Here is a 72,089-nt window from a genome sequence, read left to right as displayed (position 1 = left end):
GGGCATTTGGCGAGGCAAACCGTGTGGGTTCTGTTTCCTCATATAGGCATCATGATCGCAGCTTCAATGAAGATGTGGGTGTCCAAAACACCAAATGGGAACAGATGAGATGTCCACTTTTTTTTTCCCCCTCTTCACACGCCCTCATTTTCTAGCTCTAACAGCCGGACCATACACAAGCACAAGGAGAAATCAATGAAGATGTGCCAGACTTGGCTCTCTTATCTAGAAAAATCAGTGCTCTTATAGGCTGCAGCCTCACGTTCAGCCTCAGGGCTGTGGAAGAAATAGAGGAGCTCTCTGACTCATCATTCCCAAAATAAAACAAGCAATTATTCATATCCTGTTTGGAAAAGGATCAAATAAGTTAATACTGCTGACACGGTCATCAGCTCACCTCTACTTGCTCTTCTTCTTAAATCTATTGAGTGTATCTGCTGTATGTACATAACATCACTCTTCATCCTTACACAATGAGAAAACCAGAGGAGTTGAACTGTCCTGTGTCAAACAAGAGTCATTAAAAATGCATATTTGATGAGTAACTCTTTTAGGACTTGTGTTCTGAAAAAAAATAAAATAATAAAAAATAGATAAATTTAAGCTTTTATATTTCACCAAAGGGAATACTGCAAGAACATGTAGGGAAAATAGTGAAGGATTTTTATGCCTTCATTTTTTTTAGAGATAAGACCATAGGGGAGAGAATTTCGGGAATTAAGTGGAAAGGAGCAACAGGTCAGATGCGAAACCGGGCTGCCTGCCTGGAGGACTCATGTGTTATCTATACAATGTACACCAGTTCCTGATGGCATTGCTAGATTTCAACACAGACGACTCATTACTGCTTCAAGATATATAACAGTTGTTTTAAACTGCTTCATTATAATGAAAGAAGTTTATTCAGCTGTGACCCCCAACCACCACAAAGCCTTGCCGAAGAATATTGGAGAGACACCGATTTTTGAAACACTAATATTGCTTTATTCAATGTTTCGATTGGTTTGTTTGTATTGAGGAGGACAAGACCTCCTTGGATAATTAGGCTTCTAGAAAGACTGTGGTAGAACCTTAACCTAGAAATAACCTGCACATCTAAAAAAACAAAAGCTACAGGCAGCTCCACCTGACCCTGATGTCCTATTTGTTAGTTGATATTTTTTATTGGTTCAAATACACTTTGTCAGACATTATTAACCCATGAAGAGACCGCTTTCCTCAATGTAGTGTTTTAGAATCTTTGAGCATTTATCGAAGCATGTCATGCAACACATGAATGACATCCCATTCACATCAGCTAATGCATTGGATTTGAACCTTTGTTGAGGCACAGCTCACTGTTAGATTAAGAAGACTTTCACTGCACATCACTAACCATTGCAATGAGGTTGTGTTCTTTGTTTGAATAATAATAAAACAAGTCTAAAGTCTAAGATTGTTACAAAATGACACATAACAGTCTAATACAGTACATGTAACCACATTTTAGATTCATTTAGATTAAATCTATTCATTCTCAATCAATGTGAAACCTTGGCCTGTTCCGACGTACACAACGCTGAGCACAGTAGAAAATCACTGACCTAATGTTAAGCTATCTATCTAGGATATATTAATATGTGGTAATGTCGGTTAACAAAAAGGAATATTAACGTAAACAAATATGCAGCGTAAAGAAAGAAGGAATAACACACGCTGTATGTTGGTTAGAGCTATGAGTTTCAGTTCTTTGGTTTAACTATGCTGCCTTCCAAAGCACCTCGACCTATTTCTCCAACATATCCAAACACAAATCTGGTCGATCTGTGTTTGTCGGCTCACCGCGTAGCAGAAAGGAAAACCAGGCTGGCTGCTCTACTCTCTCCGCTTTCATCTCAGCATCACTGGTGGTCGGGTAAATGTTCCACCTACTGTTCTGGCATGACAATTGGATCCCTTTACCAAGGAGCGCCACGCTGTGTCGGCCTGGAGTCATGCTGATTTCTATAGGCGGGTTCCCACATATCCAATAACACACAGGCAAAGACAACAACAGGAAGCCACAGGCACACATAGGCATAACCAAACCGGCAATTGTTCACACACATGTAGGACTATGCATGGGGTCAACTGTGTGTATAAATAGTATATATAAATCAGTATTATCTGCTGTCTCTTCAGCATTATTAACAACACTATTTTTGACTTTTTTTCAGTGGACAACATTTTCTGAGAAATAAAATTAATTATACAAAGATTTGTATCAAGGTGAGTGTACAGAACTTCAAGGGTAGTATGATTCCACAAAAACATAAACATGTAATCCGTGAAGATGTTGATATGGTACATTGTTCATAAAGGTCAATCAAATGTTAAGGTGTGCAACAAGCTCCAAAGTACACATACATTCTTGCTAATCTCCAGATACTGATTACTCAAATAAGGAAATATGACACTAGAAGGAATGATGTCCTGACTATCAGCATTGCTGTGATTCAGTAACGGGCCTAAGGCCGCAGCTGGAAGATAATCACATCATGCTAATGTTCAGCACTACTGCTAAAGATTGCACTTCCCCAAGTGTTTCCTTGAGGCTGCAGGCAAATTCTCCAGGAGTCACTGAAACAACCATGTTAACAAAATCCATGATGACAGCAGGTGAAGGTGTTTGTAGCATGGGTACAAGTAATAAAGTTTTTTTTTGTATAACTCATCTGTTTTGATTATATAAAAGCTTTAACATGTTTTAAAAGGCTAACACAATACCGGTAATTCAACTTCACTAGAAGCCGGCTGTTGCTTAGCGACCAAGCATTTCCCTGTGGTTGTTAAGGCAGACTAGCTACGCTTTGTATGATGTACTTATCTCCAGCAACTAGTGAAATGGTTTGTTGACAGTTGTTTTGGTGAAATGTGTGACTCTTCAGTTCCATCTTGATGTCCGATGTTACTTTAATTAACATAAAACAGAACAACTAGCTGAAGCACAGTGATACATTATTATCAAAAGTCCCAGTGCTCTTTTATCCTGTTTTGGCACTCATAGAATGCCGTGGGTCCAATCAGATTTCTGGCTCATGGTTAGTGCTTTATGATTATAATTTAGCCAAAAAAACAGTAGTCCTATCAGTTTTAACCCAAATATATTTAGGAGACAAACAGAAGCATTCCCTGCCTACTACCAGATATATTAACACACATCTACTGTGTGATCTTTGCACTGAAATAAGATTTATGAGTTATTTGATGCCAGCTTTATTGTGTTTATATATACAATATATCCACAGATATGTTAAGGCACAAATGAATTTAGATGTGTACACATGCAGGCACAAATAAACATTCGACACAGCGCACACACACCAACATGGTTTGTTCCCCATTTATCAGGTAGCCGATCCATCCTGTGATGGGGAATTGTTCGTTTTCTTATGAAATGAGCAGGTGGCCATGAGATAGCAGGCTCATTTTTTACTGCTGCAGCTCTCCATGAGTCCAAACTAATGATCAAAACACTGAGCCGTCTCAAATCATCTCTCACCCAAGACGGGTAGATATGAGGACTGATGTGAGGAGCGTGTGTGTGTGTGTGAGACCAGGTGTGTTTGTTCGAGTGTATACTGTCAGTGTGTGACTGTGTTTGCATCCCCTTTATGCATCTGTGACAATTTAGAAGATACAAAGCTCAGTCTGCCCTCAAGTTTAAGAGCAGAATAAGTTCACATTCTGTTACCAAATTAAAATGTGTCCAGGTGTTAAACATAACACACTCATAGAACTAATTATTAGGCTACCTGATTAAATTAGTGAAATAGTAAATATTCCTCACAGTTGTTTACTTGTCTTTGTTTCATTTTTCTATTGTTCAATTTAAATAATTGAAAGTTTATCTGTGATCTGCAAAATGTTCTTTAGCAAGTGCTAAAACTGTGTTTATATTCTGTAGCCAAGTCACAGTAAGAGGCTAAAGAGGAGGTTATTTTGGTCATAAGCTGAAGCTGCCGTGATGATGCTCTGTTTCAGCACCACACGCTGTCCACTGTCTGCAGCACTGCTCATGCACTGCTCTGTTCCGCGGGGAGCGTGTTAGTGTGTGCCACTGATTGCCACGGTGTTCTTTTTAAGAAAATAAAAAAAAAGTCATCAAAATAATCATTATTTGCTAAGTAAGACCTACAATTAGATACATTTCCTCCTTTTTTAATTTGGTAAAAAGCAGAAACATTGCCAAAGTAGCAAACTTACATTTGGTTTAGGTCCTGTGACAGAGCTCTCCCTGACTGAAGCATGTAACAGGGCTTTAAATGTGTGTTAGCTGATAACCACATGTGTATAACCTTATTATACTGGTTTTGTCTTTCAGTTCATGTACTCTCCTTTAGTGGTCATCTGAAAAAAATACATTTGTTTTTACCTCAGAAAATAAAATCCAATGTTGTTATTTTCCTTTATGACGACATTTGGATCACGCCAAGTTATAATATCAGAATATCTGCTGTGATTTTTCAACATGTTTTATTGTATTTGTGCTTGTATACATGTGGCCATGGATATTGATATGGTTGTAGGGCGGCAATGATAACAATCTGGGACTTCATGTTCAGTACCCAAATAAGGCTGTGTGGCCAGCAGAGTTGTGACAAATCACTTGCTGAATTCTATCTCCATACTGGACGGATGTTCTAAGCAGCTTCCTCTTCAGCACCCAAACAGAGAGAAACCTGTTGTGTTCTTTTTCTTCTTTTTTTCCTCATCCAGTTGTGGTTCATTGGTGCCACACCATGGCTTTTCCTTTAAAAGGGAAAATAGCGTACATGACAAAAAAAGAGACGATGAAAGCAGTTTAATGATGTATAATACATGGGCGCCATTCATTGAAATAGAACAAAAGGTTTTAGGTGATGGGAGAGAAACAGCCAACTGGAAGATATTGAGAGAGGATTCATTTTGATGCCTATCTTTATTTTTGAGTGTTAGGATTGGGAGCCCACAGTCAAGGCCATTTTGTTATTAATTCTTCCTGGACAGCTTTCCGAGCCTCTAAATGGGATAACTAAAAAACACACACCAGTCAGTGATGACAAACTGACTGAGTGGAAGAGAAAAATAATATTAATTTCAGGGATGTGTGAGGCGTGTGATACGCTATTTGCATTTTTTCAGTACTCACTGTCACAAAACCTGAGTTAAGTGACAATGTTCTGCCGCACACATCCGCTCAGGAGATTTGGCAGATGATTTGTGTTTGATGACACCGACAGAGGAGCCACGATGTGACGCTTTGGTGTGTGAAATAAAAGTGTTTTCTGTCATGCATACTTGACAGCATGCAGAACTGAAAACACAAACTTTCCCTCTCTTCCCCCGTGGCTTTTGATCATTTGCGCTACGTTCTGCCACTCTACTTGGGCCGATGAGATTAGTCATAGCCTGTCCCATCTGTTGTGTTTGCGACTCATTTGTTTACTCGCTGGTTCACATCAGAAGCCTGCTGCGGCTGGCGGGAACTCCTTTAGTACAGGACTGGGTCTGGGCTCTGAGGTCAACTTAACTCAATGATTCATCCCATATCTCACCAGATGAGTTTGACGTCACAGATTTCTTTCCTTTCTTAACAAAGAGAGGTGAAGTAATAATTATATGACAGAGCCAGGAAAACAGACAATATGAATGTTTTTAAATTGCAGTATGGCGCTATAAGCTAATAGTGGAACTACAGAAGATGTCACATTTGCTTGTGGTTGCTGCTACAATGGCTTTGAGCATGAACATAGCTCGACAATTGATGTGAAGCAAGCAAGCATCAGTTCTTACATTGTACAAGTGGGAAGAATAGACACAACTGGACAAATTCTTCGTCAAATTGAACTCTGCTGCAACACAAAGTTGTCCACCATGTTTTGTAAGCCAGACTGGAAATGTGTTGGTGGTCCAGCTGTTTCCCACAGTTTAATGATGTGTCCACCCATCCCTCCATGCAATCGTATACTGACTCACAGAAAGCTTGTGATATTATTTTCTTTGTCATATAAAAGCATCCCTGCACACCGCCAGCCTCTCAAAGTTTTAAAAATGTGATTGAATGAGGTGTTAATCCTTCGTGAGATTACATTCTTCATGTGCAAAAAAAGTCATACACCTCATCTGCCTGAGGCAACAAATGCTATCCCCTGAAGTCCAACAAAGAAGCAAACTGCGATGAACTGTTTCAGTTAGAATAAACCTGTTTGTTAATAGTTTGCTTGCTTGTTTGACTTGCGGTGATAAACAATTTATCTGCCCTCTGCTTAGGTTTCTACTTGAAAACCTTCAAGAAATCTCGAGCTTGCTCAAAGAGGAAGAGTATCCCTCATTAGGACAACTTATCTTTCAACAGTATAGACACGTAGGCCGAGTTGAGTTAGATTTCATGTACGTCGGTTGCTTCATTAATTGCACAAACACCATTTGCAACAAAACATATTTTATAAAGATTTATTCACAGGTGACTTGACAGAAAGACAAAATCACCTTACCTTTGAAGCTCTGACTCTAAAGTGTGAATATGTTCCTGTTTGGTCAAGTTGTAGGCTACAGCTGTGAAATGTCCACAAATGGAAATTAAAAAGACTTTTCACAAAATTAATCCAAGTTGTGAATATCATTACTTATGGTTAATTGTTGGCTGCTGTTGGCAAAATCCATCCATCAAACAAAATCAGCATTTTCTCTGTTGGAAACACCCACTTCCTGCACTGTGTTGTTGGGTAGGCTACACTTATTTTCATTATGTTGCTGCCTCAGTAGGAAGGTGCCCTGACTGTCCTTTATGTGTTAACTTTCCACCCTCGGACATGCCCTGAGGTACGACAAACACTCTCAGATGGATGACCAATGGCTTATGTCAGGAATTTTTGCCTGCATGTTTAAATGAACTGTAATTGGCTGTCAACCAATCAATCCATTGCTGGTTTAACATCATGCCACCGCCCGTCGTGCTGACACAGGTACTGTAGTAAAGAAACCGCTGGCCTGGAACATGTTGTGTTATCTCCATAATGATTAAGCTGCTGCAGAAGTTTTGCACAGATGGGGAAATATTGGTCGCTTCCGAGGAAACCAGTGACATCTCTAACTAATTACTCCCGTAAGCTCAACTAAGGTAGGCCTAACAGCTTACCTAGCTGTTTTAAATAGGCTATAATGCAGGAGATGTGATTAGTGGGTTTCTTTAATGCGTATATGACCATATAAGGTAAGGTAATCAATCTTTAAAACTAACTGAACTGCTGTTTTAACACACTTTATATAAGCACTTGGGATGTTTAAACTAACTTGCTGATGGCTGGAGCTTCTCATGTCAATGTTTCATTTTTCTCATCTGACTAACCAGATATATCTGGACCTGTGACTAGAGAACAGAGTTATATATTTCCAATTATAGAGAGACATTACATAAGGATGTGCAAATAATTAATTAGCTCTAAGTTTCTCCTGTGTTTGCTGATAGTTCAGTTGTGATATTCTGTTCACCTTAGTGTAAAGTGCCAATTATTTTACTGGGGAAGTGTCAGTGTCTTGCAGCGAGTTAACGACCCTTCCTCCTTGTTAGGCGTGTGAGCCAACTTAGCCTCAGATGTTGTTATAAAATATTGACAACATGTCTAGCAGCACATTTCACTGATGCCAATATCCTTTAGTTATACTGTGCTTGTCATTCTGACCGGCCATGTAGAAATGATGTTGCGATTATGTTGCAATGTGAGGAAACACATTCTGGTGTCTGAGTGTTGAAAATGTCCTCGTATCAATGCTCCCTTCATCTGTACTGTATTTAGCCTAGATGCCGTTGACTTAAAAATGCAGCAAAACCTAAATGATTACTCACCAGTTGTAACCAATTTAACATAGCAATGAAAAGGAAATTCCTCTATACGTTTAGCAAGATGTTTTTTGTTGTTGTTGTTTTTTTATTGAATCCCTCACTGTTTATTGCAAAGTTATTACTGTAATTGTTGTCGGCCATCCTGACATGAAATAGCCTGTTAACTACTGATGGTATGACTACATAGGCCCCCGTTTGTGTATTGTTGATTGTAAGTACAGTATATAATTGCTCACTTTGTCAAAAGAAAAAAAATCACAATACCTCCGGTTTGGCACAAAGCCAAGTTCTCCTAACTGTCAGTTCATCTTCTTGCACACAATGACTGATTAGAGTTAAAGTGCCTTCTTGTTTACAGCCAATCCATCCATTGTGTCAAAGAAAAAACAGAAAAAAACAAAGTCTGAATAGGTTTCAAATGCACTGCATATAAGAGCCTGTGCTTTAAAGACACCAGAAGATGTGCCGTCCATTAAATCGACAAACCCAAGGGCACGGCCAAACACATGATCCATGATGTCAGGCGACATGGAACTAACTTCAGAGGAGCTCGAAAATATCTGTTACTTATGCCACCCCTCACATCGTGCATAATACAAAGCCAACAGTCATTACTTAGAGTAAATTAGCCCTCGCTGACTCTCTTACATGCCTGTGTGCTTTCATGTAGGGAGAAGTGTTGAGCCCATGCTGGAATAGACTTAACTTGGATCTTGTGTAGAATTCCTCTTTCTATAAAGTGTCCTCCAAATAATCTTTGCAACTGAAAATTAACCAGGAAAACTGAAACGCCTGCATGAGTAGGGATTTGGTGGCAAATGTATACCCAGAGGCATGTCTTACATCAAAAGTCGACTTAATTAAACCGATAGAATACAGTGACAGCTCTGTGGCGCTTTGCCTCAGTAAAATTTAACAGCCACTAAAGTTTCTTCTGAGTAATGATTAATGCTTCCAATTCCTGTGATCTGTATTGAGCGCAGCATTATGGGTAATTAAATGATGGTCTACAGAGCACTGACTGCTCTCATAAAATGACAAGGCCATAATTATCACGATGCCTGGTTACCCTCTGACTGAAATACTAATTGTGTATCAATAACCAGGCGGAAGATGTCAGAGAATTAAAACCCAAAACAAGTCGAGCTGTGGTCTCACAGCTGCTATGCAGCAGTCAATAACATGAATGTCTCCTCTTTACTAACTCAGGTAGATTCTTGCTCTACATACAGTGGTTATTTATTATTGAGCAGATTCACAGACTGAAATGCACTTGTTTAAAGGCACAAGAGTGTGCACATGAAAACTAGCAAATGTATTACTTGTCTTAAGTGTATTTATTGTCAAGTATAAAAACTGCACAGTTAATCCATCAAAATGCAGTAAGCCGACCCTGAAAGTTGTTTTTGTTCCCTTGCATTTTATCTTGTGTTTGAAAAAAAAAAAAAAAAAACACCTGGCTTGCTGGCAGGTGTTTTGAAAAGATTTACCCACTGAATAGTGGCTGCTGTGCATTTTCTCGTAACACCTGAGTGACCAGGAATATAGCTTTCTCCTGTAAATACAATAAGAAACGCTTTGCACCCTTTAAAGCAGAGGGGAGTGCTGTGTGGAGCCGTTTATCCTCTCTCATTGACTCATAAACAGGTTTCATATTCACAACTGGCAATACCACCTCAAACACATCAGTACAAATAAATACAATACAGAGAAGTTTCCTCTGGGGACTCTGAGGTTTTCCAACAGTAAGAGAAATATAATATAGGGGGATACTATTGATGTATCTTTTACTACCATTTAAATCAAGCCTGTTATTTTTTTATTATTGTTGTCCCTCTCCTAGATGAATAGGGTGATAAAAAGAGACGCCCGCTCTGGTCTCATTGACATTTTAGGGAGTCCTTTTGGAGCAGTAAAGATGCCCACATGATGGATATCAGAGCTCTATAAGACAACAGGAAGACAAAATAAGGGATGCTTATGGATGCAGAGGCTGATAAGAAAAAACAAAAATGTATATAACAAGAGAAGAACACAGAGAACAGTAGAGGTAACATCAGACTGAAACATAACAACAGTGGAATGGCAAGAAACAATAAGCGACAGGCAGAAAAAGTCAATCGACAAGAAAACTCCAGGACAGGGTAGAACAGGGAGAGCTACACGCAGGGAGGGCTGTGCTGACGGAGAGACTAAAACAGACAGCCACAGAAGCAGCCGTCAACCAGAAAAAAAAAAAAAAAAAAAAAAAGTCGACATGTTGACACCCTCTCCTCTTTGTCTCTTCTTCTCTGTTTTCGGCGCACGGCCTGCAGAAAAGCTCCCCAGAGGCAACTATGTGTTTCATGGATCCTGCCAGCCTTCTGTGCTTTCGGACTCCCTTCATGAAGCCTCAGTTCTCCTGGTCTCTCCGAGACAGGTAGGGGCTCACCTCATTCACTGTCCCATAGGGAACGTACCTAAAGACAAAGGAAGCCTCCCTGAACTGGGCTTAAGATGGGAGAAAACAACACGAGGCTTTATCGCACGATATGGAACATATTTTTTCTCCACTGAATCCACTTTTATCCACTGAATAAAGAAATTTAAGATTTTTTCAAGTCCGTCGATCTTTAGATCAACATTGATTATTGTTTTTGTTTCTTTCAAACATAGTTAAAGGAATGATGTGTACGACTACAATCAATTCAATTGCACACCAATATCACACTCACCTCAAACGTTACTTTTAGTATGGCAACATGTAGCCAGAGAGTGCACTAGCCTGCCACAGCACAACTATCAATAAAAACAATTAGGCAAGATTATTTCATTGAATAAAACATAGACATGAAGGAAGAATCTTGGATCACAGAGCATATAAAAAGCATATTCCATTTGCAGAATATTGCTTTGTGGACCTAACGTTTTCTGATGAGACCATGTTTCCCATCATTTTGGGAGCGCTGTCTCACATGTTTGCAGTACATTTAAAATGAGTTTCTAATACACTGCTGCAATGAGTCAAAATTTGGTGGTTAGGAGCAGGTTTTTCACTGAACCCAGAGCTTTTCTCTGTCTCTTCTTTCAGATCCAGAAATGCTGTTTCATTTCCTCATGCTTTCTTTCAGTCCATATCCCACGTGTGTTTGTAGAGATTCACAGTTTGTCTAAAAGAGAGCTCCAGGTTGTTTCAATATCATATGTTAGGTGTACTGTTGCGTATAAAATGAACTATTTTATCAAAGGTGGAATTAGGTTTAGTTGAGGAGCCTCAAATAGATAAACGGGCTACATTGAGCCTATGAGGGCCGATTAATAAACTAAACAGGACAAATGTGAGAGGACATTTAGCTTTAGTGTGTGTGACACCAGCATTATGTTGGGGAGAAAGATAATGCACATTCAAAAAGGCACTAAATGAAGTTTACTTTGTTTAATATGTCAAATATGATTAAAATACCATCATTAAATATTAAATGAATACACTTCATTATGGGCTAATGATGCGATCTGCCGTTTTACCCCACACCACTTCTGTCTCTCTCCTTTTCGCTGCAGCAGCTGTTACTTTATTTAACTTAATAAAACCTGTTCATATTCGCCGTATGTCCGCATGAAGATTGGCTATATTTCTTTGTCGCCTGTTGCCATGGTGAATCGTAGTATTGGGGCTCCATTAATGTTGGATTTTCATCCTCATGGTGCACAATCTGAACACAGAGCGAACTTGCTCAGAGTTGATTTTATCAACTCAGATCAGCTGATCTGGAACCAGAAACTCAGAGTTTCCCACCTGAGGGTGAATCAACTCAGAGCTCAGGGTCAGACTGAGAGTTTTTTTAACCTTCTTTCTGAAACAGGCACCCTGATCTGCTTATTGTGAATAAACAAAACAGTTTATATCCAGCCTTTAAATCTATTGACTGAGTATGGACGACTGGAATATTACTTTTCTTTAGGTATGATATAGGCTTATATGAAGCATTGTGTTTTTAAAAAAAAATAGAAATACAAAAAATGGCCAGAACCAGAATTTATGTTCACCTAAATAAAGTCACTATTTTGTGTCTGTTAGAATATGGAATCACGAGTAATGCCAAATGTTGAAGGTAATTGTCGCCTGCTTTCCAACCTCAGAGATATACAGAGATGTTATGGAAGCTATACTGTACATGGAACTTGTTTCCCTTTTCTTCCCCCTGTCATGTCCAACTTTTGTAATGACCATTGTGTCTGCTTATTCGAATCATGGAATAAGAGAGAAACAAAATCTCAACTCCTGTCGGCTTTCTTCATTGTTTGGAGTTTCAAAAACTCAGCTCTGCCGGCTCTCTCTCTCCCCCCGAGAAGACATCAAAGAAACACATGTGTCTGTTTACATCAATACTGGTCAAGCCTGTTTAAACATCAGCTTCACACTGACAGACAACTGCCTGCTGCTGCTTTGTCTGCCTCTGACAAACAAAGTGTTGAGGGCCAGCAGCAATGCTTTGTTAAGACAGCTTGTCAATATGGAGGTGTCCCAGTCCATATGTCACATAATGGAATGCAGACTGACTTACATCTGCTCCTTGTCCAATGCGTATGGTCTGTGTGGTAAATATGTGTACTGTAGGTCTGAGGTTTTACGAGAGTGTTTTACAGTGAGGTTGTGGATGATGAGTCGAGATCCTGCAGAAGCTGAACTTAAACTGTCAAATCAACCTAATGTAGGGCAGGAACACTGAGTGTCATAGTTGGTATATGTGAGAGAAGGTGTTTGTGTGTTTTCTCGCCCAATGGGAAGCTTATCTGACCACACATGCCCAGCAGTTGTGCGAAGAACACCTTATTCTCTGTGGGAGAGAGAGAGACATTTCCATTTAATCCTGCACATGTCAATAATTTCAGTTATTTTCAGGGCAGAGTCACATAACATCACGTCTGATCCGCAACATTGAAGTAATGTCTGTCAGTTGGACACATATTGTCTTTAGTGAAGATGACACCAAACAAAAAGAAGTGAAATGTAAACAAAGCGGAAAAACAGTTAGCAAAAAATCCAAGTAGTTTATATTGTACTTTTTAGAGAAGTTAATTTCTACTTTAAAAATAAACTGTGTTGTTTTCATTTCAAGTGATGCTTTGATTTCAGTTCAAAATATTCAATAAATAACCACTAACTATAAAATAGAGGGGATGGCAATGTGACTGTAGGCATGGAATTGTCTCAACGTGAGGGCTGGCAGGTTGGTGCAAGGTTGCTGCAGACATGCATCAGGAGCCAGAGAGGGACAAAGTGTTTGGTTAGAAAGACTCTATTAACTACAATTAGGATTTCCTGCATGGACAGGCCTAGTGTTCCTAGCTTCCTCAAGTTAGCATCACTGTAGAGGCCTTGACCATTTTGAAAAAGGTTCTGTTGAATAAAACAATGTGTACACAGAAGCTAGACACACAATTATGCAATGGTTTCCAAGTGAGTAACTGCATTATTTCCATGAAGAAAAAGAAACCTACAAACCACAGCTTGAACTGAAGTGGCATATTTTATACCAATCATTTTACATCTTTATCTGTTTACTGATTGCAAAGTTTCAACAAATACCATTGTGTTTTTGTATATAATGATCAGCTTTTGGTATAGCTAGCTAGTGTATCTTGACTAAAACGTCCATGCACTTTGATATCCTCTCCATTTGCTTGTCCTTGTCCCCAGTACACATCTTCATCAGAGGCTTGAGCTCACCTGACTGACTTTGCCCTCACCCCACCAAACATCTGTCATCTGTAATCCAAGGTCCATAGATCCCGTAAGGGCTTCTTGACAGGGAGACATCAACACATGACATCCTATAGATTATATCAGATTTTGTCTTATTTTTTTATTTCAGCTACTGCCAGATTTATGAAAGATGACTTTGTCATGAAAGTATCACAACCGTGTCCACGTAAAAAAGGAACAGACTCATAGATGCATCAATACAACTAGGCACCAACAAAAACATGAAAGATGCATAAAGTTAATTTCAACTTATTCCTTATAATTCAAAATCAGTTCAACTCAGGTGCTGCTAATATTATAAAAAATATCCTCACTGCCTTAAATTTGATATTCTTTAAAAAATCTCCAGCAGGTTATGAATAATGTGTAAAGCTTTTGGATTTTTTTAACTACCTTATTTTATTTTAATACCCTCCTCTCACACTGTCTTATGCTACTAACCTCTAAATTTGGGACAAGCAGCAGGTCTGATGTCGTGTTTCGGTCATCTGTTAGGTTGTTCAAGTCGAGCATGTCACTGATTCTGTCATGAGATAAGATTCAAAGGTGCTGTGTTATGGCAACAGCAGACAAGTGAATCTTAAATATTCACTTATATCAAGGCCATGTCTCTTTATCGTTCAGTCTCTCTGCACCCTGATGTGTGTTTGTATTTGCTTTGAATAGCTGTTTCAGTATTAGAGTGCATGACATGCAATATGTATTACATTTATTCCATCTGCAGAATATGAACCTTGCAATTATTTTAATGATAACATTTTTTTAATGAATAAGCTATGTATTTAGAAACATATTATATTGTATCCTCTGAGAACTATGGGCATACAAACATGTATTTTGCATGTTCTGAAATTAGTGCCAATTAATTTAATGGTTGAAGAATGTGACTAATAATATGAATCTAAATGTTCTGTTTTCTTTGCATCCACACTGACAATGATAAAGATAGCTGTTGAGGTGACCTATAACAGTGGGAGTAACATCAAGGGGGGGAAACGTATGTAGTATTATAATTACAGTTCACCTGCAGAGCATGTGCACCTGCAAGTTATAAAACTCCTACTCCTACTAAAACTTACTGTCCTGTAATTGTTTCAGCTCCAGCCTTTGCTCTAACAACTCCATGTTATCTGTCCTCTGCGGTGATGCCAGAAATGTAAAAAAAAAAAAAAAAAATCATTATTTGACCTCTCTGTAAACTGCAGGTTTAAAAAGTTGCCCTCAGAGTTCCTGCTAAATCAATGAATTTACCTTTAATCATTCTGCAGTGTCCTCCAGAAGCCGAGGTCACTTCTGAAGGACACCGAATTATTTATGTATAGAAAGAAAGAAAGAAAGAAAGAAAGAAAGATAGATAGATAGATAGATAGATAGATAGATAGATAGATAGATAGATAGATAGATAGATAGATAGATAGATAGATAGATAGATAGATAGATAGATAGATAGATAGATAGATAGATAGATAGATAGATAGATAGATAGATATGCAATATATATACAGTTTTATCTCTAATTTGTTCTTGTGTATTTACTTTCCAGATACCAGGGGTGATGTTAGCAGCTTAACACTGTGTATAATTACTGCTGAAATTAAATCCTTTTCTATTCATTAAAACAGCTTACAACAAAACATTTTCTCAACAAAAATTACCCACATTTTTGGGTTAATTTGTTTGTTTGTTTTTTGGGAAAAGGAAAGATTTTCTTCTGCATCCTGACCGGGAATTTTCATTTTTAATTTAGTGTTTTATCTTTTACCTGTGATTATAGGTGGGTGGGTTTAAATGCATGATGCATGACATTAGCAAAGGATTAAGTTTGACTTAAAATATTATTGACTACACATTATTAAATATGATAACTATGATTGATTTTTACAACACATTATTATAAATTAAAGATCGTTTTTTAACATTTTAAAATTCTTCTGTTATTATTCTAGGAGTGGTTAGATGAAATTCAGATGTGCTGAAGAGCCCTTATGAAGGGAAGATCTTAACTATGCCAGATTCAATGAAGGTCCCCCCCAGAAGGTCACATTTGACCTCATTGCTATAGAATGAGTTGTGAGTTCGAGTCTCTCCCCCATGATGCTCCCTGAACTGTTTGTGAGCATTTTAATGTTTTTCTCTCTGTGCACCCGCCTGGAGGTGAAAACAAATTTACATGCTCATTACTTCTAATTACATCACATATTTTTTTTCCATAAAAAAAGAACAAAACAAGTGAACCTACCTATGCTCTCCCTCTCTGCAGCAGATGCAAATGAGTTCAATTCTCAGAAATACAAAAGGTTAAAAAGGAGTTTATACTTGTGGGATGTGTTAGAAAAATAAGTTTCATCATAAGTGAAGCAAAGGTTAATCATATTAGAGGGTTTTTTTTATATAACTTGCACCTTTGTTAAAACATTGGACCTGTGGCAGTGGTGTGTCAGAAGCTGACATAGTGACCCGACACGGAATATGCTGAACTGTCCTGCTGTCTGCCTGCTGAATCTCCAGAGAGGGCACTTGTAGCGTCACACCACACTTGACCTGCCCCCCCCCCCCTCATAATAACAGGGAACTGGGGAGCTCATGTAACCGAGCAGATGACAAAGCATGCTGGACATCAGGATCCGACAGTGGGATTCAAAGCAGAAAACTACAGGGAGTTATCCTCTTTGAACTTTTACAGCCACTTGGCAGGCAGTTTTTATGTAGAAATCTAAATTTAATTGGATTGTATAATACTAAAAAGGACGTTACATTCAAATATAAGAATACCTTTTGTAATTATTGTTCTGCTGGTCTGATTCCAGATGAAATTCAGACTGTTTCATTTTTTTATAATCCCATGTGTTCTATGTTGTACTGCCAAAAATGCAAATTGTGCAACTGATTATTAGTTATCTTTTGGCACACTGACACATTCTAATAGATTGTGTGCAGCTGGCATAAATTATTCCCATTTGTAACCCTTTTACAAAATGTCAGAACTGGTCCTCTAAAAACAACCTTTACAATAAAATCAGAGCTATGCATAGTTAATGTGCATTGGCTTTATTCAAGTGAACCAATACATTGCTATTATCATGCTCCCAACATCAAGCCAGGACTTGTATATTTTTTCCCTTATATCTTCTTTCTGTTTTGATAGAACTGAGTAAAGTTGTTGTTGCTATGTTGACAGATCACAGAAGTGCCTGTCAGACCCTGCTGTCTGAGATCAAGCTGGCTTAATGTGCTTTGTCCTCTTGCTATACGGTCTGAAGGTGTGTTCACGAAATAGAGGCTTTTTTAGTATAAGGTTTGATATGAGCATTGATGTTTCCGAGAAGACATCCCCAAGACAATATGATAGCTGTGCAGTGATGTCTTCTGCTAATGATATCTTACAAAAGACATATCTGGGGGCTTTTATCACCCAATACTGAATGTGATAAGGAGATAAAAAAAATAATAGAGAACAATATCTGGCAGAGGCAAACATTGCAATCAGCTGTACAGTAGGTACATCGTCAGACTGTAACACTTAAATACTGAAATATGCTTCCTAACAGTCTCGTCTACTGTATACTGTAGTATAGTATACTGTACCTGTACATTTGACATTTTCACTGCAGTAAAAAAGGCATTGAGTTATTTTCACGTTAGCATCAGTGTTGACTGATTTGACTCTGAAGCTATTTCTGAATGGGCCAAATAGTTCCATTTTTATTTAGAGCTGTGAGATGTCCCTAATTAACTCATAATGCATGAATGGCCAGTTCCACCACTGAAGTTATAATGCTTCTGCCTTTGCCCAGAGAGAGGCGTCTTACATAAGGTTTGTACAGATGTCCAGCTAAAACAAGTTATGAAACAGACTAGCTTCAGTACTGATGCCACTGTAGGACATGTGAAAGCAAACTGAAAGCATCTTGAATACAGAGTGTTTCTATAGTTATTTCACTGCTGAGCCCTTTTACATCTACCCTGCTGGTGACGGATTTTCACATTTAAACCAAACTAAAGTAAATACAAAAAAATAATAAAATACAAGGGGTCTGGAGGAGAAACTCCAGGTGAAGTCCAACTGAAAAATGTGGCCCTTTGCGTTTACACATTCAGCTTCTCTGGCAAATATCAGGAGTTTTTCATGAGCTTTCTGCAAGTGTGAAAGCCCCATGTCATCATGTTCATTGATACATTGTTGTGTTTGTTTCAGGCTTTTATTGAATCAGGATTTGTACGTCATGTAAATAACTTTTTAGTTACCCAAACGTTTGGTTTTTGGTGCTCTGTAAACGAAGCTAGAGGGTAAAAGATAAAGTAAAGCAAAAAGAAACACAATGTCAAACAGTTGCACAAAGTTAAAAGGCCTGTTGGAAAATATTGTTCCCTTAAATATTTTCCCTCTCTATGGTTGCTTAAAAGGAGTGAGGAAGATAGTGGTGGAGGAAAATCTCCAGTGTGTTCCTAACGTGAGGTGAGTTCTGTGCTTTTACTTAAAGCTGTGATACACATCTGGACCTTCACTTCCTTGTCATGGTTCACAGTTGGCCCTATCTGGTTGTTCACTACTTTGAAGTCACCACAGGCTGCAGCTCTGTCTCCATGGTTACATATTATATCAGTGTTGTAAAACATCTGCATCTTGGATGCATTAAATAAATATAATGTGTCTAGCATAGTTTACGCTTTCAGATTTCAGGATACCATTTCTTTCGTTAACGACTTTTGTGAAAACCCTGAAAGGTAGAGTAGGTTTCATTTTTAATGTGCTACTCAATAATGAAGCTCCCGTTTCCTTACCGACTCAAAAATGTGATCAAAGTTTGAACACACTATGTGGTTTTTGTTCTTCTTTTGTTTTTCAACAGATTGTCGATGAGAGTTCATTTCTTACGTCGTCATCAGATGCGATCCCACTACCATTCAAGAGGTACGACAGGACTGTAAGTAGTTTGTGTTAGCAACTTGTTTCTCTTTGCCTCTTTCTGACCACCGGTTTTAGAAGAAAAATTATTGTAAAGTATTTTTCTAAGTATTTATACAACCTAAAGATTTGAAGACATTTTATTTGTTTGATTTTAACAGTGCATTTGCTTTATTGAATACTTGGTCCATTCAAATTTGTATTGAACTCTAAGTTCTGCCGACCTTTGCAAATGAACTTTTTAAAGCAAACAGGTAAAATGTCTTTAAATCTTCAGAGGTATAATTGTTTTGAAAAATATTTAAAAATATATTTTTTCCCGTTAATCCAGTAGGCAGAAATAGAGAAAGAGAGATCTGGGGGGCGTGAGTGAGGCAACCGGGTTCGCATGAATAAATGACGGTTGGAAAGACATTGGAGAAGAAATAAACGCAAAAAATACGGTAAAAAAATGAACTTTTTATAGCAATGATTCTAATATTCCTCCACAATATCATAATCACTATCGCCATCATCATTATTTATACAATTTGTAACAGTTAATAGTATTGGGATTGTGGCTAGCTTTGAATCATTGTTATGGGTTGTTTCTGGCAAGAAGAAGAGTGACACAAAAGCAGACAATGCAGACCCAGGGGTAGATTCAAATGGCGGTTCTTTAATACAGGCAGGTTTGGTGCATGAGAAATGAGAGGGCCAAACAATCCAGAGGAGCAGGCAAAAGGCAGAGTTGAAAGACCAGACAGAAGTCATTCACGAGGTCAAAGAACAAAAATGCTAGAACTAGGTAACACAAGGGAAAACACTACGAATATGAACTGGCAACACGAGGAAGGAGACACTGAGAGTAAAACAGACAATCAGGGAGCAACAAGACACATGAGAGGGTAAACCGGGGCGGGGCTTGACACACAGGGCAGGAACGAGAGGAGGATCTGAAACACAGAGACAATATATGTAGTTTAGAGAGGAAGCTCTCTGGCTAATGATCTCCTGCCTTAGCTCTGTTATTTTAGCATAGAGAGAGAGAGAGAGAGAGAGAGAGAGAAGTTCTCATAATTAAATAACATGTTTAATTTTTTTACAGGTCTATAATGTGCGCAATATTTAAAATTAATTCTTCCAAGTTAGACCACATATTATGGAGTCCAGTTTAATGATTTCATGAAATATCCAGGTAATGTCTTGTCTTGGTTTTGGACAGTAGATTTCTCTGTCAGAGAAAGGCAAACATGGATGAGTTGGTCATTTATTTGCAAAGGAAACTGCATAAATTAAATGGCTAATTAGAGTAAAATAGGGACAGAGAACCATACACCCTACAAAGAATCAAGATTAATGCAAAATGAGATTACTACTTCTTGTTTGTTGTAGCTACTTGTTTTTGTGACCTCTGTCAAGCTTTCCATTGATTACATGAGGACGTGCTGTGAAGAATGAAGCTGCAGTGCTGTCAGTTTATTCCAACAAGTGCTGAGCCTATTTAGGCACTGACTGCCATGATTCACCACTAATAGCACTGAAAAAAATGTTGTGCTTTGTGGCTAATAAACATAAAACATTCTGTATTGAAGCAAATGCCAGAAATATTAGTTAATTTTTGGAAAACTTGCACTTTTCTTAAAACATGTTGGACGTGTGGCAGTGGCATGAGGGAAGCTGACATTAGGTCTTGTAAGTGACCATACGCAATATATCGAACTGTCCTGCTAAGGCTTTAAAATATGCAGCATACTATTTAAGGCAGGGTTAAAATTGTGCCCATGCCCAATACATAGAATTTCACTCATAGATGCACAATCTGTAATCGTTTAATGTCTGCCCCCTCTGTGCAGGGGCTGTCACAGTTCTGACATAAAAAATTCATAATACTTCATCCGTGTTAACAGATGGGGGAGCTATTGTCTAACATGAAGTAATTACACTCCTGCCCCCTAAAGCCCCCACATACTGAGGCCCACACATTCTCTCCATCCATCAATCAAAGCACAAAACAACCCAAATACCACAAAAATAGTTTTTTAGGTAGGTAACTGTTGTATTGACGTGTTTGTAATGATCGGAACACTCTGAATAAACATGATGCAAAGGAAATAGTGGTATTTTTGCATAAATAAGAAAATAAATCTGTTATTTTCTATCATTATCGCGTAATTTCACCTTTTAGTTTTAAGATAAGCAAAATAAGCCCAGTGACAGCTTTTGTATCCAAGGCCATTGTAACAGAGCCTGTTGCGCGCAGGCCTATGTAAATTTGGTGGCGCACGCATGGCGCACAGAGCCAAAGATAGAGTAACAAATCAGGAATTTCCCTCCTGCCACTCCTGAGAGCGCGAGAGAGGACAAAAGTTTGGGATTAAGCGCTGGTCCTCAGAGAGGAAAGGCTGAAAGCAGACCATGTACCTACATTTTTGTTAAGATAGCTTGTTTCCTGAAGCGCTAAGGATAACATGTTGGAAAAGTTTTAGTTTCAGATTGGACGTAACGTTGCATGATGTCAGGAACTTTGATGGAATAATTTACTCTCAGCAGGGGAACAGTGTCTGTATAGCCTACTGTGTTTTCAAGTTCCTTTTTAATAACTTTTTTCAGTTTTTCTGGTGGGATTGCTTTCGCTGGTCACATTTTTCGCTACTGAGTTTCTGGATGGCGTAGGTGTTGGCAGGAGTATCAGACTCACCGTTCTAGGTCAAGGATTTCATATTTTCAAGATAAATGATCCAGGATATTGAAAGTTAAACATATTGGAGTGCTTTACTCAAAGGGACAGGCAATCATCGCCACTTTCTGAGAGGAGAATGCGGAGTAAAAACGGCGTCTAGAAGGATGCTGCTGCTTGTACAATGGAATTGAAGAACTCTTTAGCTGTTTTTGCGGTGGTTTGTCTCTTCTTTTGCTCCTGTTCAGGCCAAGAACTTAACCCTAAAGGACGGAATGTATGCAAAGCACTTGGGTAAGCATTAGAACAAATGAATATATGATTTATTAGGCTTGTAATTGATGCAGATCAGTTTTGATGCAAGTTCCCTTTCAGACATTTCGCCTCTTTTTTCCGCATGTCTTTTTGAGAAAACGGCTCAGTCAGAGTTGTAATTGCATTGAAAACAAAAAGCATTTTTAAAATACCTCAGTAAGTTGCAATTTGCTCGAGTATCAATACCGTTTAAAAACAGAGCAAAACATATTTAGAACTTAATAAATAAAAGCTGTGTTGGACTTGTGCTCGAATAACGGTTCACTAAAGTGATCCATGTAGAAACAATAACGAAAATCATCTGAAGCATTTAAGATCCGCCATACCTTTGATGTAAACAATTAAAATTGATGGGTTTTTTTCAATAATTTAGACTATATTTTGTCTTTCTGTCTTTCCTTTCGACATATTTGCGTTCCCAATCCGGAGGAGGAGGAGTCCATTGAGAAGTACAGCTATAGGCCTACAGATGTGTACATCTGGAACAGAAGTGTTTACATCGTCCTCTAGGGGCGCTCTCATTGACCGTAATAGCAATCGTGGCACTATTTGATCACACATTGGGCCAAATCATTTAACATTTTTTTTTGTTTTTGAGGGTTTGAAAAAAAGTTTATAAAATCAAACATAGTTTGGTTGACAGTTAAACACTGTCTTGAGAGTGTAGGTCAACTATTGGTAAAGTTAAAGCAGGTTATATTCAGTCAGAACCCTGCCTGAGGTCAAGCTGTCTGAAGAGCATAATTTGATGACCTCTAGGATTGTAGCAAAGCCTGTGGATGCATGTTCACTCATGTAAAAGAAAAACATCCAAGTCCATAATTACTATCTGTAGCATCCAAGCTTGTTGGACTCAAGTCTATGAATTTGGATATTGTGGTTGACAACAAATGTAGTCTAGGGATAATTTTGACTATGCTATAAGATATGATCTGCTTAAAGTTTGCAGAAGAGTCTTTTGTTTCTTTTTACATACGTTGAACTCCTTCACAGTTTTTGGTGTGAATAAGCATAAAAAACTAAGTAAAAATAGGTGAAAAGGTCATGTGCATGTGCTTCATTTTTATTTTACCTCATGGGAAACGAGTTGTAACAGATCTGAACACAATGCTGCGTGAAACTATCTTTGCAAAATTCAGGGTACTGCTTCACAAGATCGACGTTTGTCCCTCCAACATGCATTTACCATTCAAGTGAACTTGGTACTTGTGTTTTTTTTACATTACACCCATAATATTGTGCTTTCTGCAATGACGTTGGAAAAGTATATGAATTAGTATTTCGAAAAGGTTTGAACATTGTTTGTCCAATAATGAAAGGAAAACAGATATAAAAAGAAAAACCACTATGTTACATGAATGCAATCTGTCTTCTGAGTCTTGACATGTATTGCCTTTGTGAGGTCAGCAAAGGTCAATTGGAAACATGGTTGCTGTAGTTAATCAAACAATTGGAGCTAAACAGTTGCAAAAAGTTGATTCCAATTTCATATCTGGCAGATAGATAATTTGAAGGAAAAAAATGTTGTTCATTATGAAAGTATACAGAGGATAGACCTGTGATCTCTTCCACGTGCCTATTCTGGCAGGACAAGACAGTGCTGATCCCTTCTCATTGACAGAAAGCAAACTGCTATCTTCAAACACTTTAGGGGAAGCTGACGTGTTGCTGGGGCCCCACAGAGGTCATAGGCGTGGGAGGAAGAGGAGACACATCCGTCTTTTCCTGACAGGCCTAAAATTTGGCTGCAAAATACTATCTGTATATTCACTGTCCCACCTCTATTTTGCCCGAAAAGAAAATCATCCCTGGATTAATCCAAATAAACTGACACACTGAGCAGATTGAGCGGTTAAGGTCTGTATACAGATGGGAAGGTCCTCAATCATATAAATATTCAACCATGTGCAAAGCATATGCACAACAAACAATGTCTTGCATACGTTTGCTGATCTTAGCCACATCAATGAAGACTTTAAGATCACAGAGGCATGGGTTGGGTGTGGAAGTTGTTAAAATATTGCATATTGTTGTACTTTTTTTTTTTACCACTCATTCCCCTCTCATTCTGAATCTCATGAATTCTTTTTCCAGATCATCAGGGTCTGTTTGTTGCAGTGGATGGGGGCAGCTAGGGGATGAATGCCTGACACGTATGTACCAAACACATTTATCCCTTCATGTAATGCAGCTCAAAGTGCCCGACAATTTAATGATGTGGCTTGTTCTTGTTTGTTCAAGCTCTCTGTGAAGGTAACTTCACCTGCAAGGAGAATGAGGTGTGTGTCAGGCCCGGTGAATGTCGCTGTCGTCATGGATACTTTGGAGCTAGCTGTGACACTAGTAAGTTATTATGTCAATCTTTTGTAGCTACTGTATACAGTTGGTATGGTACCCACATGTTTTCCCTCTGACTTGAATAATTAGCTAAACTAGCTTTTATTACTTACGTTAACTGAACAGCTCAACTGATGGTGGAGTGGGACGAGGTTACATACAAATAAATAAATACGTCACATTAAGTTTGAATGTCTCAGTATTGTTTCTAATCACCAGTATTTAAACGCTGCCATGTTACATTTGTTGCAATGTGTATTTTTCATGTTCCATCTTCAGTTTTATTGATTAATTCGTCATAGCGTACAATTTTAACACATTTTAACCTCTTTTCTCTGCTGTTATCTTTTTTCTCCTTTACCCATAGTACACAAAGTCATTTCCCAGACTTCTTTTTGCAGTTAGATGTGACAATTACTCTTCTAGAGTCTGTGTTTAGAGCCTTGTTCCTATAGCAACAGTCTGCTTTTAATAGTAAGGGTTTGTTCGTCTTAACAACTGTCCCCTGTAAGTGGGGACAGCTGACTGTTGCTGTGGTTTTTGGATAATCAGAATCAAGAATTTAGAGCAATATTATGTTACTCTTTCACCAGAAGAGTTACATCATCTAGAAGTTTTAAAGGTCAATTAATTAGCACAAAAAAACGTAAGAGAGAATGTCATCTCTCATAGCCCACAGCCCCTTTTTACTTCGCTATGTAATTTTTGCAGCAAGTGCGTTACGGCACCAGGTCACACACACCAGTGTTGTGTTAGTTGAAATTGTTTCGTAACAGCCCCTTGTGTCTTATAACCTTCGTTGGGCGCCAAAGAGCACCAAATAGTCCTCCATATTGTTGCTTTATCACAGCTGCCTGTATACCCACTGCATTTCAATATTAGTCATAATAAAAAGTGCATGTTAATCAGGACAACAGCGGGAATTTTAAAAGACATCTGTTCCAAGTTATTTTCATTTTTAAATCATTCTTGATTTCGATCAGAATTGAATCTTTGTCGTTTCAATTTCATTCCCAATTGAATTTAATGTATGTTATGATAAGTGCTTGTTAGCATGTTTTAGATCACCAATATGACCAAAGTAAACATTGTTGCTGCAAGACATTTCAAAGCCTCATTGGGCCTAAATACAAAAACCCAAGAGAAGCCTCATACTTTCTTGTTGAAGGGTATTTGATATATAATATGATTTTTCTGATCACCACACAGAGTGTCCTGCACAGTTCTGGGGCCCTGACTGCAAGGGGAAATGTAACTGTTACCCCAACGGCCAGTGTGACGACTTGACCGGCCAGTGTACCTGCAACCACAACCGTTGGGGACCTAATTGTGAGAATGCTTGTATGTGCCAAAAGGGCAAGTGTGACCAAGATACAGGCAAATGCACATGCCACCCTGGTGCCTGGGGACCCCAGTGCAACAACAACTGCTACTGCAGCATCCACTCCGTCTGCGATGCAATGACAGGGAGATGCATGTGCAATCCTGGCTGGACGGGGAGGAACTGTGCAATCCAGTGTAACTGTAACAACTCACCGTGCGACCAGTTCACAGGACGCTGCCAGTGCCGGGAAAGGCTTTGGGGTCCACGGTGTGAAAGATACTGCCAGTGTATCCACGGCAACTGCAACCAGGCAGACGGCTCATGTACCTGCGTACCAGGGTACCGTGGGAAGTTCTGCAGGGAGCCATGTCCTGCAGGGTTCTACGGTCAGAACTGCAGGAACAGGTGGGGGAAGAAAACTTGGCAAAGAGCAAATGTACAATTTCAAACATATGAAACATGCCTTTTTAACAGATGTCTAATGTTCACTACCCCTGCCTGATCTATATTATGGTGTGGTTTTGTGGTTTTATAGGAAATAAGATTTGATATATGCTGCTGGTGATAACCCATAAAAGATCTGAAAATGTTGCTTAATGGAGCAGTAGTAAAGTGAGATTTGGGAGTTGGTATTCACATTATCCCATAATCATCAGCCAACATGTAAAAGCAATTCAGGTTAACTGTTTCACCTTCCATGGACTGTGCTGATCTCAAAGGATCCTGTTGCTATAAACTGAAGAGAAACAAAGTGAAATGTGTTATTTAATAAAATAATAAAGAAAAAACATGTAAAGAAAAACCAATACAAACTATTTTCATCATGCTCCAAATTATTTTACAGTTTTACCAAATATAGATAAGATGGTTGATTTTTGTCAAAACAACACAAATGAGATGTTTGTGATTTTTTTTTAATTCCTTGGCTGAATACAGGTGTGGGCACTGCAAGGGCCAGCAGCCCTGTAAGGTGACTGAGGGACGCTGCATTACCTGCGACAGAGGCTGGAACGGGACACGGTGTGATCAGCTCTGCTCCAAAGGCTTCTTTGGCGAAAACTGTCAGGAGGTGTGTCCAACCTGCAAAGACGGACACCACTGCGACCCTATTCAGGGCAAGTGCTCCCACTGTAACCCTGGCTGGATTGGGGATAGGTAAGAAATGCCTCACTCATTCACATTGTTTTGCAAAGAAACAGGCAGAAATACATGAAGAAAGATTTTGTTTTTCAGACATGTAGAGCTTTGTCATTTTCAGAGTTCAAAACATAATGACAGTTTCTAACTAGTAGCCTCCTTAGAAACCATTTTTACATCCAGTGATAATACCTATGACTCATTCTGCTCAGCTTGAAGATGATGGTAATCACTGCATTCCTTTTGTGTGTAATAGGTGTGAGGTGCGCTGCCCCAATGGTACATATGGCGAGAACTGCGAGAACAACTGCAGTCACTGCTTTAATGGCATCTGTCATGTTGTCACTGGAGAGTGTCTGTGTGACCCGGGGTTTTATGGCACCTAGTAAGTCATAAGACACCTCATACCCCAAAAAGTCATGTTTATCCCCATGGCAGTTTTACAGTACAAAGGTTTTATGTGAACTTGTTCACACTCTTGTGCTTTAAAAAGAGTGTGCTCAAGGCATTTTTTTTACAGATACATATAAAAGGAAAATTATACCAGAAAAGTAAAATTACTGAATACTTATGGCAGAGTAAAATGTGTCTTGAACAAAGAACGGGTCTATTTCTAGATCCTTTGTTTATGCATCCAATTCTTTGGATTAATTTTAAACATGTTTTTGTCTCTTTTGTTAAAGCTGTAATATGACCTGTCAACTTGGCCAGTATGGAGTGAACTGCAACCAAACCTGCTCCTGCAATGACAAGAACTGTGATCCTGTGTCTGGTGCTTGTTATTTACGTAAGACAATCTCCTTTTTGGTGCTTGTTATTTGAGGAAGAAAATCTCCTTTTTTGGTCTTTATCATCTACGTTACAAAATCTCCTTGAAGGTGATTTTATAGCCATAAGAAAATCTCCATTTTCATGCTTGTTATATACATCTGAAAACCTCTCCTTTTTGGTGTGTGGTACTTATGTAAGAAAAGTTCCTTGATTGTTCTTGCAATCAACGTAGAAAACCTCATTTTTGTTTAGCTTCGTGTTTATGATGTTTTGACTGTTTTGCGTGTGTGTAAGTCTGTGAAGAAGTATTCATAAATTAGTCTTCTTTTTAAATGAAGGTACCTTTTCAGAGGCAACAACTATAATTTATTGCCTGTACTACTTGTGCAACAGAACTATTTTTCTAAAGAACCAGATGCCACTATACTGCTGGTGTTAAATGTCTAATAGTTGGCTGTACACACTGAGTACTAACGAACACATATATTCAGATAAGTGTTTGTAGTGGGAGAGTTAGCATAGCAAGGCCATGATAGCAATTCCAGACCAAGACCGGTGTCCTTTTTATGGCTGTGTTTGTTGGCTCTGTTCCTGTCCAGAGAGAGAGAGAGGGGAATAGAGACAGAGATGCAGAGGAAGGAAGAAATAAAGAGGGGGATGGTGAAAATTTAGGAGAGAAGAAGAAGTTGGAAGGGAGACCGAAGTAGGAAGAAAATATAGTTAACTGTTCTGACATCATTTAAGGCAGACAGGGACAACATTGTAGTAGTATACATAATCTGCCAATGGAAGGGTGGTCAGTGATGTTATAAGACCTTGACATTGTACACCGTATCCCCCTCAAAAGCATTTCTATTCTTTATCCACCTGTTAGCAATGACACCATGTCACACCAAGACTGTCTAACAATCCATCTCAGCCTCATGTGACAGAGTCAAGACCACCTCTGCTTAACTGATGCTTTGCCTCACCTCTGGTGTCATCTGTCCTTGCAAGCGCCAATTGCAGTCCACTCTTATGCAATGCAACACTTATTATCTCTGGGGTGTATCCCACTAGAGGGAGGGGTGCTAATAAATCATCACCGAGTTATGGTGCGTGTGTGTTGGGGGGGGTGCAGGAAATCAGCAGTGAAGGGGTAAGTGGTCCTAAGTCATGAGGGAGATACAGTAAGACTAATAGTGAATCATTTGGAGTGGATTTCAGCCTGTTGCAAACCCATTTCCTCAGAGATGCTCTATGTCATGCAGCAACGAAAGATACACTGTTAATGTTACACTTTGCTCTTTTTATTGAGGCTGCAGCAACATTCACATTCACAAAAAAATAATGCAGCGCTAAGTTGACCTCTTTTCAGAGTAATTTTAATGGGCTTCCAAAGAAATTCATAATGGTTTGATTCATGGCAAGGTCTCAAGACTTTGTGATGACAGAGAGAGGGATTTGTTGAAACTGGCATTCAAAGTTGTGTGGCACACCCAGAATTCCTTGCACCTCGTCTTTCAGAGCCCAACCAGCGGATGGGTGTGATTGCGGCTGGAACCCTGGTCGCTTTTTTGCTGATTGTCCTGCTCTCGCTGCTGTGCTGCTGCTGCCTATGCCAACACAAAGACGACCACAAGTGAGTGACAGATTGGTGACTTCAACTCAATGCTGCATGATGGGGGTTTGGGTTTACAGAAGGCATTTTTAGAGCCACAACCTGGTTATAAAAACAGAGGAAAGTGTTTTCGTTCACTCTTTCTCACAGGTACTAGGTTGTTAAATGAATAAATACATATAAATTGTATTGGAAGGTTTCTTATGTTTTGACATAACACTGTGAGTAGCAATATGAGCAGCTGCCGAGCCCTCAAAATGGGCAGGAAGCCAGGTTTAATACGCCTGTTTGAATGATTTATTTGAATTTCCATAGTGTCATCCCTTTTTAGTCCTAACCATGACAACTCTCTCTACTAACAGCAAAAAAGCCAAAAGGATCCTGTGTGGACGATTCAGCCGAATCAGCACTAAACTTCCCCGTATTCCACTGAGGCGACAGAAGCTGCCCAAAGTAGTCGGTAAGCCCCAAAACACTTTTTCATATCCAACCACACTGCTGCCAGAAGCTGCTTGGTTTTATGTAGTTGTCCTCTTCGGTACTTTTACTCCGCAGTTTAATAAAGTAGCATCCAACTTCTCTCTCTCTCAACTCTTTATTAGTAGCCAATGCATGATGACAAAAGCAGCTACATTATCTCTTCATGTAAAAGTAAATAATTCTCTGACAATAGAATCTGACAAACATAGTACTCATGCAACTGTATAACCAAATTAGAAGTGAAAAGTACAGGCCCTGATTCAAAGTAAAAAGTAATCCTCTGAATGACATTTGTTCTTCTGCCTGTGTTTATGCAAACTTTGGTCAGTCTGGACAAAGTCCGGACATCACATAATATTTGGGATACCAAAACTTATTTAATCAGTTGAATGCCAAATCGCTTGCTCCTCTGAGACTGCTGCAACCTCTTTATCAATATTTTCTTTTACTTTTTCATTAATGTTGATTTAGTTCTTCCTGCCTGTCACTGATATCAGGTTTACCAAAAGTCCCTAGAGGGAGCTCAGTTTCCCTTAAAGGTTTGATCTTCATACATTTATTGCCTTGTTTCTGTCATGTTATGTCTGCTGTGTTTGCAATTCATGAAATACAGTAAATCATCATTCAGTTGGTTGGTTGCTGAATCCTTTAAATTATTTTGATGTTTGGAAAGCTGAGCAAAATGGGCTTTACAGTGATGATGTAGTAGTTAGCATTGTTGCCTCACAATGAGAAGGTTCCTGGTTTGAATCCATGTCGGACAGAGCCTCTTTTAGTGTGGAGTATCCATGTCCTCCCTGTGTATGTGTAAAGATAATGGATGGAATGGAAGGAGCAAAATGCTGACAAACTGGGTCATAAAAACAATTCCTGTGAAATGGCAAATGTGTATGAATAGGAAGAACGTACTGTAATACATACAATGTAGGAGTCAGATAAGAGTCTGTGGTTATACCGACTGTCAGTACTTGAATATGTCTTCAGAAGAGGCAGTGACAGAAATCAGTGACAGTCAAGCTGAGCATTCTCCCTCAGTGCTACCTCAGTCTGCCTCTCACATAATAAATAGGGTTGAAAAGTGTATGGTGGCTGCCAGGCGAGTATGGGGTTTCATTTGAAAGGTATGCACTGTTTTAGAGCTCCTTATTATTCTTGGCACTCTCAAATGCCATGTGTTCATATTATTACAACCCTAAACTGGGGCTTACCCCCATCCCCAATTTTCTTACTGACTTGTTTCCATCGACTTTTTTCCCCAAGTCTTTCTTGGGCTGTGGAGGAGGTCTTGTTATTTAAAGAAAGCTGGTGGTTGTCGGGGGCCCGGGTGGTGCTGAGTGATGGGCTATCAAAGGTCGTACTGTTTGGGTGGATGCTGCTGCTCCATGCGGAGGTCTCGTGGTCTATGACAGATCTGACTGTGACCCCAGTCTTTTTTTTTTTTTTTTATAGCAGACAGGGGAGATATGATGATCGTTTGCTCCAACCAGACTTTCCAAATGGCAGTTTTTATTTGGCGTTCTTGAACAGTTCCAACACTAAAAATGAGATACATTTTTTTTCATCTGAAATTAATAAAAAGCTTTTCTACTTTTTTATGGCAATACAGGATAACAATGATGTATTTTCATGTGCTGCATAATGTGCCAGAAAGCAACATTTCTCTATAGTGAAAAAGCAAAAACTAATGGTGCATTGGTATTCACGTAATGGAGACTGCAGATTAATTCCTTGTGAAGAACATTGATAGACTAAAAGAAAGACAATTACTGTAGTGTAATTAGGCAGTTAATGAATTAGTCTGCTTACAGACAAGAAAATGTAGGAAAAGTCATTTATCAAAACAGCATTTGAACATTCTCTGGTTCCAGCTTGTTGTGTGTGTTGCTCGTGTCTGTTTTATGTCATTGTGAACTGAAGCTTTTGGCTGCTGGACTGACAAACCTGCCAACGGCTGTGAGCTCTGAGATCTTGTGGTTGAAAACGTTGTCGCCTCCCTGACATTTATCTAAATGACTGATTGATTTAAAAAAGCATGTATTTGAAAAGTTGCATTGCAGTGTCCGAGCTGTAATAAATAATGCTGCTGTAAATTGTAATCCAATTTCACTGAAGTGCTGTGGAAGGAGTTAAAACATGATGACCTGATTTCTTTTTCATGTCTGAGCAACATGTGCTGTTTCACTTATGCAGCTGTTTTTTTTAAAGCTAGAGTTTGCCTCCATTATGACTCAGTCTTAATACAAAACTAGGACAGTGTTGCTGTGTAGGACAGTGTAGGACTTTGTCTCCACGGTGTGGGACATTAATAAACTTGTTTGAGATGAGCTTGACCACGTGCAGCAGAAATGGGCTAGAGGCATGAAAAGCAACGTCATCATAATCAAAAGGCCTTTTTTTTTAAACATAATTGAAGTGCTTAAAGAAACATGAAGTGTTTTTAGGCTTACCAGTCAAAATGTCTTCATTGTCAGGCATCAAATGAGACTACCAAGGATCAATTTATTTTAAGACCAGACTTCAATACCTACTCAAACCTTGAATGTCTCTTGCCCCTGCTGGTTTGTCCAATGTGTTGCCTCTCTGCTTTGTGTTGGGCTGCCTACAGAAGCGTGGTCTGCCAACATTGAGAAACTCAAACTCTGACTAGGGGCTACACAGTGCTGCACACACATTCCAGAGGGGGCCCAGTGGGGCTGGAAACAGGAAGTGGTCAAATTTACCCCAGCCCGTGTCAGAACCGTGATTTATCCACACCAGGGTCAGTAGCAACAGATGTGGCAAGAAAATGAAACAGGAACAGGGGGGAAGTGGGGGGGAGACAACATTTACTCATCTATTAGCATAGTTAGCCTCAGAGAATTACCCACATGAACAAGCTGTCACATTTTCCCCTCTCGGTAAAACTCAGGCTGTTTGCTTGTAGTTTACATTCCATTCAAAGCATATTTACTCCACGCCTTACAAACACACATCTGTCCTGCATTCTTTGCATCCTCCGTGTTCATTAGTGAGGGCCAAGAGTAGCAACACTTCATTTTGTCTGCCTAATTTATCTTTGGAAAATAGGCTAATATTGTATATGTAAGGGCTGTCAGCATTAACTAGTCAATCACAATTAATTAAGGTCAAAAGTGAATTATTATTTTTCAGCTGAAATCGCATGTTTTGTTGTCCCTTTAGGTGTAGGCCTACTTTTAATAAGCCTCTGTGGTGACTCCCTTTAGTCACAGTGATGGAAAAGAACACCACTGCTGCATCTTGTCTCATTTTACCTCAAAAAAGCTGCGACACAGATCAGTTGATGAGACAAAAGTAATCTCAACCTCAATAAGTAAAATCACTTTTTTACTGTTCCTTTTAGCTGTTTCATTCTGTGGTTCATGCCGTTACCTTCAATCCACAAGAAGGTTTTTTTTCTTTATTTCAAATTAAAAGCAGGATTAAAACAGCACGTACAGTACTCTCAGTTTAAGACAGTACAAACGGTCAAAAGGAAAGCCTAAGTTTTAATTTTTAAATGGGAAATAATGTAATTTCAAATATGGAATTAAAATGTGTTAAATGAGGATTAACTATTAAAATGTGTTTAATGTCGTTTAAAAAATGTTGTCCTTTGACGGCCCGAGTAAATATAGTTGCAGCTCCTCTTAGGCTCACATTTATAATGCATGAAAAATACCTGAATCAGCTATATTGGTCAGGTATGTTTAACACACAAGGAATTTAACTTTGGTTGACTGTGCTCTCTTTGTGCAGATGTAAACACTAAATAATAACAATTAGCTAAACATATGAACAAGTAATTAAAGACAAATATGTACAAGACTAAGATAAGATAATAGTGCAGTAGTGTAGCGCAAGAGGAGTAAACATGAAATAGTTATTATTACATTTTTCACAGTGTGCGTAGATGATCATTAAAATTAAATAATATATGTATATGTACATTCACAGTCACATTTCAGTTACAGTGTTATTTTACAGCGTTGACTCTTGAGTGTTCATCAGAGTGAGAGCCGGGGGGAAGACACTGTTCTTATGATGGGTTGTTTTGGCGTACAGTGATCTGTAACGCCTGCCGGAGGGGAGGAGTTTGAAAAGTTAAAGTCATTTTAAGTGCATCTCTTGAGATAAAAAGGGAGCTGCTAAGTTTACGTTTGCTTCTGCTAGTAATCCTTATCAAATTCAAAAATAAATAGGATCACTGATTGATCAAAGGCTCAGTTAGCCATGTTGGATGTCCCTTGGTGTGGTCTATTTGTGTTAGACTCTGCTTGTAATCCTGTAACTCTAACACATGCTATTTTAGGCTGAAACATATTGTTTCTTCTTATTATTGGCAAGCAATGACCCCATTCTATGCCCAGATTTCCACAGCTGGACCAGACATTTGAACTAGCAACCTTCTTGTCCCGGCCAACTTCAGGTCTGCTTCAGGTCTCTAAATGGATTCCCCCACTGAGCAACTGTGGTGGCATAGCAGTGCAGCTGGGATGTGTCAATAATGCCCTGTTGTGCGTTGGTTTTCATGTTGGGAGGGACCACAGCGGCATCCAGTCTGCACAACAATTTGCCCCACTAGACCCTCAGTCTGGAGACAGCAGCTCTCAAGGGCAGCAGTTGTTCATAGCTGCATACAAGTAGTGTCCCAAAATGCCCATGTGTTAGCTTGTTAGCTTGTCGACTCTCTTATTTGAAGGCTTTGCATAGGCTAGCTGCTTTACATTCTTCAGTTACCCAGAGGCCCTGCCTATGTATCTGCCTATTGCTGCTCAGTAAGGGCCTTGCAGATGGTCAGAGTTTATGTATTTATTCTTAAAGTTTGGTAAATGCATTTGTAATCATTCAGACCTGCATTTCTCATGGCTAGGCTCAATGATGAATTGCTATTTTACCACATTCACGAGGCCACAATAGTCCAGCAGTAACTACAGAAAGAGGGCAAGTTTGCTATGTGTTGTGGTAAGCAGGATATCCTAAAATAGTCACATAAATGCCCTTATAATGGAGGTCCCTCCTCCATACTTATTAACACATTTGCTATTTTTGCCCTAAATCCTCCTTTTTCGCTATCTGTACTTACGTATTGTTGATATATTGCACCTGTGTAGAGGCTATCCAGTCTTAAATTAACACAAAGATGCATTTATTTATGTTTATTACATCAGTGTATGAATGATAGGCCTCAGATAGACCTCATGACTCAGTTCTTAGCATATGGGGTCAAATTTAAAACAGATCTCCTGTCTAAGGTAGTAACTTCAGTTAAAAGCGCCAACTTGAACAACTACATACAACTCAGCTGCTTGACAGAAGACAAAAACAAAAACAAAGCAAGGGTCAATGAAAATTGCTTCACTCAAACATGTCAGTACACAAACGTAATCTTTGCCACAAACACACACGCATACTTACACTAACACACATTGACCCAATTCAGATTCAACAGTCACTATCTTGCTGTTGTTTTAAAAAATGTTGAAAGCAGAAGAAAGGCAACAGAAAGTCACATGATGTGTTGCAGATGAATGAACAAAGAAAGCAACATGATAACATCAGATCATTTTATGATGAAAAATAAACCAGATGTGTTTGTTGTTGACAAAAAGTGAGAGGATAGTAATACATCTGCTCAGTATTTGAACGTTATATAGATCAGTGTTTGTCTGTTTTTAAGTTTTAAAAATGCATATCTGTCACTGATTAAAAGAAAATCCAGTAAGAATGTGAACCAAATTGCATGACTGGGTGACATAGGCCTCTTATAAACCAATAACACAGATGAAATACATGAGTAAATGCACATTTTTTGTTTGGTCTCTAAGTCTTGAAATGTTGTCAAACGACAACAACTAGGGTACTTGGAAGGGTTTATCTAAGTTCCAAACAAACGCATGGGTCCATGTATCATCGGGCATGTAAACAGGAGCATCTGATGTGGTCGGTCATGTCACGTTAACGCCCAGCAGAGTTTAGGCCAAAGCAGCACTGTGTACTCCAGATGGGAAGATCAGCCGCAAGTATCCCCCAGAAACCACAGCTGTCCTGACACTGAAAGGTCAGCTGAATGCTAACTGAAAAAAGGGGGGTGGAGTATATGTGTGAGAGAGAGAGGGAGGGAAAAAAGAGAGAGAAAGGGGAAAGTGGGAAAAACACTATGAAATCAATGTAGCTAAAATGAGCACAAAAGCCTTTTGTGACCAATTTAGATGTATGTAGATGTTACACTGTTGCCTCTGCATTGCAGTTTGCAGTGTAATGCTAAGCTCAGTTACCATGCCCTCCTTACCTTTCGAAATAATTACATGGGACTGGTGTGGATCGTTTCCTGTCACTCTTTGAAAGACAAGCACTTTCCAAAAATTTAAATATCCACTTTTGAGGAAATTGTATATGTTTTGAATTTCTTAAATTGGATGACAGTGTGCTCTATCATCTCTCAGATTAAAGAATATTATACAATAGTATAGATCACACTCCTTTATGACTATTAGATAACAATCCCCTCCTTACAGTTACAAAGTTGTATACTGTACTTTTCCTAGAGTTGGGACTTTGGTTAAATTCACTTACAAAAATAAAATCTACTTTTCTGCAGACTCATTTAAACCAACACTTTCTAATACTCAGCAGCAGTCTGGGGAGTGAGTGAGAACAGACTGTTGTTTTTGTAACACGGTACAATACTCTCTGGCTGACCTTTTGGCTTCTGCGTTTGTTTTCTGTTCTCAGTAGCCCACCACGACCCAGAGAACACCTTCAACTGCAGCTTCATAGAGCCCCCGTCAGTAGTGGAGCAGCCCTCCCCCTCCTCCTGGTCATCCCAGGAGTCTTTCTCTTCCTTTGAGAGTGGAGACGAGGGGCCAGTTTACTGCGTGCCCCATGAAGGTGAGTCATCGTAAGAATAAATAAACAGTTTTGTTATCTGGAATGATGCACATAAATCCATAAATGGTCTGTGGCATGGCAGAGCCTTTTTACATAAAGTACACACGTACTGATAGAATCACTTTTCAGAATACTTTAAGATCTCCATTATGTGTTGTGCACTGACTCACCCACTTCTGTAAATCTCATCATGGAGATAGCTTCTTTATCGTGTGCCATCTCAGTCCATGTTTTGCTTGGATGACAAGGGAAGTATAAACAGGAAGTTGAACAGTCAAGTCAGCATATGGCACAAATCCAAACAGTGACTAACTCGTTGAAGTTTGGTGGAAAACACTGATTCCATCATTTTCTATTTTGGAGGTCTGACTGTGACTTTTGTGTAGGGGAATTTTTGGTTGTGTGTCGTGTTGTGAATATTGTAGTTCTTTCTTGGTACTCATTCTCCACAGACAAGAGCTTTAAATTGTTGGTTTAGCCTCTTGAACTAAATAATTACAGTTAACAACATGAAAGTTTTTGATAGGATAGATAATATATTTTGCATTAGAGCCCCTCCAATCTCAAGCATGTGTATACAATTTAGCATTTAACTGTTCTTTCTTCTTTGAGAAGGAATGTCTACTAACAGAGGCTTGTCATTTGTAAATGTGACCACTGTAACACATAGACTAGAAGTTGAAGTTTTAAAACAGGACTTCTAACATCTAAAATTATATGTGAAAAAAAAAAAAATCTTTAAAACTTTCTATACTAGCTATACTAAGGGTTAAACAAATATAATAAGTACAAGTACAGAATCACCAATTCAGCAGACTGACTTCTTCTGACATTGATACCTTAGTTGCTTATTTTAGTAAGTTGAATTGTGTAATTGTAGGTTGCTCAACTATTCCTTTATTGATTGATTATCTGAAATTATAGTGAAAAGATTTGATCTGTTCAATTATTTTGCTAAACAAAAAATTACTCTAACTTCAAGCATTAAATAGTCCTATGTATTCCTAACATATTCCATTTGATTTTTCAATGATCTACAGACTCAGCTAATGAAAGCAAGGAGAAGCAGAGCCCCAGCCCAGCAGCAGAAAAGCCAGAAGCTGACCTTACTGAGGAGGATGCAGGGGAGTACACCTCTCTAAAAGACACAAGTGTTGCAAAACCAGAAGGCAACGAGCAGCCTCTGCTTAAGTCCTCTGACAGTGAAGGCTCTACCAGTGGCTCTGAGTCCAATACAGGACCCCTCTACGCCTGCATCGCCCGCCTCTCCAAGCACTCCAAGGAGGATGAGGGAGTTGGCAAGGACGGGGATGGAACTCCTACGCCAGAGGCAAAGCGCAATGGAAAGCCACCACCCTCACCTGGCAAGCCAAAACCCAGGCCACCAGACCCATCCACTAAGCCCAAGGTATCATGGATACATGGGAATACTACAGGGTCTCCCCAACCAGAACAGCAGGGGCATGGGGGAAATAAGGCACTTTCAGTGCCAAAGGAGAAAAAGAGGAGCTCCAGCGATGGCTCATCCAAGAGTGAGGAGCGGCATAAGATGAAACAGAAGAACCGTGAACAACAAAAGAAACAGGAGGTGAGAGAAGCAGAAGTCAACGGCTCCCCAAGCAAACACAAAGTTCTGCGGCTTAAGAAGTCTGGGGATGAACATAGCAGTCCCAGTCACATGGAACACATCAACGGTGTTGTTCAAAATGCCTTAAAGAAGATCAGCAACTTCCACAGCTCGTCCTCTGAGAAGAAGAATGCTGATAGCCCAAAGGAGATCCCAAAGGAGCCGCCAAAGAGCCCCAAAGTCATCCACCCTCACATGAACTCAGAGGCTGCCACACTCTTGGCTGCTCAGCTCAAAGAGAAAACTCAAAGCATTAACAGAAATGAGGGAACAGGTCTGACAAAGACCAATGGTCTCTCCACACCCAAAGGAAACCGGGAAAAGCCAACACCTCCACAAAAGGCCAAGAGGACCCCATCTGGTGGACCGAGTCAGCAGGGCTCCACTAAGCCTCTGCTGCCGACCTCAAGCAGCCTTCAGAAGATGGTTGCACCTGTCACCACCGACCCAGGGACCCCTGATATCATGAGCCCGGAGAAGCAGGACTTGAACGGCTCAAAGGCAGGGGACTCAACGTTGGACCCTACACCAAAGAAGACTCCCATAAAAAAGCCTCCCAGGAAGAAAGGCAAGGATGGCACTTTGGAAACATCAGAAAGTAAAACACCTCAGCAAAAGACAGCCATTATGCCACCACAAGTAGTGAAATAAGTGTTTTGAAATCATATGGCCAAAAGATTCTGATGGATCTGAATGAGACTAAAATGGATTTGTTGGAAGAAGAACCAAATGTTTTTTTTGTCGAGGATTTTAAACATTTTCTATGTAAGTGTGCTTTGACTCCAGGACCAGTCAACAATGAGAAATGTTTTTTAAATGGAAGGCACAGTTGAGTCATATTGGTGAGTTGTATCATAATGCCTTCTATACACCATTGTATTTCTTTTCAAAAAGCCTGTTTTCATAAATGCTACGAACCAATCTCACACCACAGCCTGTGGCCTGGCAGGGCCCAGCTGTGAGAACAGTCATCTACAGATATATTCCATAGGTTACTCATCCCTACTCATCTACCACTATATTTATACATGGATTGCTTTTGAGGTTGAATATCTGTACATTTTTATGATGATGGAAAAATAGCTTACTGTTATGTATGCTTTTCAGAGGTACTAAAGGTACTAAATAATGCCAGAAATTCAGCCCCATAAGAGATTCAAGCTAACTCTCATTATTTTTTTTGTTCTCATCTTTAATGAGCATCAGGCAGAATGTGCTGTCAGTCAGTTTAACCAAAAAAAGAAACCCCCTCCATAATATGACTTCACTTTTTGTAATGCTTATAAATGCCTATAAACATACTGCAGGACAATCTGTTCTGTGTATCAGAAGCAATACTTTTTTTAAGTTAATAGCATTCTCTCAGAATGAGGCTGCCTTGTACATACTTTTGTTCAGTTAAGTAAAAAGAAACTCAGTCAATGTTGTCCTTGAGCTTTTCTCATTTCACATGAATTTGTTTGTGCCATAGGGGTCTATGCAAACAAATCTTATCTAAAAATGTTTGTTTTGGGTTTTTTTTTTACCTTAACGATCAAATTATCTTTAGCTAGTACATTTATGCTGAAGTCCTGGGGTGCTTTAGTTTCATATTTTAGGATAAGATTTAATGGTACCATGCCTCAAATGCCTCAACTGTGGATCAGTTTAAGCAGAAGAAGCTATTTTTACTTAATATTGTTGACAGCGTATATTTCAACTGTTGATCCTAAAATGAGTGAACCAAAGACAAAACGCTGGTGGGTTGGGTCCTTTGAACTGGATTAATTCTGGTTGTCATTCAAAAGTAGCGCTCAAAACATGAGCTATAGCGAATGGATGAAAGGTGTATGCAGCAGATATGAAGGTTGTGAATGTTTCATATTCTTCAGCCTTAAACATGCCATGAAGTTTGAGAATGGTCCTTGGTTTTGTGTTTTTTAACAAGGTACAACACATTCCCTCAGTTTTTCCCCAACATTTCCTACTTGTATACGTCGTGTACTGTTTATTATCTTTGTAAGCTGTGCTTATATGACCTTTTTAGTTCTTTTGTTTTCCATGGTGTCAATGAACTGGCTTTCATTTCTTGTTTGCTTTTTTGCGATGTTGCTTATTTTGGGCTCTGAAGCAAAGCTACAGTATGAGTTATTTTCCTCCTGTTAAGTTTACATTGGCTTGTAATTGTTCTCTGTTGATGTTATTGTTTGTATAACACTTAACTGCATGACGCAGAGTGTAATTATATGGCACTGATAGCTGCACAGGAAATCTGTAACCTTCTTGTCCCCTCCCATTGATACTATTGCCTCTCATAAATAATAACTCATACGGAAAGGATTGTACAATATTACTATGATACAACTGTTGAAACAATAGCATATACTAAAACATTGTGTTATATGAAGTGGCATTTTTTTTTTAAATCTGACTGACCTGTGTCTGTTTTTATAGGCTCACAGTACATTTTTTAAAGAGGGGCCTGAAAACCTGCAAAAACATTAACAATTGTAAGGTATATCTCGTCTTTTGTGGTGACTTTGATTTCCATGTGTGTATGGTCATTGAATTGTTGTGTCCTCATTTACTTCTTTGGAATAAAAAAGCAATACATGTAGCTCTAGTCAAACAGACCTTATAAAGTCAGTCCTTGTTTAATTGCCACAAAAGGACCATCCAGATTCTCTAATTTATTTATACCTCATTAATTCTAACAGGGTCATAACCTCTCAATGGCATCTGCTCCCGGTGTTTAGTGACTAGAACAACAAGGAGGTGAAAAGGCATGTATTGAGTTATACTTCACATAATTGTCTTACTGTGTTCTTCACACAGACGCATCCAAATTCTCATTGATATTTGACCCTTTTCCTGTGTCTTTTGGGCTACTGAGCCGTAGAGTCACAGGGATGAAGCAGAAGCCCTACAGAGTTATTCGGTCACAGCGGCCCTTCAAAGAGCCAGAGGGGAACCCAGGAACTGTGCATTTGGCTCCTTCAGGATGGTGGGACAAGAGCTCCTTTCATGGAGGAAAAACAGTGGAAACTTTGTGCTAAGGAGTCAATCACGCGCTGCATATGTGTCCTCTTTTGGCGGGGAGCAGAGGGATATAGCAGTACTGGGCCACAAGGCAGTGAAGGAGGATGAATGGGTTAATGTATGGACAGGTCTTGTGATGGGTAATTGAAACCAGATGGCAAAGTGGCTTTGTTTCTGGGTTCTAGACCCTCAGCACGGTGTTCTGCTGACTGTGTACTTTCTATATTACACATTGAATGATTGAATAATATTCCCTCAGTAGTGTAGCGTAATCAATCTGTTTATATAAATATATAATTATATAACCCTAGTATGATATAAAATTCACTTTTGTTCTTAAATCCAGTTATGATGTTGCCAAGAAATACAGGTTTTTGTGACTTTCAAAGAAATCTCTGAAGAGATAGTAACTTCTGTTTGTTCACTATGAACCACCTTTCCTCTGTTTTCTCTTGGGCATATCAAACAGTTTAATCAACATTTTAAAAATGTGAAGACATGCTTAGCTCCTTTTTAGCATTAGCAGCATTGCTCAAGGAAAGAACATGTTAGTAGTTTCCATTCATTCTTGGTCTCCAGAAGATGAGCTCTTGGATCTTTTGTGGTTCTTACCCACCACTAATCTGCAGGACACAATTTACAATTTCCATTATTATGATGTTGATAGTCCAGGTCCAAAGAAGATCTTTACAGAGCACTTTTTTTTCTCTCTGACTTTTCCTCTGACATGTCAGTGAGCCACAACGTTTTAAAAATATTAATGTCTGAAGCACCCTTGATATGCCTGGTCCCATGAGGAAGAACTATCAAGACTTTTTGCTTTTTAAACGCTGGAATGTTTGAAAACCTCTTTGAAAAGGCTCCAAGATATTTGGAGGATATCAGGGGTATCAGGGTAAACCATTGTGAGCTTGTCTAACCTTCCCTGTCACACCATCAGGGGGATTTTTTTATTATGTATTATTTATTATTTAAATTATATATATTCACAAGCAGAACAGCTGTTGACCTTTTCGTTGAGCTTCACCGGGAGATGGACTTTATTCTAAAGTATGAGCAAGCATTGAATGAATTGTTGTAAAATTGTGTCACCATGACTCTGTTTACTCATCGGATCAAAACTTTAATTTGTTCAATTCACTGAGTACCAACTAAGGGTAGAAAACATACAAAACTTTTTTTTTTACAACTGTTAAAAGTAAGTGAGAAAATGAGTTTGTTCCCAACACTCAAAGCTTGATTTACTCAGATCTTCATTTGTTTGGCTCAGTTTGTGGACTTGGTTTTAAGTTTAACTCAGCTACCAGCCTCTAAGTCTCCAATTCAATCTTTCTTAAAACATCCTTGACAGTCCATCAGCCAAACCACATACTGGAATCCTCCTCAAAATCATCCCATTTTTCATGTGACAATGGCTTGAAGTCTGATTCATTGCCAGGATAGAGAGGAATGTTGACACAACTGCCTCCATCTGCCTGTCCTCAACTCGCAGATGGAGAAGATTCTCAGCTGAGCACACCAACACATGTTCTCTGGCTTTTCATGTTTGACATGTTGCGGGAGAGTTGCAGCTTAGAAATGTGCATTGCATGTTACTGTGGTGCAGCATTTCAGGATAAACTGTGTTGACGGGGCATGTGTCGGACTTGTGATGGATTTGTATTCCTTCTGCTTTGAATGGTTTTGAATGAGAGCGGTCTGTGTATGATTATGGAACTTGGCCTTTTCATATCCCCTATGCAGTTAGCTCAGAGTAATAGTTTGTTCGTTTTATTGACTTGGTGTTGAAGGTTGACGTGTGAAACATAAATTCGTTTTGGCGCTGCAGCGCAGGAGAACACAAAGAAGTGACTATCCAGGATAACGCAATGCATGGTCAAAAAGTCAGGGTTAGGAGTGTGGGAAGGGGGTTCAGTGACATGTCGGCTGCCAGTCTAAACATGACTTGGAGCCCGGTCACCCTCATCATGCCAAGTCTATAGAAGCAGCAAAGCTTTAAAACTCCGGCCCCATGAGTCAGCCAAAAGCCCTGGACTCAGGAAACCTATTCCAGTCCCTGTGTAACCATGGCAACGGGAACAGATTGGAACCACATCTGGTTGCCATTTCAGTCCCTGCAAGGAGAGGAAGAAAGAAATTTATGAGTGAGGGGGAAAAAGACAAATATTTTCTGCAATGCAAAGCAGAAAGAAAGAGGAGTCAAGTTACACTTTTAAAAAGGGGTTGAAAATATTAATCCTACGTCGACTCAGCCAAAAGACGTTTTTTCAGCACCCATTTAGATATAGGAAAATGGTTTAAGCTCTACTCCATTTCAGTGGAAAGCTTGTAAAAGTCTGTCGTACTTTAGCAAGCACAATCTACAACTAAGTACTCGCAAACAAGTACAAGTATAAATGTGTTTTAGACGCCTGCAAGTTCTTATTCAATGTTAGAAAGACATTTTCTGTGCAAATCCATTTCTTGTTTGAAAAAAACCCAGATTTGTTGTGCAGTTCATTAGTTAAATGATTCCTTGAAAACATTGATTTGAAACAGAAAATGAGTTTGACATTTACAATTGAAAAACACTTACGTGTGCTATATTCTAACAGTTTCACTGTCTGACATAAATGTGTCTGACAATTTCCTCAAGTGCAGTCATTTCCTCAGCTGAATCATTGCGTCAGACGCAACCAGAGGAGATTTGCAAATGCTGTTTTTGTCTCTTATCCCTGTCGACTTGCTGTCTGCGAGAGGCACTATCTAATTGCAGTCCTCCTTGCACGTTAAATGTTGTTTCTCAGCCCTGTGGAAATGCAGTAACTATGAAATGACACTTACTGGAAATGGAGCTGGTGCTTTTCTTGAGCCAAAACCGCTGAGAACTGAGGTCAGCTCACAACCAGAAGGAGGGAGAGGGAGCAGTGCCAGCATCAAATGTATGTTTATAGATTTCCAGTGACATCTACTCACTCTGCGATTTAAGACCGTCATTATAATAGACCTAAAACTCACTTACAGTGGCACGGAGCTAAAAAAAAAAAAAAAGAAAGAAAGAAAGTAAGGCAGCTCTTAATACACATAAAAAAACCCCACTGCACAACAAGCCGACCTCCCAATGAGATGCTTAGTCAGACGGGCTTGTGAAGTCCTGAAAAATAGGTCAAAAGAGCGGAAACTGAGTCTCAGTTTGGGATGGAAGCACTTTTCAGTATTGTGATTAAACTCAATGTAAAAATCTGAAAACTACTATTAGTATAACCCAATCTGCTGCGTCTGTGACGTTCCAAACTACTTATAGTTAGAATAATGATGCGTCCGTCTGGCTCAAAGTTAGGACATGGAGCTTCTGGAAGACAAATGCAGACATTTTTTTTACCTTGACTAGTTGTATAAATGTACAAATGAATATGAATAGCCAGAAATGTAATTAAGCTGTTCTCTCTTTCCAGCTGGAGACTTCTCTTTCCTCTTTATTTTCCTTCACATGGAGGGGTGCGCAAACAGTTGTCTGGAACTTCAAATTGCCTTGGATTTTTCCCCCTTTGTCAGCACAATTCTGTGGAACGAGTGCATCAGGGGAGAAGGTTTGGGCGGCTAATAGAAAGCAGATCAGTCAGATGCTCTTTTTCTCTTTTTCTCTCTTCTTCTTTTGACACTTTTTAAAACCCCTCTTTCCTTCTCCGTAGCCTATTTTCCTTCTCCTTCATTCATCCCCCGCCCCATCCTTTATTCCCTCACACATCCATCCATCCGCTATCTGTGCCGTAAAGTGGGACTTCAGACTTCATAATGTTGCTTGAGGTTTCAGCTTTCACATAATTCCACAGGCTGACCCAAACTTTTTTTTTCTTTTTTTTTTCCTTTCTGCTTCTCACTCAGTCTAACCTGGAGCAGCAAAGAGAAAGAGAAAGCTGCCGGTTTAGTCCAGATATTGGGACGGAAAATGATCACAAGACCCAATGTGTCTGCCCAAACCAAAGGAAAATAAGCAGATGGCTAATGTTTCTGTGCACTGAACCCTGACTGTCCTGACAATCAGTCCTGTCTGTGACCGATGAACTGTAGCATACAACATCTTTGTTGTTTGAGACACAAACTTTCACCTTACATGTTTTGCCAAAAACAGTCAAAGAAACATATGCGGTGCAGAGTTACTCAGCTTTAGCCAGAAGAAACATTCTCCTGTTTTCAAAACTGCATCTGATTTGTTTTATTGTGACTCATAGGTCAGGATTTTTCACACTTTCTTATCCTACAGCAGAGACTTTGAAAAGCATAACCTTAATATGTATGCCTGAATAAAACACTGTATGTGCCTGCATTCTACTGTGATGTGAATGGAAACAATGTTTGCTGTATATCAACCGTCGCCGTGGTTATATACTGGTGTGTATGTGGCCCTCGCAGCTCTGTTCTACTTCGTAGGACAACACTGGAGCCATTATGAGGAGCCATGTGTTTCTGATTACCTCTGCACAGATTAGAGGGAGGGGAGCAGTGGTTGCTGTCTGCTTTACCCCCTACCACCACCACCCCTCCGCCCTTCTCAGCTACTCTGATGTGGCCAGCAACTGGACATCCATCAGTACAAATCCCTCTGTCGCCCTCGCCTCCTTTCCCACCTCTACAACGAACCTTTACATCTGCCTTGATGTCACTACCATTTTCGTACATCACCTTGCTCCGCTCCCTGTTTAGATGTGTAAACACTGGGATCTTTGTCAGTGAAACTCTTCTAGCTTGACCTACATATGGTGCCAGAAGCAGGCAAGCTGTCACCGCTTTGTTCCTGAGAAAAGTGCTCACATTGCTAAATCATGAAACAGTGTTTGGCGTTCAGTGTGGCTACGGAGTGAGACCACAGAAGACAGAAGTGTTTTGTTTCTTGTTGATTCAGCAATGTGATACTAACTTGACCTCAACATGGAAGTTTGCGTTTGATTTGCTAACCTCTGGGGATGTTAGAGGTCAGAATGAGATACAGAACAAGGCCAAGGAATCGATGATATTCTCAAGTGAACTTCAGCAGCGTCATCAAAATACATGAACCCAGATAGTAAGATTGGAGGAACACATTTAGTCAAAAGGCCACTTTGGAAAAGCAGAAGCAGTTATTTCACATCACTGATAAGTGTCTTAGAATAATCAAAACGTACTTTACTTTTTTTTTTAGATTACATACCTTACATACTCTCCAAGAAATACATTCAATGGCAATGACCTCTCAACACATCATTATGTGGAGTTGGCATTGAATTGTAAAGATCATTTGTTAGTCAGAAGCTTTTGACAGTTAATTGACTTTTTCACATTAGCATTTGAAGTCAGTTCAGTTTGTGCTTCAACGATGTTTTCTTTTTCAAGGCCCTTTCAGAAAATCATTATCATCCCTAATTCAGTCTATGTTTCATCACGCTTTCTTAATGAGCCAGATGGTGTTTTTATTTTTATTTATTATTTTAAGCAAAGCTCCATACCCACCATAGGGATTCAAATTGAATGAAAATAGGCTCCTTACAAAAACAGTAAAACCTTTTTAAGGGCTAAAGGCCAAGTACCCTAACCTGACCAGTTTTGCAAAATGACACAAAAAGGGAGTTGTAGAGGAGAAAAAGTTATGTTGTTGCAAACTGAGCCACAATAATGTTGTTTTAACCAGCAGACACAGAAACGTGTTAATCTCTTCAAACATCAGGAATTGTCAGCTTTATGTGTATTTATTGAGATTCTAGTCAGTTGAGGACTGTTTGAAACTGGAGTTACGTAAGAGTATTCAAATATTTACTAAAGCAATATCATGGGGATATATATTAGTAATATAGTGGTGATTTCCCTAAATTTGAGACTAATAATGTAGTCTGCAAATACATGTAAATAACTTTAAAAGTAAGCAGATTAAACACAAGGTACACACACTGTATGGCAGACATTTTTTTGTCTTTTTTTAAATATACACAGGTCTACCACCAAGAGTAAATGTGTTCCAGTGTTGTTGCACAAAATCAGACAGAACATTCAAAACAGAACCTTTCTCTTTCACCTTCAACTAACAAAGTCATTCGAAACAAGGTCACTGGCTGCAAACCATCTTTTACAGCAGAGTTTCTCTGCCAAGGCCGGCAGCCTCTCAGTCCTCTGCAGCCTTTCTGACTGTGTGGGGGAAAACTGGAGCCACTTATTTTAGGTTGTAGGTTAGAACCAACCACAAGCTAAATCAAACTCAGTGACGTTCTCATTTACTCCATGAGCTGTACTTTAGCTTACAGTTACTTGTCACGAATGAACATCTAACCCCAAGTCCCTCTGGTGTTGTTTCATTTAGTAATTATGTGTAATTCTGCCTGATTTATCAACTTTTCGACAGAGGTCAGTCACAAAGCAGCGTCGTGACAAACTAACACTGCACTATTTACAAAATGTGAAAAAAAGTCCCCCAAAATTAAGAAATGTTTTACTTGGATTTCTAAACAAGGTCTTGACTTATTAAAAAAGTTATGGCTGAAAAAAATACATTTATCACTGATAGAGGATAATGTTTTGCACTATGAACCTAGACCTCCACGAGGTTATGTCCACTTACAGCACATTACAGTGTGGAGCACACTCATGAGCATTGTACTTTCATTGAATGAAGGCCTCCACATGGCCCTCACTTCTTTTAACACTGCTCCTCTTCTTCTTCTTTATGAGCAGACTGCAGCGCAGCAGGGATACAAGCAGCAGGCTCCCCCCAACAGTTGCCCCGAGGCTCCAGACAGAATAGAGTTCACACAAATACGTACACACAACCACAGATAACAGTTTATTCTCAAACGTATATTTATTCATCTCCCTTTCTGCATCATATAAATAAACATTCCCTTTAAAGCACACAGATGTAGATTCCTCACAATAGCATATCATAAGCGGACAGACACTCAGCTAATGTCACGCTGGCTGGTAGGCAGCATCCGGTGCTTAGGAGAAACAGGAAGTGTGTGTGTCTTTATAACAAGCTACTCTGAGGGAGGCAGGATTACAGTGAGGTGTTTCAGTGTTTGATCTCTTGCCAGCTGCAAGTGTTGCAGCTTGCAAAACTACTGGAAAAAGTGGCAGTCTGCAAATTTTCAAAAAGTTTTCATTGTCTGCTTCCCTGTTCTGCTTTTAATAAATGACTGTGTTTTCCCCCTCAGTCAGCAGATTAATAATAACAACATCCCCATTTTTGGCACACACCGCATGATGTAAACTGAAACATGCTGATTGTGAACACATATGTTCAACATCCACACATATAGATCACCCAACCCCCTCTGCTCATGGTTTGTTCTCCCAACTCTCATCAAGCTTTCGTTCTCCAAATAAAGTACTTCAATTCTTACAGGACAGATATACAGTACTTTACATTGTGTGAGAATCCAGACTAAACTTTAAATAACAGAAAGATGCAGACGCAAAACTCCAGCGAGAGAAGTGGATTTACGATGGCTGCCGAGGGGAGGAAACCCCGTTAAAAAAGGAGACTGTTTTATTGCCATTTGACACTTAATCTCAAACAGTACAAGCAGAAAGACTGAGTGCAGAACTCAGAGTTCTTGTGTCTGGAAAAGACAGAGATACAGAGATGGTTTTTGCTTCAGCATTCCAGGCAGGAATAGTTTATTTTTGTTGGAAACATAATTGTCTGTGGCGAGGATTTGGAGTTACATTTTACCCGCCAAACTGCCTGATGGTGTACATTTGGGTGTTGTTGCCCTCTTGTGGTGACCTGATGTACTAGCATTTTTTTTTTCCACAACAGAGGACTTGAGTAAACCCTGAGTGGGGGACAGATGTTTTCTTTACACAGGGTGTTAACACAGTGCAAATGTGCTTTGCTGTCATGAGGTCTGATTTCACACAGAAGTACACAATGGATTTAAGCATTTTTTCTCATGCAACTATACAACACAGTAAGGGAAAAGAGGAAAGAAAACAAATAAGGCCTTGGGTTTAGCAAGTTGCTTATTTGCACTCTAGTGCTAATGTTATGGTCTGTTTTGGTCTTCTTTGGGAAACAAACAAAGAGTACAAAGGAGAAAAGTCAGTTTATAACTAAGGCTTTGCATAAAGGCCTTAGCTGTCATCAATTGAAAAATACACCTACCAACATCTTTAAAATTCTTAAAATCAAATTCGCTTTCATATTGTGGTGGCTGGTGGTAAAAGACCCCAAGAGAATTATAACTAAATCAGCAGTCTCCCCAAGCTACTGCAGCTTTAAATTGTCTCTTCAGCTTCACTGGAGGCCTTTTTGGTTAATTGTCATTTCGCTGAATTAGCATCAATTCCAATCATGCTTACAGCAACTGTTTTCAGGAAACAAACCAAAACATCTGTATGCTGTAAGTCCAGCACTGAACAACTAGTAAAGTTGCAAACAGCAAAATGTTACTGGAATACAAGGAAACACGCAGCAGTTAATAACTTGAATATGTTGATATAGTTTGGATAAACAGATGAGGTTGAAACATGTAAAAGCCATTTAAATATCTATCTTTGGTGTTAAGATTGTACTGGACAGAAAATGCTCACAATTGCTGATAACTCCTTTTGGTTGTCCAGGCTGTCTCCAGTTTCTCCCTGAGGACAAACAAGTATCTTTTCTGGACTCCAATTATCTTCAAACTAACTTTCAAAAAACATTTTGATGCTGTTCTTAATTCATAGGAAACTGCTTTAACCAGCAAATCTATATGAAAGTGAAAGTGCTTTCTATAAATAATTGGTTAAAAAAAGACCCCAACCAGAAAAACACTATATTTGATAATTAAGTACAATCTTTGCAGACAACCATCTCTGTGTTTATATGGGCAAAGAGTCCAAAGAGTACTCTTGATACATTACAGACCATTAACTCGAAACAGAAGAAATCATACACACTAATGGTTTATGGTATACATGATTTTCTGTTTCATGTTCAGTTTAACAAGCAACAAAGAATTAGTCTTTTTCAGGTGCTGTTGGTCCAATCAGCATGGTAATTATTTTTTGTATCAACAACAGTTTTATTTTTTTTGTGTGTGGAGAGTCCCTGCTTATCCCAACATATGTTCAAAACAAGCTTGTTGGAAATCTCGATGTCTGTCTATTGGTGCCCAATAAAAAAAAAAAGTTTTTTGTTTTGTTTTTTTATCACTGTTTAAATATCAAAGTAGTAAAGATACAATATGAATGAATCGGTTTTACATTTTAGTTTAGATCTTCCTATCTACAGTATCTACGAAAACAATCTACTCAGAAAGCATTCTGAAGTAAATGTGAAATTCTTTTTGGATGTGGTCATCAACACTATAGTCAAAAACAAATCGTTGAGTGAAAGAAGAGGACGGTCCAAATTTAACTCAGTCTGTATTCTGTTGGCTATATGACAAACTCCTCCTGCCATTTTCCTTTTCGTACAAAAGTCATGTTTTATTCAATGATTATTTTGGTAAAAGGGACACAAGAGCACAACTCCTTGCCATAAAGAAACCTTCACAAATCCAGAATAATAAAAATGTGTTTTTCGGCAGCTTTGAGAACGTTTCTGGATCGCAGTATTCATCAACCACCTGCATGCTCTGCTGTGGGAAAAAGTGATAAGAGTGCAGATGTTCTGTGGGTACTGTGGACCCTCAGTGACATCTGATGTGGAAGAAACTATAAACTATAAAACCAGGGGTCTCTGCATGACTTTTGAAAGATTAAAACAGCTCAATAACTAAGACTAAAGTTAAGGAATATCATGTACAGACACTTAGTGTGCTTGCCATGATCATAAACGTTTTTTTCATAGAACAATCGTACAAACAGGTAAGAAAAATCAAACACAGGGAAGGCACTGCTCCCCTGTTGAAATACATCATGGTCTTAGCCAAAGTGAGAAACTCTTCAAGTGGATTAAAGGGTTACATATTGATGCTTACAACTCAGGCACAATCACTCAAAGGTAGGCATTAAAATGTGGGCCTATTTGGTGATTGCTCTGGCTCTTGCTGTTCGAGCAACAGACATTAAAAATGAAACAGAGGTTGAAGAAAAGCTTGTGATAGCCCGAGGGAAACTGCTGGTGAGTAAAATAAATAAATAAATAAAAATTACCTTTAAATGTCACAATTTCATGATTTTAAATTTTTCAGGAGACCTTCTAAATATAAGAAGTTAGGTTTACAAAATTGCAAGGAAAGAAGGACATTTTCACACGTTGAGAATTGTTTTATGAACGGATTACTTACAAATGTTAAATCAATAGAGTTACTTCACTAAAAGCCAAACTAAGTTGGGTTTTTTTTGACAAGAACACTTTTGCATTCATCACTGTAACATTCACTAAAAGGTGATGTATTAATCTTTAGAAACCGAGGACAAACCTGAGAGAAAATTGAATTTGGATTTGTCAGTTAATATAGGAGTTAGGGGGCAAATAGGGGATTGATTAAGTATACAGGTAAGCTGTGCACTGTCATGTCAATATCTAGTATGCTGAGATACCAGTCCTATTTCTGGCACCTTTGATCACACAAGAAATGTGTGCACAACATTAATTGTCATGTTGTTTCAACTACTGTGTTGTTGTCCCTGCAGGCTCCCAGTGTGGTCGGATGAGGCATAAAGAAAATGCCAGAGCTCCATCATTTCCTCCTGGAGCGCTGGGCTTTGTAGTATCCTTGTGCTCCTGTGTTGGTAAAACCTTACTTATCCTGAACAAAAAAAACACCACAGACTTTCTCATGACCTCTTTCATAAACAAAACAATGTTCTCAGCAAGTTGCCAAATCTGTTGCCAGCTCTGAGAGCTTTCCAAAAACTCTCCTTGTCCAAGTTGAAATCATGTTTGTGAGTGAGTTTAAAAATAGCCAAGCAGATGGAAGTGCTTTTATTCTCCACTGTTTACCTGTTGTTCCCCTTGATCCCTTGTTTCCTGCGTTCAGCCACAACTTGGAATATGATTCATCGGAGGAGAAGAATCCCCGTCTGATCTTCTATAATGAAAAAGACGAGGTTGTAAAGGTGAGATGTGAGTTCGGGGATCTTTTCCTCGTCTACTTTGTGTTGGAGAGCCAGAAAGACGAGACACATTCATGTGGGCAGTTTTTAAGACTTTCTGTATCTGATGTCACATTCTCTGACAGATAAAAAAAAAAAAAGTCACTTGGTGTGTTTGAGAATGTGAGACAGTAAAAAAAAAAAATACAGATGGTGTGAAAGAAGTGTCAGAGAGTGTAAATATCAGGGCTTCTGGCAGCTGAGGAATATTTTTTAGTGTTGAAACTGGATAGTTGGAATGAATACTGATATGAGAAGACTTTTATGCCTTTAAATTATAACTCTTAAGACTTTCCCACAGGCTTCACCCACCAAGTCTTGGGAAGATTCCTAAACCTTCATTTAGACCATGAAACTGACAATAAAAGTCTTGCTTTCCCTAAGTGTCTCTTCCAAATGCACATGAGCGCCTTTTGGGATTGTAAAGCAAAAGTCTTCTGATCCCTTTTGAAGCTTATGTCGGAGTTTTTTCTTTGTCACATTCCGTGCCTTGCATTAGTTGTTTTCGTTTATTGTGTCATAATGTGGGAGCTGTGGGACTGCAAGTTGACTTTAAATGAAGAATAACTTCAGAGGCTAAATGTGCTTCCATATCCAGCAGAGTGCACGTTTTAATGAATATCCTTAAAAAAACAAAACAAATGAATGTACCATAAACTAATGTGAATCAATACAGTTTGTCTACACACACACAATTTTTTGCACAAACTGAATTTAAAGTGCTGCTTTCAACATTCTGTGTGTCTGTATTTGCATGTCTTTTCCTGACACATCAGACTGTTCCAGTGAAGAAAATGAAATCAGACGAGATCAGCAGCCTGTTAGAATCACTTGGTTTCTACAAGAGGTCCCAGAAAGGGGAAGAGGTGCCAGAGGAGTTTCAGCACTTCCCCTTACGTACCATCAGGGATGAGCTGTGATGACATCCTGTGGCCAAACATTGCTACTGCACCAGGGCTGCATTAATGACGAGTGGCGCTGCAAGGCCTTGACATGAAGCCAGGCACCATCCTGAAGAGTCGCTGGCCGGGTGCAGCGAGCTGTGTTAGTCATTGCTGTGTCAGTGTGTGTATACTGAATTAGAATTAAAAGGCTGTACAATACCATGATAATGACTGATTAGATTAATTAGTGTGTCTGCAGTCTACACTCAATACTATTCTGGTACACGGACAACAAAGCAGAACACAGTATGTAGGACACTACTGCTTATTTTTCTCAGTAAGTTTTTTTTTATTAAAATACCCAAAGCCATCAACTCCTGAATGGAGAATCATTGGAGGATCATTTGAATAGCAGTTTTCAGAGAAGGAAACATAAAAGGATACTACACATCAATGAGACCTGCCTCATTAACATTCATCTTATTGAAATCTTATTTTATTTTCTAACATCTCATTGATATTGCAGAGGATGTTTGATGCAAACAGATCTTCAGTAGCAATAGCTTGTCTAGCTCATTATTTTAACATGTAATTTATGATTTAGGCTTGAATCTAGTGTACAAATATTACTTCTGGGCAGTATTCATTTATATTTAGATTAAAATGAATACGGCCTAATGGTCAGCCTGACGACACTCATTAACCCTGTAAAACAACGACAAAGAGGTCGAGGCAGAGGGAGAAAAACACACAGGCCGAGCCTCACAACACTTTAGCACATGTCCTGTCGGTCATGGATTGATTTAATCCAAACTGAAGAAAAGTAATTAGAATTAGGTGGTAAAACAGGATGCCTTAAAGTAACTTTTCTAACGTGAATTATGTATGATAATCATATTTGCTGCACTATTAGTGCAGCAAATATGAAAGGACTAGATGATAAGCTTCCACATCTTATTCTAATAATGTGATCATGTGGCTCTGGGCTTTAACAAGATCACATACTTAAACAGTATAAACATTAAGACTCAAAGAGGCCTAGACAGTACATTGGAAATAATTTTCCTGTAAAATAACAGTAAACAGCTGCAGAGACTCCAGCTCTTTACTGTTCATTTACAGTATGAATATGGTAAAATGACTTCACAGTAGTTGGCTGTAAACAAGAAATATGGTATACTTCTGTATTTCTACAATTGACAGAAAAGGCAGCAGAGATGCAAGCAATACACTGTAATTTTACAGCATGAAACAACTGCCTAAAATATGCTTTATTGTGATACACAAAATAGGCAATACAAACTTGAAAACATTTAAAACAAGTTAATTTTATTTGTGAGGGCAATGTCCACATGAAAGCTGTGACTGTCAAATTGACAGTACAACCACAACACAACAACCACAACAACAAATAAACAAAGTCTAATGTGACCCCGAGATTCCAGCTCAAAAGATTTTGAGTAGGAAACAGACATAACCTAGAGTCTACTTTAAACTTTTAAGCCAGTCGAGGGTTCAATCCCTGGCTCCTGAAGCTGCACGTCTGTGTGGTAGGTAGGAAAGGGAGGAAAGGGGGTTTAAAGCACATCCCCCTTCTGCATTGTATCATAATACCATTAATTGTTGCTTATTATAGTAATGATGATAGTAGCAATAATGATGACATTGTGGATGATTTTTAGTATTATAGCTATATCAAATAAAACATTTTTTCATTTATATTTGTTGTGTTTATTTCTATTCCTCATTCTTACCCCTCTCATTTTCTCTTTGTCTTTCAACAACTTTCTGTGCCTCTGTCTGTTTTACTCTCTACCATAAATCATCAACAGAGCGCCCTACTTCTGTTGTGACTGAACTTGCAGCGCGTTTCTGCATTTGCTGTTGTTTTCTGAATGTGTGTTTTTGACTTCAGTTTTGGTTCACTATTACAGTAAACATCCTTAATCTTACAACCTGACTGATGAAATCTAAACCAAAACATGAACTTAATGTAACTGTGTCAATGTAGCTGCTATGTTGACTGTGAATGTTCTTATATGTTCTTATACTGATTTTATGTATCTGGAGAGCCCAAGGCATATTTCCACTTCTAGTGGACAATAAAGATGTATTCTATTCTATCCTTGCAGCTCATTTGATGCTAATGCATTTGTTTTGCCTTTTTGCAGTGTTTGTGTCTTTGCATTTGTTTGGAAGTTTGCATTTGCTTTAATAATTTACATTATAGTTCATATATATAAATACATAAATTTAAAAACACAAATAAATGAGTGTCTACATTGCAGATGAAGCAATAGTTACCAGACACCATTATGCATTGTTTAGGTTTTACGTTGTCCTCTGTTTAATCTCTGTGAAGCCATTATTTATGTCGATTTCGATAATTAGATAAACATATTGACGGAGCATCAAAAATGGCCTTTCAGTTCCTAACAAACTGCTGTCCTGCTGCCTCCTCCTAATCCAGCCCCCACCCCACACACACACTATAATCTGATTAGCAGTGGTGTCTGCCAGCATGCGTCTGTGTGTGTCCATTTGCAACTCTGCCTTCATGCTTTTGTCTCCTTGTGTGATTGAACACACAGTGAGGATTAGCAGCAACGTCTGAGGCACAAGCAGAGTTGTTGGCTGTAACGTTTCCTCATTCTTTGGCTTGGTCATGGTCAGCAGCTTTACCCACGATGCCTGTGTTTTACTCACCTGTTCCAGAGAACCTGCAGTTAGGCCTGAGCTACATGGGAGGCTCAGTGTTCACCAACAACAGGACGGCAGACAGCGACTTCAGCAGGGAGCAGGAGGACGCCAATGGTTGGTTATTTACTAGAGAGCTGCACAATGATAGAGGTTTGCGATAACAGACAGGGAATATATCTGCTTATTTGTAACCAAAACCAAATAACTAATAGTGAGGGGTAAACATAATCATGGGACCACTATTCAGAACTGCTTTGACAAGATCAACATTACCAGTTGATAATGAGTGAAATGAGTTGAAGAGAGTTGGATGTTGTAAGCAAAGCTTTGTTATTCATAGTTTTTTTTTTTTTTTTATTAATTTTTAATACCGATTCTGTTTAGGAAATAATTTTAATTTGATGAATACCACTTGATTTTATTTATTTAATGTTTTTAATCTCTGTTGTGATGCATTAAAAACTATTAAAGTATAAACTAATAATTTCAATTCATAACTGAAATTGAAAATAATTGAGAACTGAGAATAACCTCTTAATTTATATTAGTTTTTTATATGATCTGTGTAAATGTTTCTGCTCTCATTCTGTTCTATATTAAGATCATGTCTAAAAAAACAGAACTAACTAACCTGTTTGTAGTAATAGATATACAGTATATAATTATTATTATTATTTTTTCTTTTTTTTTGAGAAAACACTTCACTGTGTTCATGATAGTGAACCAAGCTACTAATAAATATATTACTGTCTTTGCCTTGCAGTGGTCAACGAGCTTGTTTCCCATCTTCCGCTGCAGATGATGCTCTACTTCAACATGTTCTATTTTCCCTGCTGGTGGTTTTCTGCCATTTTCATGTTGGAAGTTAAGGTGAATTTGGTGTCCCAACAAAATCCTAAAAATATAAATACTGCTTTTTTTATCTGTTCTGGATTTACACTGACTAGGGGTAGATTAGATCACATGCAATCGCAACAATTGTTTGGTTCATTGTATAATTTTGATACATCTTTGTTTATGATATTGAACTTTACTCCCAGTTCTATTATCTTCCGGGATACTACCAGGCTCTACTCATCACTGGCATGATTCTCCTCACAGTCATTGAGGTTGTACGGCTTTACCTCGGCTACATTGGCAACCTAAAAGAGAAGGTAAGTTACACCGGATCCTGTCCGAGGCAAAATGCAGAGCTCTCTCAGCACTCCTGAATAACAAAAGGGGCTGCTTTGGTATCATGTGCAACCACTCGGCTGACTACAATAGTCCATAGAGTTTTTGTTAATGTGTTTGGATGTGAAGGTGTGTTAAATTAACATTATGATTTAATGTTGAGCATAATATTAGCAGCAATAGCATAATATTTGGGGCGGCTGTAGCTCGGGTTAGCAAAAAAAGTATGGAGGTTGGTCTGGTTGCCAAAGGGGTACCAGGTCACTTCCCAATTACTGCCCAGGTACCCTTGAGCTGCTGAACCCCCCAGCTCTGGTACACTCCCTGTGTAGCTATGTGTAGCAGCCCTACTCTGACATATCTCCATAGGTCCTTATTTGTGCATGTGTGTGTGAGAAACATGTCAATAGGTGTAAATCAGAATTTTGTTTAAACCAGAAAACCCAGAGGCTATATTTTAAGCTTAGACAACATATTAGATGACTCATGTCTTCTCTTTGACAACAGTTGCTAAGCATTCAGTCACCTCCTTGCTGGTATTATTGTTAGCCAGGAAGCACATGAATGCTAATGTTTTTTTAATGGAATGTGAGGCCGAAGTAGTCTTAAATTGGAAAAACAAAAAAAAAAAACAGCATATTTGATACATTTGAGCATTATGCTACTTCCTAATATTATGCTAAGCTATGGATTGCTGTGATAAACTTTTTAAAGTGTTTTAGGCTAAAACAGAATGTATTCATTGAAAAAGCTGCATATAGCTTATTTGCTACTTTCAGACAGCAGCAAACCTTAGCAACACGCACCACTTGCTCTACCATTACTTACATTAGCTGTTGTATAAAACAAGGCTCTTTTGTGTTTTTAAATTTTTTGAAATACCTTTATGAAAAGACAGTATACCAGTATAGTGTAAAAACAGCACTACATTGTTAAACAGCATTTGAGTTTCACACTCTAAGCAGGATGTAAGATGTATACAGTGAGTGCAAATATGTTCAATGCCTGAGTGACTATCTTTACATTTTTTCTTCAACCTGAACTCTCTTGGCCTCCTCCCCATCGTTGTCATCAGGTACCAGAGCTGGCAGCCTTCTGGCTCCTGTCTTTCTTGTTCCAGCTGCCAGTGCTGCTGTTCTTTGTGACTGATGAAGGAATTATCATCCTGCCACTGGAGAGAGCTGTCCACTCCCTCTACCTCCTCTTCCTGTTTGCAGAGATCCTGGCCTCCTTCTTGGCACTCAGGACCATGACCCGAAAACTCACTCTGCTCTTCCATCTGCGCCAGTTTGGCAAGGTGCAGAGCTTTCATCATGCAGGGATGAGCCCTGTGTATGGCCTTCCATACCATCGCAGTGTGCTGCCTGTGTCACCAGCATATGATATGTACAATTAAAATATACATATAATGGGTTTTTTTTAACTTGTACTTGTAAATATTTAAAATATTAGGTGTCTTAAGCATTGTTATTTAGTGGACTTGTGTTTATTTTCAGCCCCTGCAACTGCATTTTGAGCTTTAAAGTAGCTGTTTCCCATAATAATTCTGTAAACTATGACAATGAATGTAAATGTTTACAGTCATGACATCGTATGTCATCGTATGTCATCATAATAATGTGTTTATATATATATATATATATATATATATAAATGTGTGTGTGTGTGTGTGTGTGTGTGTGTGTGATGTATATATAAAAGCACAAGTAAAAAGCCCCTTTCCATTTTATTAAAAAAAAAGCCACATGTTGATGTTTTAAAAGAACATATAAAGCAATTTTAGCCACACTCTAAATGTCCAAACCTGATTCCTTTTCTGCCCAACTGTCATGCAATGGCATCCCTTTTCACAGCAATGGAATACAGTACCCAATTAAACGAGAAAAAATGGGCTCAGAATAAGAGTACGATTTGTGAAGGTGCTTTTATCAGGGAGTGTTCAAGGCTTTTTTCCTGTCTCGATGATGGATGATGAAGGCTGAGGTATCGGTGCAACAAAATTGTTTTTGTTGAGACAGATTGAATGTTTTGCCCACAAGACAAGATTAGACTTCAGGTGGAAAGGTTCTTAGGTTTTTGATGGAACCAATGAAAGACTCAGACTAAATGTTCCCAATTGATCTTTAAGTAATTCCAACTGTGTATAATAATATTGAGACTGATAAGTTTGAAGCAAGGATTAATTTACTTGATGCTTTTATAGTTAGAGTTTACAGATGACTGCTGCAGAATTGTGTTAAATTATATGACCACACAGTGGCAGTCAGCCACCAAAAGAGGGATGAGGAGAATATGACAGCGCTGTAAAGTGCTGTGAGAACAGATTATCATGCAGCACATGTCCTGCACAGGAAAGCCTCTGGCAGCAGTATAAACATCAGGCATGGGCACACTCGAACATGATAAATTGTTTGATAATCTATAACTCAAGCTTGTATACGTATGGAAATGTATTTACCGTAAATTCCGGACTATAAGCCGCTACTTTTTTCCCACACTTCGAGCACTGCGGCTTCTACTCCGGTGCGGCTAATGCATGGATTTTTTATGGGGGACAATGAGCTTCTGCCGCAAAAACATTTGACTTCGTCACGTCGGATCTTAATATCAGTCATTTTGCGCTTCATGCACGCACCCTCATGATGGAAAACACACGGAGAAATACATATGATGCAGCTTTCAAGTTAAAGGCGATCGACCTGGCTGTCAAAGAAGCTAACAGAGCTGCTGCACGTTAAGATGACACTGACAGCGACAACAGAGACTGAGGAAGTGAGTAATGAAGTCATTCTGAGGCAGTGAATGGATGGACTTTTTCTTGTGAAATATATTATGGTCATCTTTTTCATCAGCCGTGTTACAGACACCGTCGGCTAGGCTTCATATTGTAACGGTTCATGTTGTAAAGTCAGTAGTTGATAATGTGTTCATAATTCCGATTATGTGGAGAGTCAGTAAATGCACCAGCGAGAACGTGTTGAGTGGCTGTATGAGAGAACGCTGGGGGAGAGAGTTGGATTGTTACGGCAAGTTATGTGTTGCTCTCCGCTGTAAACGGCGTGGTCACGGCCGACAGTGATCGGGTTATTAAAAGTTTAAAAGTTATTATTTGAACGCTCTCGTCGTCCTTTAACGTCCGTACGGACGCTACAGTATTTGCGGATGTTACCGGTAGCCTACGTCTGTGTAAATAGCTCTTGTTATAGCGTGGACACCTGCGGCTTATAATCAAGTGCGGCTTATATATGTACAAATACATTTATTTACTTATTTTTAGCCGGTGCGGCTTATATCCAGGTGCGCTCAATAGTACGGAATTTACGGTACTTCTTCTGTTCCCACCTATGTTAGACCAAAAATGTAGCAACTGTTGATGACTCACTTGTTTTACAAGAAGCTCTCAGTCAGGACTTTGTGAGAAATTACTCATAATGTGGTGCAGTAAGTAGTCAACTGTGAGAGACACAGTTTCAGTGATACAACATGCTTATTCCGCTCTAGTTTACATGCAGGAAACAACAAGCTGCAGAGGCTGCTATTTACTGAGAGAAGAATATATGAACACATTTACACAGAAGTGGAGGATACAGTATGCCTATGAATTTACAATGAAGTGGGTGCTCAGAAGACACACTAAATGTACTGCCACATGTTGCAACACGGAAGAATTGCTTTACTTTTATTATCGTTCTATGTATTGGTTGTCATTTGTGTTAAATTCGGAAGAAAGGGCTTCAATACGCTTAGCCCAACTTGATAAGCAAAGTAACAACACACACGAAAGGTCAAACATGATCCCTTCAAACTGAAGAAAAAAAAGCTCCACATGCTCGAATCGTAGCAGCATGACCTTGTGGAGTGGATAAAACTGCATCCAGAGCTGATCAAGAGACTCACCCCCGGTGGAGGAACGAACTACCAACATCCATTCTGTTGTGTATTGACAGCCTAAGTTTGTCCCTTCTAAGATACCGTCACGCCCCCTTCTGTTGTCATGGTATTCAGTCCTGTGTGAGAAGTTAATACACGTTAAGAGCAACTTCCCTGGTCTCGTGTTCCTTCTTTATTAGTTGTAATACAAAAGTACAACGGGTATACAACACATTCCATCTGCAGAGGCACTTTGCACCTTTAAGAAAAAGCTTAAGGCCCACCCCTTTCAGGAATTCCCATTGTTTGATCATAACGAAGAGGATATTTAGAATGGTTTTGATGCTAATCAAAACTCTCAACAACAGCTGTGGATGTTTGTGCGCTACCTCTACGTACTACCTGTCAGCACCTGTGTCTGTGTCTGTTCAGTCATATAGCTATTTGTTTGCACTTACTGACGTTGTCTCTTCCTCTCTAGATCCTCACCTGTGTTGAACCTTCTTTCTGATGTACATCGCTTTGGATAAAATTTCTGCCAAATGAATCGTAGAAATGTAGAATTCCCCATCTCCTGATTGTGTTCACCTATCAGACCAGATACACTGATTCATTCATTAGCTCCTCCAAGTTTATATAATGAGGCTGAATTTCAGCTCAGCTTCGGATTTTATTTTTAATCACCAAAGTGCTCCTTTAAAAATTAGCTTTAAAATATAGATGAATGTCTTTTTTGCCACATTAACTCTAAATTTGAAACCAATTTGAAATATAATCTATTGCATAACTTCACACTTTATGACATCAGACTTACAGCACATGACAGAAAAATTACCAAGTGACTCTTTGCCTTGTTAAAAAAGTGAAAACAGAGCTAAAGCTGTACTCAAATTTCAGCAGTTGAAACTGGTGAATTGCTAATGGAAAAGACACTTTAAACATGTTTTTTTTTCTCTCCTCAGCTAAGCCAAAGAGAAAATTAACACAGACACAACGAACAGAAGGGGAAAATGAAGTCTCAAAAAAGCTGCAGAATACTCCCAGCCTTGTTCTCATTAGTTGACAGTAGTAAGTATTAACAATTAATCTTATTGTCATGTATTGAATAGGTATATATGTTAGTATGGGCATGTCTCATTTTCCCCTCTGCTTTCCAGCTAGTATTCTGTGTGGTGCTATATAAATTCTATCAAAGTTGAATGTCAGTCCTGGTGTAAAGCTTATATCCTTCTTAGAGTGACACTCGTCTGACATGCTCTATAATTTCAGCATTACTTTCACACTCGTGCTCCCCATAGAGTATACTGTTCACCAGGATGCTCTGACCCATTCAGCTCTCCCCTGCATCCAGTTTTAATAAGTATGAACTCTATTAAGTTCTGAAGAGGAAGAAGATTAACAGCTGGGTGGTGAGAAAGGGAATAGAAATCCCCCCTGAAGACACAGTGGTCACATCTGAAGCAGCTTCTCGCACCTTTTGCCTCATCAAATTGCCTTTCTTTGGTGGGGAATAATAGCCTTGGAGAGTCTGGGGACATACTGTTCTCTATCTCTCCAAACAGATTGTTTCCCTCCTGCTTTAAAGCATCCTTTGAGTTCTGCACCATTTCTGATCAAGTTTTCTTCTTTATGTCTTTTCTGTAATACAGCTGCGTAGCCTGACTTCAGCCAGGCTTCAGTGAGTCTGTCAGCATCATAAATATGGTTGCTACAACAAGGAGGTAGTTAACTAAAAGAGTGAGGGACGAGGCTGTGCTGAGCATCAACAGGCAGCAATATCCAATACATCTTAGACACATCCTCTTCCTTTATTTCTGTAATCCCTCATGGCGGAGAGCTGGCCAGCCCTGCCAAGAATCTTAAAAATGTTCCCATCGTCTGTAATAACTAGGTGGTAAAATAACAAGACATCAAGGTTCATTCATAAATACATAATACAAGTCTCTTACACGCACCACAAATAATTTTAAGGGTTAGATGTCAAGATTTTGTTCTTGTTTAGTTTTGTATTGTGTTTATTTCATTGTATACATGTTTATTTAATTTCCTGTTTTATTTTGTATTGAGCTTGTTTTCCTTGTATGTTTTTTAAGTTTATTTTCAAGTTCAGTGTTTACTGTTTCCTGTATTTTGACATTTCTTATCCTCGTCTTTCTTGCCTGGTGTGTATTGTTAGATACTGGAATTCTCTGTTCGCTGTTTTATTTTATAGTTCTTGTCCGCAGTTTTTTCAAGATTCAAGATTCAAGGTTGTTTATTGTCAAATATGCTCCATGTTAAACATACAGCACAGATGAAATTGCAATCCCCCCGTGCAAACCTGCAGTGCAAAAAAAAAAGAGCACTAAAACCTAGCAATAAAAACAATACTATAAAACAAATAACTTAACTAAAGACATTTGGACAACAAATAACGAACAACAGACAATCGACAGACAAGGGCACTTGTGAGTAATTCACCATGAGGTAGTAGTGTGTAGATAAATTAAAGTATTTACAATATAAACAGAGTGCAGATTAAGCTAGAAAGTGAGGTAGTGCGTTGAAAGGTAGCAAATGGTGCAAATAGCAAAAACAGTAAAATGGCTGTGCAGAGTTTTTAGGGTGCGTGAATTAGTGGAGCACGCGGGGGGTGGAGGTGGAGGGGGATGAAGACAGATGCAGTAGGGGTGGACTGTGGCAGGGTGCAGGGGGGGGGGAGGAGGGCAAAGGGGGAAGGAGGCAGAGGGGGTGAGGAGGCAGAGAGGGGGGGGGAGGCAGAGGGTGGGAGGAGGGCTGGGGGAACGAATGGGGGGGAGAGCAGGGAGGGAGTTAAGTCTCCTGACAGCCTGGTGGAGAAGACTGTTCTTGAGCCTGCTGGTTCGGGCACGGAGACTCTGCAGTCTCCTCCCAGATGGCAGCAGGCTGAGGAGGCTGTGAGACGGGTGGGTGGGGTCACCTGCAATCCTGGTGGCTTTGCGGGTGAGACGTGTGTTGCAGAGTTTTTTTTTTGTCTTGTCTTTAAGTGCATTCAAATGGTCTTTTTTGATTAAGGTTCCGAACTGAGTGAAATTACCTGGAAGCATCTAAGGAGCTGCCATGACAAGTGCTGTTTCAAATTCTCTAAAAGCTCAGAAAAGGTTTTTAAATGCTTTGTTTATAACCTCATTTAGCATAGGTACTATAGGTACCATACTAAAGAAGATGAGATTATAGGCGCACAGTTAACTTAAAGCAACTTACGCATCGGACTGTTCACAAACACTAACGGTGACCTAAAAGAGACCACCTTACAATCTAAATAACAGAGCCTTCTGTCTTTCAAGAAAAAGTGAAAAAAGACATTTTTAGCCAGATGACATTTTATTCAAGGTATTTGATCCACGTTTGTGCAGTTGTACATATGTATGCCTAAAACATTATGTATGGCATCAATAGAACATTTAATTTAATACAATCATATTTATTTTGGATTAATGTTGATTTATGAGTGGACAGGTAGGTAAGCGAGAGCAACTATTGTCAATGTGACAACCTCACTTTTGTCACTCGTAGCCAAAGGCATGAAGGGGGATTTTTTTCAAATGCACTTTAAGTAGTCTACTTTTGGAGACTTGTAGTTTCACCATGGCAGACCCAAGTCATTAACCTCCACTATTGCATAATTATGTAGCCTACAGTGGTAATGTGGTTGGATTCTCAGAGCAATGCGGTCACCTTCCCCTTAGTCCTTTATGAATTCTCAGAACATCTTCTCCCCAGGGTTAAGGTGAAGTGGATAATGAAGGGGGATTGGAGGGAAAATCTCAATCCACCCTTACTTTCTCTGGTTTCCCTCAATTTTCATTGTCTTGACCTGTGTTGTTTGTCTCACCTGTGTCTGGTTAGCCATGTGTCAATTTAGTGTAAGTGTACCTTCACTCTTCTTTCTGTCTCTAATCCCCCATCCCCCAATCCCCCATTGTTTTCTTGCACCTTTTTTGGTTTCTCTTTTTTGAATTTTGCCTGTTTGTTTAAATAAATAAAACATATTTTATTGTCTGCAACTGCGTCCATTTCACTTTTTTTTCCAGAACCTGACATTTAAATATTGTATCAATAAGAGAATAAGGCTAAAAATATTCTGACAAATTACAGAAAAATTACAATACTATCAATATATACACATCAAAGCGTACTATGTTTCATTTTCATCATATGTCAACTAAATAGAAGAGAAGTGATTTCATCTGTATCTCCCCATTTTAAGAGTTCTTGTACTGAAACCCAAACTGTGTCTGAAAGACCAGCCTCAGATGCATGAGTGATTATGAATATGATGACTGGCTTTGAAAGGTCTCGGCAATGGTATATGTACTGTATAGGTGTGCATACTGTGTGTACTTAATGATTTGACTTTATTGTCCCTTTAGGGATATTTTTTTTTTTTCGACAGCAGCATTACACTTACTGTCCAAACAGACAAGACCTTCCAAATAACATACATGTACACAACACAGAATATAACAGAGAATAGTAAGCCAAGAAAGTGCAGTCAGCATGCAATGCTAAGCCCTTTATGGGGTCAGGAGGCTTCCTTCAGTCCATTTAACACCAACCTTCAACCGTGGGTTACAGGACAAGGTTGGAAATGGTGTGGTTAAGTTGGTATTATCTTCAACTTTTTTTAAATGAAACATGACAATAACATGCTAAGAGAAAATACTGTTCATCCTGTGGATAAAAGTTGATGTTGGAATTGAATCATCAGTTGCTCATATGGACTTAAAAAGCGTTAATTTTGCACACACACACACACACACACACACACACAAAAACCAGAATATTTGAAAAAAAGGTTGCTGGAACCTTAAACTTTCTGAAACGGTCAATATAGCAGAAAAACACTTTAAATCAGTCATACATCATCGGCTGACCCACCTGCAGGCCCATGGTATTCCTCTATAACCTGTTTCCATTAGCAACCAGAGATAAAATTCAGAACATATGATTATGAACCTCCTTTTTGAAGGCCTGCAGGGAGTTATATGCTGTGAGCCCTTCATTAAATCATCTTGGGACATTGTTCAATCTTTCATTTTCTTACAGCGATGGCTGATAGAATACAACCTGACATCCACAAAGAAATGGCAATACGATGGCTGATGGGAACACTTGCATGGCTCCATTATTTGGATGCTGTTTGTATGACCCATCTGCTTCCCCACTCCAATGAAAATGAGCAGAAGTGGCTCTTAAGGCTACAGAATACATATTGGCCATTTACTGAATCTAAATGAAATTGGGGCCATGAAATTCAAATCTCATTCCTAAGCCACTTAGCAGGCAGGCCCAGAAAGAAAAGTGACATCACAATGACAGGAAGGAATTATTGAAACTAAGTCTGATATTGGACGCTGGAGATATTCAATTTGGGGTTGATTACCTGGGCGAGGGGGGATGGCAGGCCAATTCACTTGTCCTGGTGGTTTAATGGCCACTCACCACACAGTAGATATGTAAACTTTATTAGGAGCGACAGTATAAATCAGTACAGCATGATGACGCCAGAGCTGTACAAAACAGAACTAAATAACATAAAGGTGTTATATTCAATTTACAGGTTACCTTCTTTATTTTGCTATAATTTGAGTGGGTTTTGAATTGAGCCATTTGCATGTTGCCAGAATTTGCTCTCAACATGAGATGTAGGTTTGTTACCTGGGAGATGGAACCGTAGTCCTTAAAGGGATACTTCACTCATTTGCATGAAGCTTTGTATCAATAGAAACATGGTAGTAGTGTTAAATGGTCGTGAATCCAACCCTCATTTTGCCCTGAGACGAGAAAAATATGTTTTTCTTTGCCTGGAAGTTTTCTTCATGTGATGCAATATGACGCTTTTCTGTTCTTAAGTCTACACTAATTTAATTTACTAGAGAAAAATAATCTACATAAAGACTTTTACAGAATGTATTACATACATTAATAATAAGCCGTTCCCCCAGGATGCCACTGAGAAACCATGGTAACACACACTTCCTGTTTCCACCTGAAGTTTGTCCCAATGCCTGCTGCTGTATTTCTACCCTACACCTGGATGGAGGGGACTTCGTTCAGCTGCGAGTGTGACTTCTGACGGAGTGCACTCCGTCACGGAGGGGGAGTGCGTAGAGGTTGGTTTGAAAAAGGCCTCTTGTGTTTCCAGCCTGTCTTGATTACCCTGATTGTTCTCACCTGTCTGATTAGTCTCACCTGTGTCTGATTACCTCTGTCTACATAGTCTCTGTGTGTTCTTACCCTCTTGTCGGTTCGTTGCACTTTGTTTATGTCTTTTGTCTCCTGCAGTTTGTTGTTAGTTGCTTGTGCCTTACTGTTTTTGCTCCTTTGGATTACTTTGTTTGCTCCTCATGGTTTTAGGACGTTTTGGATTTAGTTTTGAGTAGTAGATTTTGCCCTTTTGTGTAAAATAAATCTTTTGTTCCTGCAATTGGAGTCCTGTTTCCTACCTCCGATCGTGACAGGATTACATATTACATTATTGTCTGTCAATGATGAAATATTGACTGGTGCCCCAATGAATACAGGAAGAATTTTTAAATACTTTTGCATTAATAATTCACTTATTTTCCATACACACAAAGAAAAGTACCATGTTAAAGTTTCACTTTTAAGGGTGTGTTTAAGAAAAATTTGTATGACTATGTGCTATCAATTTGTCAATATCATCACAGTAAAAGTATATTTTTTAGAATTGAGTGCTTCATATTAAGTAATAAACAAACATGGAGATTGACTTTTCTCAGCCATTATTAAACAACTTTTTTTGCCAAGCAGAAACCTCTTTCCAGTCTGGCAACAGCTTCTTACTCAGAAAAAAAATAGATACCCGAGACTCTTGTTAGCAAAAAAATTTCCTCCATTAATCATTTCGTATTAGGAGTTTCTAATCCTCCACCATGACGCCATCAATCTGCCTGTCAAATCATGTGGCCTTAGTGATTTCAACAAGTAGCAGTTAATATACCCACACTATACAGCATATAGACGAGCACAGTGAACACAAAACACCAGATACAGCAAGAACTGATCTGGATATCAACCATGTGAAGTGTCTTTTAATGGACCATTTGTTTATGAGATAAATAAGTGTAGATCCACTAACATATAGACTTACAGCAGTTTGATACATAAAGGACTCATTCTGTCTAGTGTCTATTCTAACAAAAGTATGAGAGCCTTTCAGCGCGTAAGACTCCAGGAGTATAAAAGCAGCCATGCTAATTGATCGGCGGGATGCAACCGTGCTCTATGTGCCAATACACAGAAAAATAAGATTACCGGTAATTCCGAATAGAAAATGTGTCTCATTTCTGAAAACTCCCTATGAGTACCCTTGTGTGACCTCCTTTTTCTGCATGCACTGATGTATTTGTGTTTATTCGGATCCAGCAAAAGCAGAACTGGAAGCCACTGAGCTTCGGAGAATTCTCCACAGGCGATGATGGGAAAACATGTTTAGCTGTGATAGTTAGCTGGATGATCGAGCTGCCTCCAAGCTGTCAAACATAGGGGGAACATGGCAGAGAGTGATGCCAGGCTTTCTGGGGGGAGAAAAAAGCTAATAAGTACTTTCCAGCCTAGCAATTCTTCATGTGGAGCGTAAAACATCAAAAAAGATAAAAAGTGGAAAGGATTTGACAATCAATATACAGTGATAAAAATGTGTTATCAAAGGATAGCACAGCTTCCATATTTTAGATTAGATGAGACTTATTTATCATCACATTTTTTTGTAAAAATGTATTCAGACTTTATTGTTTCCAAAATTATGGCTTGTTTATATTTTGTTTCTCAGTCTGAAATCAAGCACTCTGATCACGAAACTGTCCAAGAAAAAAAGAAAATATTGATATTCACTGTCTTTTAACCACTTTTAAGCCTTGAGTTAATGCACCCTAACCATCTCATGCATATTCGTAATGCTCTGCATAGTATTTTCTACCCACAGGCTGCTGGGAGACTCCCGGGGAGAGAGCAGCTTCAATTCAATTAAAACTGGAAGTTCGGCGACTCCTGATCCAATCAGACTCTTGGCTCCGGTCCACAGACATGACGGGAATGATAATGCCACAGAAGACAATCGTAGCGACAGACAGAAACATGACACACTGGACTCTTGACACGTTAGATTGTGATAGAAACATATGGCATTGATTGGAATTACAAAACAATGACATTAATCGTGTGTCCATAAATCATTGCATTGTGATTGCCAGATGTCGATAGACTGCAGTGATAGTGTTTTAGTTTGAAGAGGGAGGGAAAATAAAGTGCTGAACTGCTGCCAGGCTTATGAAGAAAATGATTGTATCATTTCCATATGGCAAAATGAAACATAGCAAGGATATAACCTTATTTTAATGACACTGAAATGTAAACACAAAGCAAAAAGTGAAGAGTTTCACCTCAATTACATCTTTTTATAATATATAGAGATTTTGTGTGACTTCATGTTTAATTGTTGTTGTTGATGTTTTGCTGAGGTTATTGTTGTCAAGGATCAGGGATAAAGTTACTTCTAGTTTTTAGTTAAACTACATTATTTGGTTTATACAAATGTTTTACTGACTATGATGGACATTTCTTCTTTGACAGCCCATTAGTCATGTTCCATCATTTCTCAATTCACTTGACTTTGAACATATCTCTCATGTGTACGATGCTGGCAGCTATAGCAGCTGACATAGCCCTTGGGCCACTAGCCTACAGGCAGGGCTTAGGAAGCCTTGGATGCTCACTTTTTTTGACAACAAACACCATGTCTTAATATGAACCGTACAGTTTTCAGCTCAAACCAAAGTTGTAGTAACGGTCATTACTTGGTTGATTTTAGTAGACTTACACAGCTAGCTCTGAAGCTCTGCAGAAAAGCATTGTATGTATTTTAAATGCAGTAATACTCCCAGAAAAACTGAAAAAGGTGCTGAGATATATTCGAGCTGGGATACATGATGACCCCACTTGTCTTTCTTTCTGCCTTTGCTCTTTAAAGTTACAAGTTGTCTAATTACAAAGCTGTTCTAATCATATGGAAAAATGTTCAGCCTGATGAACTACTGCTGCATTCTTTGCTACAGTCCAGCAATATTGCTCTCTGTTCAGCTGTTTGCAGGTGTAAGAAGTAGTGTAATCTCACTTTCAGAAACTGGTGTATTCTGTTAAGGTGTATTTAAAAAACCAAGCCCTAACCCCGAATTTGAGGAATGCTTTGAATCGTTGGTCCCTGTATAATCCATGAGTACCTTAAGTGACCGCCTTCTGAAGCTTTCCTGCCTGTCTCCTCTGCAGCACAGAGCCTTTGAATCTACTGTTGTAGGATATAATCCATCCCTTAAGGGAGACCTGACCAGTTTGATGACCATAGGCAGGCAGAGGGTCATGTCTCTTAATGTTAAGTCCAGTGCTCCATATTTGATGTATTAGCTGTGCAAGAAATTGACTAGCCCCAGCCCCTAGCTTGCTTAGACCTCAAGGTTTTAATTTTTGTAAAGGTGAAATGATTAAGCCTTTTTTTCAAGGTCTCATTAATTTAGGAGCACATCTCAGTCTTTTCGTTTGAATAGGAAGTTACTTGATACCTAAAACCAAATGCCTTGCAAAGCTTAACAGACCGGCTCCTTGTGTCAAAGCAAACCATAAAATTCAGTTTACATTACATTTTGCACTTATTTGGCTGAATTAAATGTATGTTTAGCCCTGTGTAAGCATACAGGCTATGACATCAGAGTGTGGCCAGGAAGCAATTGATCTAATACATAATAACAAACAAGTAACTTGTGTTCTCCATAAACATTCAGAAGTAGATGTATTTCATATTTTAGAAAACAACAAGAAATGTTTATAAGACTTGATCTTTCTTCTGACCTCTCAGTAACCACACAGCTTTGATGGGTATGCAACATAACAACTTTGTCACATTTCACCTGGAAACCAAAATATCAGAGCATCCCTGTAATAAAAGAACCCTTATAAAATAAACAATTAATTAAAAAAAATCGACGAAAAGAGAAAATGAACTTGAAACGTCTGGCAGCTGCAGCTGGCTCATCATCCAAAACAAATAATTCATCTGCTTCCATCAACTTCAATTCTGGTGGCTTCATTTAGGTCCCCAGACCCTCACCCACATGATCAAACTGACCTTGACATAAGGGTCAACTAAAATGACATCAAGTCTTGGCAGGAAATATAATAATGTTTGATTTTCTGGAAGTCTGATGATTACTTTGCTCCTCAGGTGGACAGACACGCTTACTATTACTTTATAAGTAACTAGCTGTGGAACATAACATGCTCTTTTGTTGTGCCGCATAGAACCTATAACTTTGTGTAACATCTTCCTAAAACATGTCTCATATTTCTTTGAAGAATACATATGGTTGAAGATAGCTCTAGAATTAAGTTATGGATAATTTAAAGGACTTAGAATAAGGAGTCTGAAGAATCTTCAATCTACCATAATCTTACTTGGTCACTTTTGGTCCAGTGTTTCTACTTTGAAGATTGTTTCCACTTTTTGTTTAAAACACTTCAAGGCTACTGCAAAGACTTTTAACTGGTCATGAAACAGACTGAAAATAATGCTGATGCCTCTGTATGAAAAATAAAAGCAAAGAAAGACCAGCAGGGAGAAAATTGATCATTTCTGCGTAATTATTTTAGAGCCTGCCTCCGCTGCAATTAGATCAGTGTTAGATAAAGCAAGTAACAACAAATAGACTGGAGATGTTGAAAGGGTGTGGTTGCTGCCCTATGCTCCACTTTGGAGTCTAAAGGAACAAGAAGAAGACTGGAGATGCCTTTATACACATGTTCAAAGGAAATATTCACACTGATATGTTTGACCTTTAAAAGGCAGCATTCAGGTGTTATGTTATCAATGAATACAACCCATGTAGCAAAGTGATAGGAGATAACTCTTCACAGCAAAATCCTCAATAAATAAGTTTCTAAGGTTCGCTCCAATGGGCAAAACACATGAATTCACCGCTACCAGAAAGTTTCCTAAGGTTCATCTCTGACAGAAAGCAAAATATATTTTAGCTGTTCATAAAAAAAAAACAAAAAAAAGAACTTGTGAAATAAGGTGAGAGATTTTTTTCCCTAAGAAACCAATTGTTTAGTCAATCCCTCACATCTTTGGTCAGGATCAACTGTGAAGGCCTCCACACATAATACAGTTGAAATATGATGATTGAACATCGCATTAGGGAATTTGCACAGCAGGGTGACTTAAAAAAACAATCCTGGAAAGCACGATTTAAATGCAATCTGGCAAATTGACACAAGATGCACCAGCGATATTTCAAAATGTAAAACATAAATATAGATGAATAAGTATTATTTTATATTGGTGCTCAAATAAATGGTTGAGTTGACACAGGAGCAAACACAAAGTTGATGCAAAAAAAGCTTGAAACAGTGCAAATTCTGAGTTTTGCTGTGCTTTTTGTGCCCAGACTAAAACAACTTTTGGCAGATTCAATTTCTTTGTGCCATACATTTGTACAAAAATATGATAAGTATCTGAAAGATAAATTTAAAACTGTGCATTTTATAGTAGTTTCAGACACATGGAGTCTACAGCTGACTTTAGAGTGGTCGTGTGAGCACTTCTCTTTATGGGTTTGTACTCTGCACCTTTGTTTGCTATTATTTACTGTGGAATGTATAGTGACTCAAAAAACCTATTTAAACAGTTCTTTCTCTTTCATTGGTGAAATGTTAGATTGAAAAAATGTATCATTACTTATCTTATA

At 38.9% G+C, this 72,089-nt stretch overlaps 3 protein-coding genes across 4 annotated transcripts; all 3 read left to right on the top strand.

Moving 5' to 3' along the window:
• Nucleotides 1-20,844: 20,844 nt before the first annotated feature.
• scarf2 (scavenger receptor class F, member 2) lies at nt 20,845-40,241 on the top strand. Its single transcript, XM_079361281.1, has 11 exons — nt 20,845-21,448; nt 23,564-23,622; nt 23,711-23,812; nt 25,016-25,535; nt 26,067-26,285; nt 26,524-26,652; nt 26,951-27,054; nt 28,545-28,659; nt 29,001-29,098; nt 35,851-36,006; nt 37,047-40,241. Exons 1-11 carry the CDS (start codon nt 21,339-21,341, stop codon nt 38,282-38,284), a joined length of 2,850 nt encoding a protein of 949 aa, XP_079217407.1. The 5' UTR covers nt 20,845-21,338; the 3' UTR covers nt 38,285-40,241.
• A 10,356-nt stretch (nt 40,242-50,597) lies between these two features.
• On the top strand, nt 50,598-52,788 carry selenoe (selenoprotein e; the record flags this gene model as incomplete). The annotated part of the gene is made up of 4 exons (XM_079366664.1): nt 50,598-50,705; nt 51,221-51,297; nt 51,568-51,646; nt 52,459-52,788. The coding sequence occupies 4 exons, from the start codon at nt 50,598-50,600 to the stop codon at nt 52,600-52,602; spliced, it is 408 nt and encodes a 135-aa protein (XP_079222790.1). The 3' UTR covers nt 52,603-52,788.
• Nucleotides 52,789-55,175: 2,387 nt separating this feature from the next.
• Nucleotides 55,176-57,980, top strand: LOC306835893 (transmembrane protein 17A). Of its 2 annotated transcripts, none has more exons than XM_079362675.1 (4): nt 55,176-55,380; nt 56,030-56,136; nt 56,334-56,420; nt 57,515-57,980. In XM_079362675.1, the coding sequence occupies exons 1-4, from the start codon at nt 55,254-55,256 to the stop codon at nt 57,833-57,835; spliced, it is 642 nt and encodes a 213-aa protein (XP_079218801.1). In that variant the 5' UTR covers nt 55,176-55,253; the 3' UTR covers nt 57,836-57,980. The 2 variants fall into 2 exon arrangements, with proteins under 2 accessions (XP_079218801.1, XP_079218800.1); XM_079362674.1 differs by having other exon boundaries at nt 56,307-56,420.
• The last annotated feature ends 14,109 nt before the right edge of the window (nt 57,981-72,089 follow it).

Source organism: Symphodus melops, assembly GCF_947650265.1.
Source record: "Symphodus melops genome assembly, chromosome: 1".
In the NCBI taxonomy this organism is placed as follows: domain Eukaryota; kingdom Metazoa; phylum Chordata; class Actinopteri; order Labriformes; family Labridae; genus Symphodus; species Symphodus melops.
Note: the sequence above shows the minus strand (reverse complement) of the source record. Positions and strands in the feature narration are given on the sequence as shown.

Coding starts and splice junctions, on each gene's coding strand:
- scarf2 (XM_079361281.1), top strand. CDS start 21,339: ATGGAATTGAAGAACTCTTTAGCTGTTTTTGCGGTGGTTTGTCTCTTC. Junction 26,653..26,950: donor CCGGGGTTTTATGGCACCTA/GTAAGTCATAAG, acceptor CTTTTGTTAAAG/CTGTAATATGACCTGTCAAC. Junction 29,099..35,850: donor GAAGCTGCCCAAAGTAGTCG/GTAAGCCCCAAA, acceptor TTCTGTTCTCAG/TAGCCCACCACGACCCAGAG.
- LOC306835893 (XM_079362674.1), top strand. CDS start 55,254: ATGCCTGTGTTTTACTCACCTGTTCCAGAGAACCTGCAGTTAGGCCTG. Junction 56,137..56,306: donor TTTTCATGTTGGAAGTTAAG/GTGAATTTGGTG, acceptor CTTTACTCCCAG/TTCTATTATCTTCCGGGATA. Junction 56,421..57,514: donor TTGGCAACCTAAAAGAGAAG/GTAAGTTACACC, acceptor CGTTGTCATCAG/GTACCAGAGCTGGCAGCCTT.